At 36.5% G+C, this 72089-nt stretch overlaps 2 protein-coding genes across 2 annotated transcripts; both read left to right on the plus strand.

Moving 5' to 3' along the window:
• The first annotated feature begins 38102 nt into the window (after window positions 1-38102).
• LOC121413046 (transcription intermediary factor 1-beta-like) lies at window positions 38103-40454 on the plus strand. The gene is made up of 2 exons (XM_041605806.1): window positions 38103-39008; window positions 40440-40454. Exons 1-2 carry the CDS (start codon window positions 38103-38105, stop codon window positions 40452-40454), a joined length of 921 nt encoding a protein of 306 aa, XP_041461740.1.
• A 19001-nt stretch (window positions 40455-59455) lies between these two features.
• Window positions 59456-62975, plus strand: LOC121413047. The gene is made up of 3 exons (XM_041605807.1): window positions 59456-59944; window positions 60093-60359; window positions 62875-62975. Exons 1-3 carry the CDS (start codon window positions 59650-59652, stop codon window positions 62973-62975), a joined length of 663 nt encoding a protein of 220 aa, XP_041461741.1. The 5' UTR covers window positions 59456-59649.
• Window positions 62976-72089: the final 9114 nt, after the last annotated feature.

The following is a 72089-nucleotide window of genomic DNA, read 5'->3' on the forward strand; positions in this document are numbered from 1 at the left end:
ATAACGGTTGGGCTCCGCTCAGTCAAGCTCGTCCTATGTCGGTCATGACAGGTGTTATCCGTTCACAGATAACTCTGTATCTTGCTTTTCATATTCGCATATGCACCTGCACGCAACTGCACAAGCACCTACACATGTTTTCTTAGCCTATCTGTATCTCCCTTCTGGGGTTTCAATAATTTATCATGGCGATGAATAACAATCCTTTTATTTTTTACAACGCTATAAATGAATATCCTTTTGAGAGCAAATATTATACTCCTACTGAATTCAGTGAAACATTTCAAGATGATATAGAAGATGTTAAATTATTGCATATCAATGCTAGAAGCTTAAACAGGAATCTTGATGATCTTCAAAACTTTCTCGATTCATTAAAACATTTTAGATTCACTGCAATTGGAATAAGTGAAACTTGGTTACACCAATCTTCCCCACCATTGTTTAATTTACCTAACTATAATTTAGTCAGAGCTGATCGTATAGGTAAGAGAGGCGGTGGCGTCGCATTTTATGTAGCCAATCATTTAAATTTCAAAATTCGAAATGATATTAAATTTGATCAAACAGAAGTTCTCTTTATTGAAATTGACAATCTTCAATGCAAAAACTTAATTTTAGGTGTAATATATAGAGCTCCTGATACTCACTTTGATCTATTTTATGATAATTTCGAGCAATGCGTTAGCAAATTAGCAGACGAAAATAAGCAGATATATTTTCTCGGTGATTTTTAATGTTAACTTTCTTCCATTGCAATCAGAACAATCTCTCTAATAGGTTTCTGCAACTGATGAATTCATATGGATTTTATTCTTTCATTAACAGGCCAACTAGAATTAACATACACTCCTCAACCTTAATTGATAACATATTATACACGACAAAAAGATAACTGGAGGATTGCTGTATTCCGAAGTATCTGATCACTTGCCTATATTTACTGTGTGTGGAAAATCATTGACTCGTTTTAAACCACCACAGCATTTGATGTATCGGAAAGAAACCCCTCGTAATATTGAAATGTTAAAACAAGATTTATTATTCGAAGAATGGAATGATATCCTAAATACAAATGATGTGAATACTGCGTATGAAAATTTTAATTCAAAGCTACAATTCTATTACAATAAAAACATTCCACTTGTAAGAAATAAACGTAAACGTAATACACCCATAAACCCATGGATAACGAAAGGTATACTTAAATCTATAAAAACAAGAAACCGACTTTATAAACAACATTTGAGGAACCCTACGGATACAAGTCTAGTTGTGTACAAAACGTTCGTAACAAATTAAAGATAATTCGTTTTTCTCGCAAGTTACACTTCTCAAACAAATTACAAAAGGTAAAATCGAACTCAGGAGCTGCATGGAAAGTTATAAAAGAAATTATGGGAACAAAAACGAGACTATACCCAAAGATAACTTTACTTTCAATGGTAACAAAATCACAGATTCTACCGACTATGCCGATAGCTTTAATTCTTTCTTTACTAATATTGGTCCTCAACTTGCCACCCGAATTACTACTCCGAATGATGCTCATTTTACTGAATTCTTTTCAGAACCGATTCAAGACTCTTTATTTTTAAGACCGACAAACCCGAATGAAATCATTAATATTGCTAAATCATTAAATTCTTCGAAATCCAAAGGTCATGATAAAATTAATACTTCACTTTTAAAGGGAATAATCCATTTCATTGCTGATCCACTCACACACATATTTAACCAGTCTTTACAATCCGGTATTTTCCCAGACTTGTAAAAATAGCCAATGTAATCCCAATTTTCCAAAAAGAAGACCAACATGAAATCACTAATTACAGTCCTATTTCAATTCTCCCTAGTATATCAAAAATTTTAGAAACAATTGTTTATAATATATAGATTATTATATATATATATATATATATATATATATATATATATATATATATATATATATTCTAAACTTCCATAAAATATTAAATCCAAACCAATATGGTTTTCGAAAAAATCATTCCACGGATCTGGCTCTGGTTCAGATATATGATAAAATTACAGAAGCCATGGCCCAAAAAGAACACATTATTGGTATTTCCTTAGACCTTAGTAAAGCGTTCGACACTCTTAATCATGATATATTGTTTTCGAAATTGTATTCCTTTGGTGTTCGGGGCTCAGCGCTCTTATGGTTTTAAAGGTATTTAAGCAATCGAAAACAATATGTGACTTTTAATGGATTTAGTTCACGGTCTCTTCCAATCAAATGTGGTGTCCCCAGGGATCTATCCTGGGTCCACTTCTGTTTTTATTATACGTCAATGACATAATCAATACATCATCACTGTTATCTTTTGTCCTATTTGCAGATGACACTAACATATTTTATTCTCATAAGAGCCTTAAGTCTCTAGAAAATATCTTGAATGCCGAATTAATAAAAATTTCGAAATGGTTCAAATGTAATAAACTTTCTCTCAATATTCAGAAAACCCATTTTATACATTTCAAGCATAACAATATCCATGTGAATAATAATCCAATTAATATTAACATTGACAACAATACAATCGAAGAAACGAAGAGTTCGAAATTCCTGGGTGTCATTATTGACGAGAATTTAACTTGGAATAATCACATAAATCATGTTACACTATGTATTTCTCGAGGCGTGGGAATTATTAATAAGTTAAAGTTTATGTTACCACGAGTGACTCTTGTTTTTATTATACAATACACTAATACTTCCTTACATAACATATTGTAATATTGTTTGGGCCAATTGTTGAACTACCAAACTCAACCCTATTCTCACCTTACAAAAGCGGGCTCTTCGTATCTGTACAGGATCGTCTTATTTTTCTCATTCTGATCCACTATTCTGTAAGCTCAAAACATTGAAGGTTTCTGATTTGAATGTCATGCAAGTTGCAGTTTTTATGTTCAAATACAAAAACCACCAACTTCCCTCCTCATTTCAAAATTTATTTAATCTAAATAGTACAATTCATACATACCCTAAGTTATTAATAACTCATAAATCAATTTGACATCATGGCCCCGACTTAAGGAACAATTTACCCGCAACTACAAAAATGTGTTCCTCACTTTATTCCTTTAAAGCCACTATGAAGCGCAACCTAATATCATTGTATTCAAATCCGCCACATTGACTATACTTGTATTTTTTTAATGATGAATTTTGACCCCTCCTCTTCTAATGTACTTGCACTACACTTGCACTACACCCTCATGACCTCTTGTTAAAAATGTGTAAGTTTTACATGTCGCTTTTTTACCTTGAGGCCGTCGTCAACATCAAGCAGGTCGCTCATGACGACGGTCTCCTGCGTTCTGAAATTTAGTTAAATAATATTTTTCATATTTTCAATTCAACTCAATTCTTTTATTTCATTTCCATTCAAAACATAATACAAAGTAATATAAAACAATACAAATCAAATACAATTTTACAGAAGGGCATTCTTACTTCGTAAAAAAAAAACAGTATAATATAGAGCATAAATGGATATGGAAATGAGGGGATCCACTAAAAAGCAAAGCTTGTAAAATTGTGGATCCCCCTTGAAAAAGAAGAAATTATAGTCGACTTACTATATGCGTACATGCATGTATTACATGAAAGAAAAGGAGAAAAAGAAATCATATTGACGGAAGCATAAAAACTGAACAAATGCAAAGCTTTTCACACAAAGAGGTCTTCGTTGTAAAGGATATGTTGCGCAAGACAGGAAAAAAAAACAGAGAGGGGATGACAAGACGTAGAAGACAAGACAAAACAAGAGACAGTACAAGACAACTGTTTTTAAAAAGGAGTAAAACTAAGAATGGGAAAGGGCTGACCATGAACCAGCTTGATCTGGTGAAATAACAAAGGATATGACTGGACAATATAGATGAAAAAAGATAAAATAAAAGTGAAAAATGTAAGGATTATAATCAAGATAATGAAGTGTTAGTTCCGTTGCGAAGAATTATAGGAATTAAACGATACGTTTGAGTTTACGTTTGAATGAATTCAAGGAGACACTGTCTTTAACATTATTAGCGAGTGAGTTCCAGAATTTAGGACCGTTGAATAGGAATGTATTTTTGGCCATTAAAGTTCTGTAAATTGGGATGTGAAGTTCGTCAGAGTTTCTCGTGGGGTAGTTATGATAAAATTGATTTTTAGGGAACATGGCATCAAAAAATGGGGAAGTGCATTATTATTATAACTATACACGAAGTGCCCTAACTGTAGTAAATACAGGTCTTTGACTTTCAACAGTTTACTTTCTAGAAAAAGTGGGTCCGTATGAGAACGGAAACATGTACTATGAATAATACGAAGTGCTTTCTTTTGCAAAAGCAACAATTTATCTAATAAATATTTATGGGTATCACCCCAAATAAGAATCCCATAGTTCAAATAAGGCAAGATTAAGGATGAGTAGAGCATGATTAATGATGTGGAGGGAATGCAAAATTTTAGCCTATTAATAATACCAATGTTTCGTGAAATTATTTTGGATATGTTTTCAATATGATTTTTCCAAGAAAGTTTAATGTCAACTGTTATTCCAAGAAATTTGGTGTAAGGTACCATTTCTAATGGGGTATTATCAAACATAATGTTCATCGGTGACTTGTCTATGGAATTACTAAATAACATGTATTTTGTTTTGTTAAGGTTCAAAGATAATCGATTGGCTCTTATCCACTCAGTAACATTAATAAGTTCAGAATTAATAACATCAACTAAAGTTTGTGGATTCTGATGAGAAAAAAATAAGGTCGAATCATCTGCAAACAAGATAAGGGATAATATTTTGGATGATCTACAGAAATCATTTATATAAATTTTGAAAAGAAGTGGGCCCAATAAGCTACCCTGGGGGACTCCACAGTTAACATATTTCAAATTGGAGTTATGATCTTTAACAAACACGTATTGTTGTCTGTTAAGTAGGTAGCTCCTGAACCACTCCAAGGCCTTCCCTCGCACACCATAGTGAGATATTTTTTTAAGTAGGATTTCATGATTAATGGTATCGAAGGCCTTGGAGTAGTCCAGGAAAATACCCACAAGGTGACTAGATTTGTCTAGAGCATTGACTACTTTGTTGACAAAATTCATCAGGGCATGAGTGGTGTTGTGCTTGTCGCGAAACCCAAATTGAACATCAGATAAAATATTATGCATTGACAAAAACTTTTCTGTTCTGACGTATACTATTCTTTCAAGGATCTTAGAAAATGTGGACAAAAGAGAAATAGGTCGGTAATTACCGACATCCAACTTATCACCTTTTTTAAATAAAGGAATTACCTTGGCTATCTTCATTTGATTTGGTACTGTACCATTTTCTAAGGAAAGGTTGAATATATGCACCAGCGGGGAAACAATAGAATTTATTACGGATTTTAAAATAAAATTATTAATTTCATCAAAGCCAGGGCTTTTTTTGTTTTTCAAACCAGATACTATATCAATAACTTCTTGATTATATGTTGGAGCAAAAAATATTGAATTTGCATTAGGCGGGCCGAGAAAGTCCGAAAAACTTTTCGTCGCGGGAGGAATATCTTTAGCTAGATTTACGCCAATGGAAGAGAAATGGTTATTAAAAATATTTGAAAGGTTGTCACCATCATCAACAATGACATTATTGAATCTAATATTGGAAATACTTGATTTATTATTGGAGAGATTCATGGTCTGTTTTAGAACCTTCCATGTGTTTTGCATGTCGTGTTTATATAGCGCCAACTGCCTCGCAAAGTAATTTTTCTTTTCAATGCGTAATATTTTAGTAAGTGTATTCTTATAAGATGTGTATTTTATTTTTGATTGTTCTGTACCTTTCATTTTGAATTTATAAAATAAGTTATTTTTTCTATTAATCGAACGTAAGATGGCGATATCCATGGTGACTTAGAAGTCGTTTTGTATGTATTACGCTTATCTTTTTAAGGGTATATGCAGGTCTAATTTCTCATTTATTATATTCATAAAAAGGTTAAAGGACGCATTAACATCTACAGAATTGTATACAACTGACCAGTCGACATTATCCAAAGAAGCACCTAGACTGGCTGTATTTTCGTGCGTAGGTCTACGTCTTCGTTGTTGGGAGTGTATCGGTCTAATTGGTCGTCTTAATGAAAAATTAGTAAGAATCGGGAAATGGTCCGTCATGTCAGAAAGTATTTTTTTATATTCAGAAAGAGATTGTAAATGCTACGTGTGTCTAAAATGTATGTATATATATATATATATATATATATATATATATATATATATATATATATATATATATATATATGTATGTAAAATCTATGTAATAATTGATTATGTTGTATTATGTTGAACATGTGGAACGCAGAAATAAATTTCAAGCAAACAAACAAACAAAAGTGCAGTCTTTTTTCCAGAGCCGGTTAATTAAAAAATTACAATATAAGTCTAAACTAAGATACGATAACGATATTCCAGTGGAATAAAAATGAGAATCGAGCTTAGTCTTTTTTCCAGACCCAGTTAATGAAGACTGGTGGAATTAATGTCTGTAGTTGTTTCAACTTATTTGGTGTATTATTGTGAATATATGCGCTAAGAGTAAATTGAGAATCAAGCGTAATCTTGACCTGGTTACTTAAAACTAAAAACTAAACCCTATAGTATTTTTTTATAATATCACCTTTATTAAAAACAAAACAAAGGGAAGTTACAAACAATGAAAATAAGTCCAGGTTACTCGTTTTTTAGGACGAAGTACAGGACTAATAAAAAAATACAGATACACAATATATAACATATCACAATCAAATTTACATGAAACGATTATACATGGTGATTGCAGAAAAAAAATTGGAATAGATCAAGCACACTCCCTTACAACTGAAATGAAGAGAGGATAGAGGGGAGATAGAATGAGTGAAGTTTATGAAGGGAAATAGGAGGTGGAAAAAGTGTGACGAATGAAAAGAAGGGGGAAACAGGATAAAAGGAGAAGGCAGAAAAGGAGAAGGAAAATGAAGAAAAAGAGGAATGAGAAGAAGTAAGGGAGTGCAATACAAAGTTTTGTGAATGAGATATTGCATTATTGGCATATAATTTACTTCTTTACAAAAATCCTCTAATTACTTATACATCCAGAAGACTAGATGAGCTGAAAAGATAGCATGGATGGATCAGAAGGGAAATAGTAGAGGGAGTGAGAGGGAGAGAGAAGGAGAGGGAGGGAGAGGGAAAGGGAGAGACGGAGAGAGGTGAGAAGAAAAAAAGGAGAGAAAGAGAAAGATAAAAAGAGGGTTGAGAGAAAGAGAGATGGAAGAGTGGAAAGGTGAGTGGAGAAAGAGAGGAGAAGCCTTCCCATGCAATGTGATTTATCAGTCAAAAAAAGTCATATCTGTCCATTGCGGCTCTGCCCTACATACCCTAGCATTGAAGATCACATATGACCCCACAAAAGCTAGTTTCCTAATCTTGCGAATGTAGCCCAAAAATGCAGAGTCTTTTCTATCGACCCGGTTACTTAAAACTAAAAACTAAACCCTATATTAATGCATTCATATAGCGCAAAGACATTTCTCCGGGTCATTTAAAACATTCATCAAATCTTTCAAAAAAGACCACACAATCCATTGATGTAATAGACATTCATCCAGACCAGATTATTTCAAAATAAGAAATGATAAAAAAAAAGATCCTCCACTCTTGGTAATGTTGAATTCCATGAAAATATAGTCTTTCCTCCAAACCCAGTTATTCAAAATTATGAATTACATGTACATTTTCAAAACAGTATAAAGACCCCATAATCTTATTAATGCTGGATAACATGGACATATACATGTAGCGTAGTCTTTCAGCCCGACCCAGTTTTATTTTTCAAAATTACGCTAATAGTAATAATAAAAAAAATCAAAATCTAAGACCAAACAATCCTTCAACCTAAGAAATGTTTTAAAAAGAAGTTTAGAGCGTTGTCTTTAGTCCAGACCTAATCATTAAAACAAATACGCAAAAAAATCTTCTAACATAAGACCCTATCATATTCTTATTCTTGTGGAATAACGCGAGTTTTAAACGTACTCTTTTCTCCAGACCCGGCTATTTAAAAAATGAATTTACAAAACTTCAAATCTAAGACCAATCTTCCAAAGTTACACCCAGTAAAGAAATATGTCTTTACCCCACACCCAGTTTTTTTAATAATACTAAGACCCCAACAAAACATTGCAATAATGCATGGGTAAAGCAAACATCCTTCCTCCAGACTTGGTTATTATTTGAAAAAAATGAAATAGTTTTTACAAATATTCTAAAACGAAGACCCAATAATCTGATTACTGTGGAATAACACGAAGACCAATTGTCGAAGATCGACTTTCCTCCAGACACAATTATTTCAAGAATAAAAAATCAATAAAACCCAACCCCCAACAACGAATCTAAGAACCAACAATCCTCCAAATTAAGACCATGCATGTAGAAAAGCACATGTTTAGAGCGTTGTCTTTATTCCAGACCCAGTCATTTAAAAATGATTTAAACAATCTTAAAAACATAAGACTATGTCATATTCTTATTCTTTTGGATAATATGAGTATTATGCTTAGTCTTTCTTCAAGACCCGATAAGTAAAAGATAAACAAATATTGAAAACAAATCATAGGTAAGCAGTGTAGTAAAATAACGAGAAATCGTCATTACGGTGTAGCGTTAATTTCGGTGAAAGTTACGTAATCTTCGCACACCGAATTCGCATAGCGGCAGCATGGTCGAGTGATTTTTGTAGCCTGTTATTAGTCGTTTCGCGCGTATTTGACACACAAACTTGCACCGTGCAATGATGCACACAGCACCCACGCTCTTGACCGAAGAGACGACCCAACATGCCCAATGAACTTACACACAAACTAATGCCTATACCTCGGCTATCTTTCCTTGTATGCAAACGTTTATGCACACACCAAACCCCATCTCCCTGGTATACACATGATACATGTAATGATAAGCATGATAAGAGAGAATTGAGATGAATGAGGGAAATTGTTCTCTGACCATCGACGTGATCATTGTGAATGTAGGCCTACAAACATGCATGCTAACTGACCACGGGACCATACAGCCAGTACCAAATCATTCACCGTTTCCCCCTTTTCTTAACAGTCATAAGCCAAAGGAAAAATAAGGGATATTAATGATTCATGCGATATTGGACATGTTGGACAAGTCATGTAAGTTTTATAATTTCATCATGTTCATCTGTTTTGTAATTGACGATCCTGATCCTTCACTGTGTCGGTGAACTGCATCAAGGACCCATCATTTTTAAATAGTTTTTACTGCTTTTTTATTGTACATGTCAATCTTATGTTCGCCGTTGCTATCACCTATGAATATTAATACTATAACGAACCTTCAAGTACGACGTCGTGTGCATATTGATCAGTACACTACGTGTAGACTGAAAATTTACATATCGGATACAAAAGTTTACGTGAATGACGGCTGTCATAAACGCCTATCAGTCGTTTTATTCAGCTCGGCAAAACTGATGTACAGGTTCTTTTGGTAATTTATAACAAAATGCCACGGTAAAAAAAAAATCGGCGCGGATAGATCGAATGCTAATAAAGTTGAAAAACAAAGTATCGTACTTTGCAGAAATCCTTTTGTTTGGGGACAAATCGCCGGGAAGGGAAAGAAGGGGGAAGAGCTCGTGGAATCGTTCGCTCTCGCCCGTTTCTCATAGGTTTGCGTGCAAATCTCCGTGAACCGCTGGCAATGTGCAGCGCTCTCGCTGTTATCGATTCACTGTGGTGACCTCATTTTATTACATGTTTGCGTAATGACGATTTCGCGTGATTTTACTACACTGGTAAGACCAATATTCAAAATTAAACCCAGTATAAATGCTTGGGCTTAGAATAATGTCTTTACCCCTCACCCAGTTCTCTCAAAAATACAAATTAAGCGAAACATTAATCTTAAAAAAACCCAGACCCCAACATCTACCAAACTATAAAACCCTTGTGATAACGCATACTTAATTTGACCAGACCAGCTTATTAAAAAAAAACAGAAAAACAAAACAAACATTTATAATCAAAACCCTCTTCCGTCCTAAGATCCTTTAATATACAATGTATTTAAACATTCACTTTTTCTTCCAGGCGAAGAAATTTATAATTAATAAAAACTATCAAAACTTAGAGCCCGGGGAGCATTTCATGAAAGGAGTTGTCTGACATTTAATCCGACAAGTCCCATTTTATCCAACACTAACCATGGAAGCACTGCATCTTAGCCAATCAACATCAAGGTCGGACATAAATCATGTAAATGTTGATGAAATACTCCCACAATCATCTTATTCATGTTGAACAGGCACGAGAATAAGATTGAGTCTTAGTTATGAGGATTTCATTTATCTTATATTTGAAAATGACAAGGTCTGGAATAAAGAAAACTCTCTAAACTTTTGTTTATTGAAGGTTATTAGTTTGAAGGAAATTTGGGTTTTAGATTCTGTTGTTCTTTTTTAAAATAATTTTTGTTATTCTGAAATAATTGGGTCTGGAGAAAGACTACACCATATTTCCATGCATTTTTTTTTCTCTCCGTGCTCATGGTACACTAGGCACCTTTCGCAAATTTCTACAACGCGAGATTAGAGTCGGGTAACTCAAAAGTTAACGATTAATCATAGACTCGAATTTCTAGATTGATTATACATTACAGTCAATACAATCAAACGTAGAAAACTGTTTTACAATCATTGCCAAGCTTTGTGTTACAGGCCCTATAGATCTTGCTTTTCGTGTGCAAAGCTCTTTCATACGATACCAGCATGCCATGCCATGCCATTTGCCTGCCTAAGCTCGCGGCGGGACTGTACCTGTATCATGGCTATGACTTCAGCTGGCTGGAGACATGCGAAATGTAGATTATGACATGGATAAGAAAGTGGTTTTTCAAACAAATCGAGTAAGGAAAAACTTACAGAATTAAGGCTTAGATATAGATCATTACAGTCCATCGAATCGATATTGCATTTAATGTGCATTATTTGTGGATCACTGGCAATTGATTCCATGGGTCAGATCACCTCTCAAGCCGAATCATTTCCCATGCGTTGACATGTACACAGCATGCAACAGGCCATAAACCGTCTAAATTTGCGGAGTTTTTTTCTTTTGCCAGCACCTTCTACATAAACGATATGCCTCTAGCACACAATGTAATGGGCAGTATGTTTTACTTTTCCGCAGAAATGGGGGGGGGGTTGCCGGGGGGTACACTTCCATTGATGAGTGGATACCAGGCGCGACCATGGGGTTTCGAAAAGCACCCTAAACAAGGGAAGGTCTTTTCCAGATTATGAAAATGCATCTCTCAACAAGTATTTGGGTTGTGACACCCTACAAGTAGTGGAAATATATCCCTTTTCAGTATTTTTAATCATTGTTTCTCACACCCTCATAAAGCTACATAGGCCTATACGTGTACCCACTCTTTCCCTTTTTACGTGTGGTCGCGCCTGGTATCCACCATTCAATGGAAGTGGGTCTCCTGGGCGGCTTCTCGAGCTCTGGGAGGACCAAATTTGGATTTGGAAAGTCGTCCTTAATCAGATATATCGCTGTTACCATAGAAGCAGCCAGAATTTTGCACACGATGGACAAATTGAATGTTTCCGTTCCAGATACGAAAAAAAAAAATCTCATGTCACACAATTTGCATTACAGGACGGAGTTTTACGACCATGATGACGACGGGCCCAAAAGTCTCTCTCAAAATGAACTACCGTTCTAAATAAGCGAACGCGTCCTCAAACGAAAGGTCGGGACTGTCGTTGTACCGGCGTGCGGCGCGACCTTGTCTCTGGAACCTCGTCTTTTCTGTAAAAAAAAAATTGTGGGTTTTTTAGTGAATTTTGAGTGAATTTCTTCCCTCTTCATGTTGTATTATATTGCTTAGACTGTGATCTGAAATATTCTGGAGTTGTTTGGACTTTCACACCAGAGAGGTTCAAGGTAAGCAATATATTGTGGGCGTCACACTAACCAGTGGCGTAGCTACGGGGGGGGGGGGGGCGGGGGGCACGTCGTGCACCCCCCCCCCCCCCCCCATTAGATTTGGTGTGCCCCCCCCCCAGAAAAAAAAAAGAAAAAAAAGGGAAAAAGAAGAAAGAAAAGGGAAAAGAAGAAGAAAGACAGAAGAAAACAATTAGACGAAAATAAGAGAAGACGAGTGAATGAAATAATGTGAGGGGAAGACTTGCAATTAAAAAAAAATATTTTTATGTTACTATGTAAAATTTTTGCTGGCGCTTCTCGCCATAATTGCCTGTTCGATGGGATTCATATCTTGCTCAATAGGCTGATGTAGAGCAAGTTTTGAAGTCAATATGCAAAATATATTTTAGCTCGGACATCGAGCTTTCATTTTTTTTCATTTACAATATTTAAGTGCTATTTAATATTGCTTATGATAGCTGCCCACTGCATTTTGTTTTATTTGTTATTGCTTACATGTCTATTATGTAAATTATCCCTCTATTATGCAATCGTCACAATTTGTCATTCTTTTTTTATTATTGTACTTTATATACATTATGATTATTATTATTATATCGAATTACCAATAAATGCAGAAACAACTGCCAAAAAAATATATAATCTATGTTATTTATGTAGGCCCTGCTTGTTCTGTTATACTCACATACGTCCTGGGCGCTCTTTCTATGTTTGTATATATTTTATTCCTTTGTTTGAACGATTTGAATGTTAATAAAGTGATGAATTACTAAAGAGAGAGAAAGAGAGAGAGCAGTGGCGGTGCCAAAAAGGGGAGCGGCTTGGGTCGTGCTTCATTTGCACCCCGCCCATGCCCATTTTTTCTCTTTTTACGTTGTTATATGGTTATCAATGAATTGAAATACTCAAGTTACGAGTTTCGATTCCCGGAAAATGGGCAACCTCTTTCATTAATCAGTACAAATCGCACCCACGTCAAAAAATTGAACTCTGTGCACAAATTGTTTTTATTTTTTTTTACCTTGTTAATAGTTTCAATAAATTTACATGTTTGATTAAATTAAATTATGATTCAATATTTACCCTATGGCAAACTTAAGCCGGGCTATAACGGCTTACAAAGGCCTATAGGCCTTCTTATTAATTATTTCGTGTTAAGTATGTTTAACTAATTTAATGCCCCACTCCTAAAGGCAATTTAGGTATAAACATTCAATATATATTCCAATTCAATTAAAAAGAACAAAATCAATAAATCAATCATTAAAATCACCTTAGCAAGAATGGAACTTCAGTATTAACAGGAAATATCCGGTGGGCAAATGAGAGAAGCTCTTCACGAAATAAACGATAGACTTCTTGTTTAAGGTCTATCTGAGGACCGAGAAACGTGAATACACCTTCAATATGACTAAAAGAAAAAATATTCAAATTTGTTATTGGAATATAAATGGGATACATAAGAGATGGGACGGGGTTAAATATTCCTCAAAAATAGAAGAAGGGGATTTTGTCAACGTTTTTAATTTGTATAATATTGTTTGTCTGGCAGAAATTTAAAAAGGGCCGAAGGAAAATATGTCTTTACAAGGATATGTCAATAAAGTAATATGCAGGAAGAGACATAAAAATGCTAAAGCTGACTCGGGGGGGGGGGGCTTGGCCTTGTACATCAAAGAATCTATTGAGCACCAGGTTACAATTTTCAATAATACCTCAAGCGAATTTTGTTGGATAAAGATAGGTAATAGTATCCATGACTCATTTTAGGAGCAGTATATCTGTTTTGTTTACTTAAGCCCAGAAAACTCCACCTTTTTCGTCAAAAGTAGATTTAATCGATGCAATCATGAAAGATATCGCAACTTATAAGAACAGAGGTGAATGTATGATAATGGGGGATCTAAATGCTCATACTAATACATTACCAAACGGAATTGAATACGATTCATTCATTAAAATGCCATAACTTTATTTTACATCCGATTTTGATGAAATTTTCAGTGTTATGCTTGTTGAATTTTTCTCTTTTTATTCATATCAAGTTTTTGTTGGGGTGGACTTGTCCTTTAAAAAAAATAATTTCTTGTATATTCCTTCCTTTTTCCTTTGAAAACACCTAAATAACAAAACATGAAAATACATATGAAAAAAACTGAGAAATAAGATATCAGTAAACAATAGGGGGATTACTTCCCGAAAACGATAAAGTTGTTGATTGACGATCTATGATATATTATATAAAAGAAAAACATTCTAACAAGAGGGGATAACCATTCCATTCTATGTTTTTATTTGGCAATAAGTCATGATTGACTATTTTTGCCACCCACTGTATGAGAAGTAGGGTAACAATTTTATTTAGTATTATTTTTATTACTTCTTTTTGTCTCACCTGCATAGCAGAGTGAGACTATAGGCGCTGCTTTTCCGACGGCGACGGCGGCGGCGGCGTCAACATCAAATCTTAACCTAAGGTTAAGTTTTTGAAATGACATCATAACTTAGAAAGTATAAGAACCTAGTTCATGAAACTTGGCCATTAGGTTAATCAAGTATTACTTAACATCCTATTAGAGTTTCACGTCACATGACCAAGGTCAAAGGTCATTTAGGGTCAATGAACTTAGACCATGTTGGGGGAATCAACATCAAAATCTTAACCTGAGGTTAAGATTTTGAAATATCATCATAACTTAAAAAATATATAGACCTAGTTCATTAAACTTTGACATAAGGTTAATCAAGTATCATCAAACATCCTGCATGAGTTTTACGTCACATGACCAAGGTCAAAGGTCATTTAGGGTCAATGAACTTTGGCCGATTTGGGGGTATCTGATGAATTACAATCAAAACTTCAAAAGGTTTTGTATCTGATTCATGAAACTTGGACATAATAGTAATCAATTATCACTGAACATCCTGGGCAAGTTTCGGGTCACATGGTCAAGGTCAAAGGTCATTTAGGGTCAATGAACTTTGGCCGAATTGGTTTTTTTTTTTTGAATTACCATCATAATTTTGAAAGTATGTTGGTCTAGTTCATAAAGCTTGGACATAAGAGTAATCAAGTATCACTGAACATCCTGTGTGCATTTTAGGTCACATGACCAAGGTCAAAGGTCAATGAACTTTGGCCATGATGGGGGTATCTGTTGAATTACCATCATAACTTTGCAAGTTGATTGATCTGACTTTTGAAACTTGGACATAAGAGTAATAAAGTATCACTGAATATCCTGTGCAAGTTTCAGGTCACATGATTAAGGTCAAAGGTCATGTGAGGTCAATGAATTTTGACCACATTGGGTGTATTTGTTGAATTACCATCCTATCTCTGTAAGTGTATTGGTTTATAGTTCATAAAACGTGGAAATAAGAGTAACCAAGTATCACTTAACATCTTGTGCGAGTTATAGTAGTTTTCAAAGTCAGCACTGCTGCTATGTTGAATCGCGTGATGCAGGTGAGACGGTCAGAGGCATTCCACTTGTTTATTATTATTATTTCTTGTATATTCATTCCTTTTTTTATGAAAAAAACCTTTAAATACATATAAAACAAAAAACTGAGGAATAAGATATCAGCACACAATATGGGGATTACTTCCCGTAAACGATAAGGTTGTTAATCGACGATCTATGAGATATTATATAAAAGAAAATCATTCTAGCAAGAGGGGATAAAGTTTTAACAAGTTCTTCGGTACTTTAAATTTTCAGTGTACCAAGCACCATTTGTAATATATTCAGCATTTTTTTTTATTAATTACACTCTAAAAAATGAAGTGCTAATTCAGTTCTTAAAGAGCGTGTATAGTGACTGCACTTCGGAGTGCTGATTTTTCTCGTTCAAATTTGAACTAGAAAAATCAGCACTCGAAAGTGCAGTCACTATACACGCTCTTTAAGAACTGAATTAGCACTTCATTTTTTAGAGTGTACAATTCTAATAATCTCAGTGGCCTAAGATATATTTTCTGGGGTTACATTGACCCGTTAAGTAAAGAGAGAGAGAGAGGATTTATGTGATCAAGAAGTGATAAGATGGGAAAAAAACTGATTTGAAATGACTGAAAGAGAGACAGGCAAAGAAAGAAGAGCCCCCTCCCACACCCGTACCAGAGTTACGGAGTTAGGCTGTCCCGTCGGTGGATTCAGGTCCATCAACATCTTGAGGTTTAATCTTTCCAGGGGGCAAACGTGTGTGGGTGTGTGTGTGTGTTTGAGTTTTGTCAGACGTGTCTCAATCAGATATGATTATTTACGTCTGGGACCGACCTTTAACGTCGCCATCCGAAAGACGTGACCAGGGCTCGAACCTCTGCATCAATTTGTAACTTCCCCACATAGCTTGGATTACAGGCGCACAACGCCCAGTCTTTAAATATGGTGTAGTCTTTGCTCTAGACCCATGCAGTTATTTCAAAATAGGAAATTATTAGAAACGATAAAAACAGACAAACTATATTAACAAAGACGCCACAATATCATTGATGTAGAATAACTTTGTTGTTGTTGTTGTTGTTGTTATTTTGGGTTTTTAAGGCGCGTACCATTCAGATCTGAATATTTACACCTTTTATTAATTTGACGTTTTGTGGTATTCAATTCAATTCAATTTTATTTATTTCACTTCCATTAAACAAAAACAATTTGTATACCAACTTACGGTATGCCTTATCACAGGGTTTTATAGTTTTGGAGATGCTGGTGTCTAAGTTTTTAGATTAATCTTTTGCTTAATTTGTATTTTAAGAGAACTGGATGTGGGGTAAAGACAACTCTCTAAACCCAAGCATTTTAACTGGGTTTAATTTTGAAGATTGGTCTCAGCTTTGATTTTTTTCAATATTGTTTATCTTATAAATAGCTAGGTCTAGACGAAGGTCTAAGCATAATAATAATGTTATTCAACAGGAATAAGAATATGACAAAGTCTTATGTTTTTAAGATTGTTTGAATTAATTTGTAAATGACTGGGTCTGGAATAGAGACAACGCTCTAAACATGTGCTTTTGTACTTGGTCTTAATTTGGAGGATTGTTTGTTCTTAGATTCGTTGTTGGGGGTTGGGTTTTATTGTTTTTTATTCTTGAAATAATTGTGTCTGGAGGAAAGTCTACAATCGATCTCCATGTTATTCCACAGTAGTTAGATTATTGGGTATTTGTTTTAGACAATTTTATTTTTAAATAATAACCAAGTCTGGAAAACGGACGTTTTCTTTGCAAATGCATAATTACAATGTTTTGTAGGGGTCTTAGTATTATTATACAAAAGAATCTGGGTGTGGGGTACAGACATATTTTTTACTGGGTGTAAATTTTAAAAATTGGTTTTAGATTTGATTTTCTTTTTTAATTAATTTCTTAGATAACCTGGTCTGGAGGAAAGAGTACGTTTTACAACTCATGTTATTCCAAGAGAATATGATAGGGTCTTATGTTAGAAGATTTTTTTTTCGTAATTTTTGTAATGATTAGGTCTGGAATAAAGACATTCTAAACCTCTTTTTAAAAACATGTTCTTAGGTTCAAGGATTGCTTGGTATTAGATTTGGAGTTATTTATATTTTTACTCTTAGCCTTTTGAAAAACAAATGACTGGGTCTGGCTGAAAGACTACGCTATATGTCCATGTTATCCAGCATTAATAAGATTATGGGGTCTTTATACGGTTTTTGTTGTTGTTGTATTGTTATTTACAATTTTTGAATAACAGGGTTTGGAGAAAAGGCTAAGCTCGATTTTCTTTTTTCCACTGGAATATCATTATGGTATCTTAGTTTGGACTTATATTATAATTTTTGAAATAACTGGGTCTGGAAAAAAGACTTTGGACTTACATTATAATTTTTGAAACTACTGCGTCTGGAAAAGACTGGACTTTTGTGCTATATGAAGGCATTACTATAGGGTTTTAGTTTCTAGTTTTAAATAACCGGGTCTGGAGAAAAGACTATGCTTGATTCTCAATTTACTCATAGCGCGTATATTCACAATACGTTCAGTATAATTTAAAACAACAACAAAGACTTTGATTCCACCAGTTTTAATTAACTGGGTCTGGAGAGAAGACTAGGCTCGATTCTCATTTTTATTCCACCGGAACATCATTATCGTATCTTAGTTTGGACTTATATCATAATATTTGAAACAATCGGGTCTGGAATAAAGACTTTGGATTTATATTATAATTTTTGAAACAACCGGGTCTGGAAAAAGACTTTGGATTTATATTATAATTTTTTAAACAACCGGGTCTGGAGAAAAGACTTTGGACTTATATTATCATTTTTGAAACAATCGGGTCTGGAATAAAGACTTTAGGCTCATATGATTATTCTTTAAGCAACCGGGTCTGGAATAAAGACTTTGGGCTCATATTATTATTTTTGAAACAACCGGGTCTGGAATAAAGACTTTGGATTTATATTTAATTTTTGAAACATCCGGGTCTGGAAAAAGACTTTGGATTTATATTATAATTTTTGAAATAACCGGGTCTGGAGAAAAGACTTTGGACTTATATTATCATTTTTGAAACAATCGGGTCTGGAATAAAGACTTTGGATTTATATTATAATTTTTGAAACAACAGGGTCTGGAAAAAGACTTTGGATTTATATTATATATATTTAAAACAACCGGGTCTGGAGAAAAGACTTTGGACTTATATTATCATTTTTTAAACAATCGGGTCTGGAATAAAGACTTTAAGCTCATATGATTATTTTTTAAACAACCGGGTCTGGAATAAAGACTTTGGATTTATATTATAATTTTTGAAACAACCGGGTCTGGAAAAAGACTTTGGATTTATATTATAATTTTTTAAACAACCGGGTCTGGAATAAAGACTTTGGATTTATATTATAATTTTTGAAAAAAACCGGGTCTGGAATAAAGACTTTGGATTTATATTTTAATTTGTTAATTAACCGGGTCAGGAAAAGAGACTTTGCACTTTTGTGCTATATGAACGCATTACTATACGATTTTAGTTCAGAACGGATTTGCCAAAAATCCCTTCAAATTTATTACATTTGTGGGTAAAGTCATTATTACATTTGTGGGCGATCAAAAATTATTACATTTGTGGGTAAAGTGCATTATTACATTTGTGGGTGAAATTATTACATTTGTGGGTAAAGTGTTATTACATTTGTGGGCGTTATTACATTTGTGGGTGCAACAACCCCCCCCCCCCCCCGTTCCCGTGATCGATACTCATGAATATGAGTTCATTAGGCCTAGTCCTATGGGCATCGCTTATAATATCAATAATACTAATGATAATGATTATATTAGGAAGCTTAAAAGTGCCACCGAGATGTTGAGATAATTATCTTGGGAAGTCGACATTATGATAGCTAAAGATCAGATGACGAGATCCTGGATCTCATCATGTCCACATCTTTCAGAAGAGATGATCTGATGACAAGATCTTCTATCTCGTCATGTCTATATCCAGTGGAAGAGATGATCAGATGTCATGATCTCATAACTAGTTATGTCTACACATCTTTTAAGAGATGATCAGATGACATGATCATGGCTCGAAGATCTTGTCATCTTGTCATCAGAAGAGATGATCAGATGACAAGATCCCGGATCTCGTCATGTCTACATCTTGTAGAAGAGATGATCTGATGACAAGATTTTCTATCTCGTCATGTCTACATCCAGTGGAAGAGATGATCAGATCTCATGATCTCGTAACTCGTCATGTCTACACATCTTTTAAGAGATGATCAGATGACATGATCATAGCTCGAAGATCTTGTCATCTGATCATCTCTTCTAAAGGATGTCGACATGAAGAGATCCAGGATCTTGTCATCTGATCATCTCTTCTACAAGATGTTGACATGACCAGATCCGTGATCTTGTCATCTGATCATCTCTTCTACAAGATGTAGACATGACGAGATCCGGGATCTTGTCATCCGATTATCTTTTCTACAAGATGTCGACATGGTGAGATCCGGGATCTTGTCATCTGATCATTTCTTCTACAAGTTGTCGACATGATGAGATATCTGATCATCTCTTCTAAAAGATGTCGACATGATGAGATCCGGGATCTTGTCATCTGATCATATCTTCTGAAAGATGTTGACATAAAGAGATCCGTGATCTCGTCATCTGATCTTTTGCTATCATGATGTCGACTTCCTGAGATAATTATCTCAACATCTCGGTGGCACCTTTAAGCGTCCATATTATATAGTATTAATATTAGTATTATGATTATTGTATTAAAATATCATGTTCGACCTTAAATTAAGGGGGATAACACAGGCAACCCCCATCTGAAATATTGGGGGATAGGCCTACCCCATCCCCCGGGGATCGACATCCATCTGATGTTGTATGCCTAATTGTAGATTTTTGTATCGAACGGAACGGAAGTGAAACATATGACACCACCTGCCGTTCGTGCAAACGGGGACTCCCACGTTTCTGTGTCGCAATACCGTTGACGTTGAAAGCCAGACAAGTCACTTGATCAAGGGTTCGTGTTGCATTTAGGATGACGTGTCACTTGTATCAGTTGTAAGGTTGTTTACATCTCAGCGTCAAATATGGTGAACGTCACAACTTGTTTTGCAGTTATGATTCCTACATAATTTATCACTGCTTAGCCGAACGTTCATCGGTAAGTTGATGGTTGTCAACATACTTGACATGCTTGATATTAAAAAGTAATTAAGAGTCTAGTACAGGTATATAATATGCTTGATGTCATTTATAGTTATTGATCCAGATTACCACCATGACCACCAGGTCTGAGTTTATGCCTCCTAATCACTCTCGAGGTTAGGAGCAAGATTAGACAAGCGGACTCGATCCTGATCAAAATGTTTGCTGATCTTAATCATGTTCATGATCAACGCTATATCTTTGTGATAACATAATTGTCAATAGAGACAAATCTAATTTTGTAATAAAAGGTGTGATGACATTTTTTAATGTAGCCAATGATTCGTGATTCTCACTGATTCATTCCGGCGCCCCCGCCTGGATCCGCCGCTGGTGCTATAACATTTACATACTATTTTCAAATAATTTGTTATAATCTCATGAAATAACATTGAAAATTTGATATTTGATGGATCATTGACGAAAAGGCTGTTCTTGACAGAGACGGAACAAATCAGGGAGCCAGAAATGACCGTCCTCTGAGATATCTAAGGAAGAAGTGAAAAAAAAAGAAAAAATATACTAATAGTGACCTTTAAAAATGGAAAGAAAACTGTGAAAGAAGGGTAGGCCCTATTGAAGACAGATGGAGATCTTGCGGTCATGTGACTCTGTAATAAACCACCAACATTATCCAATTAAAGGTCATTATGGTCGCTTTGTCTGCCCCACCCTAATCAAAACACCCTGGTTCCATTCTAAACCGACCGCTAATAAAATAATGACATACTCTAATACCATAGGTTCTCTGTTAGTACTTATTAATTTTCTATTTACCTAAATGGCAAAAAATCACTCTTGAAAGATCGAAATCTCCCTCCATTAGGACTGGTCCCTCATCTCACTCTTAGAGGAGTGGATTAGGGATCAGGTTGACTCCTTTTCATTTGGAGGGGGCATTTTTTTAGATGAAAGTACATGTTGTTAATTTATAAAACAATTAGTGTGGAATGAATGTATTGAATGGTGAATTGGAATGTTATCATTCAAGTTGCACTTCTCTGTCCCCCCCCCCCCTCTTTCTTCCCCTAACCTCCCCACTCCCTCCCTAATGCTATAAAACAAAATATTTCTTGCATCATCCACCTGTTACTTTTTTTTCGTATAGTGCACCAAAATTGTTTGTATTTATTTGTAAACAAAAGTTCTATATATCATTACGACCCAGTGTTTTTTTTTTGTGTGTTATGAAACTAAGTTTATTTAGGGTCTTGCCTTTTGTACAAGCTTTGTTTTTTTTTCGGCAAGACCCTCCGTTTTACTTTAAAACACGAATGTCATATTAGGTTTTTTTATTTGTTGAATTGTGTTCCTTAAGTCTAAGATTAGGTTATACATGTATATATTTCATTATGTTTTGCAGTATTTTCGACCTTGTCATGTTATATTTATCATACTTATGTTGTGAAACGGAAATTAATAAAATCAAATCAAATAAATCAAGTTGGCTTATTTCAAAAGACTAATTTCATAATGTTGCATTATGCTGGCCAGATATGAATATAGTTGATGAATTGAGTTTCTCTTGGATCTTGTAAAACTAAACGGCCAGAAATCTGGGAGCTTTTTTGTGTTTTAAGGGGAAGCATATGAAACATGGTCAACAGTGCCCTGGGAACAATTTTTTTGAGTGGGGGTAAATCATTTGAGAAAGCCAAATAAAAAAAACCCAATAAATGAAGGTCATTTTTAATACATTCATCCAATTTAATTTCAGGGGGTGCAGCCTATGGAAAATAATACTCGCAGCTAGCACCCCCGCTTCCCATGGCCATGTTGGGCTTTGAGAGAGGGTATCATTTACAAGTCATCATTTACACACTTCAACATGTTCAAAACAGTGTCAGATGAAGAAGTACGTAGGGTAATCATGCAGTCCTCTACATCAACTTGTGATCTTGACCCCATTCCGACATCATTTCTTAAGCAATTGCTACCTGAGCTTGTTCCTTTAATGACAGAAATAAATGAATCATTTATATCTGGTTGCTTCCCTAGTTAATTTAAGTGTGCTAACATCATTCCCAAATTAAAAAGAAATTCTCTGAACAAGGAAGATCTTAAAAACTATCGCCCTATTTCAAATCTAAGATTCTTTGCCAAGATTTTGGAAAAATTAGCTGCTTCTCAATTACAAGCTTATCTTAACGAATATAATTTGCATGCCAAATTTCAATCAGGTTATCGCCAATACTATGGTGTAGAAACGGCTCTTCTTAGGGTAACAAACGATATTGTGATATCATTAGACAGAGGTGAAGAAGTTATTCTTATATTACTAGACTTCGTCAGCTTTTGACACCATTAAACACGACATTCTCCTGAAACGTTTAGAGTATAGATTTGGGATACGTGATCTGGCTCTACAATGGTTTCATTCATATCTTTTGGGTTGAAGCTATCGTGTCGTCAATGGAAGTGAGAAATCAACTTTCCACTCTTTAACTCAAGGTGTTCCTCAGGGATCTGTACTGGGGCCGATCTTATTTACACTGTACACTTCCCCACTTGAGTCAATAATTGATAAGTTCAATATACAAAAAATGTTTTATGCGGATGATACTCAACTGTATGTTACCCTTAAAAAGTTTAAGGATTCTGACCCCACTGCTGAAATTGCACAATGTATTCAAGAGATTAAAGAATGGTCACAGATAAATAGCCTCAAACTAAACGGTGAAAAAACAGAGTTTTTACACATTTCCTCACGTTTTCGAGAAACAGAATCAATCCAGATATTAAAACTTGGTGGAATGGACATACGCGCAAGTACTTCTTGTAGAAATCTAGGAGTTACATTTGATGATAAATTGACATTCGATGAATTTATATCCCCAAAATGTCGCTCTGCATCATATGCCTTATACAAAATTGGTAAACTTCGTGAATTCTGGGACAAACCCACCACTGAAAAATTGGTACATGCTTTTGTTTTATGTCACATTGATTTTCTGCAATAGTCTCCTTTCAGGATTACCTAATAAACCAATTAAAAAACTGCAAACCATTCAAAATTCAGCTGCGAGATTAGTAACACGAACACGCAAGTATGAAGCAATTACTCCAGTTCTCAGAGAATTACATTGGCTCCCTGTCCATTCCCGGATTGTATTCAAGCTTCTAGTTTTTGCACACAACTGTTTTTATAAAATTGCCCCGTCCTATTTACTCGATTTAGTATCATATTACCAGCCATCCCGAAATGTTAGTTCAAGCTCGAAAGCATTAATTGTTGTTCCCTCTGTCTTTACAAAGTCATATGGTGAGCGTGCTTTTACTCATGCTTTTGCTGTCCTCTGGAATGTTTTACCTAATTCAATGAGATATCAAAGTGATTTATGTACGTTCAGGGGAACCCTCAAAACATATCTTTTCAATGCATAAAATACCAACTTTGAACTAATGATCCAATCTAAATATCTTGATTACTTTATTCTTACCTTTCACTATTTCTTCTTTAAGTGCATAGGGACATGCGATGCTATGTGTGATGCGCTATACAAGAAATGAGCATTATTTTTTAATATTATCATCATTTGAGCTTTTAAAATAATAATAATAATAATGAAAATAATCCAACTCTTCTAGCGCTCCAAAAATGTAGTAATAGAAAAACAATCATATTGAATCTACATACATCATTCTTTAAATATTATGGGCGGACTCTGACTATAATAATCTGGGGTGTGAAATAATTCCATGTAACAATGTTATTAAAGCTTATTTTTATTATTCAAAAGGTGTATCAAGATTACAATAAAAAAATACGAAATTTCTTAATATAAAATGAGTCGCCAAAAGTTTGCACGAGTTATTCAAGCTGTTATTATGAGTGGGCTATAGGTCAAAAATACCTTTTTGTCTTTTTAATATGGCGACAGTTTTATTTATTCCTTGTAATGTATCTCAACATGAAATTACAATGTTTTTTGTCTCGGGTCAGAGAAAAAGATGCCAGGTAATAATAGCAGAGGTAAAAATGGCAGAGGTAAAAATGGCAGAGGTAATAATGGCAGAGGTAAAAAGAGCAAAGGCACAAATGACAAGAGGTAAAAATGGAAGATGTGATAATGGCCGAGGTACACTATTAGAAAAACAAGTAGATTTTACAGAAGAAAATTAAAAAACAGGTTTTTCAGAAAAAAAATAATAATTTAGTAAATTATAATAACAGGAGGGTTTTCCACAATTTTTCTACAATTGTACAAAACATATATGTTTAAAAAAGGGGGGGGAACACTTTTATTACAATAAATTTCTAAGGGTACACGCACAAAATACAAATTTTCTGTAATTTTACACAAATGCATGTAAGTTACATTACACAGTGCAGTGAGATCACAGGTGTTCTTCAGACTCGGTTGCAGGATTTTCTTATTTTAAGTATATTTTCTAACAGTGTAAGAAATGCCGGAGTTGAAAATGGCAAAGGTAAAGATGGCATAGGCAAAAATGAAAGAGATTGGGTGCTGGTTTGTTAAAAAGCCGAGAAAATAGTTTTCACTCCAAAATCAAAGGGGATTTGGTTAAGGGGGAAATTGAGACAAAAAAATATTTCAACTAAATGTTGAAGTTCTTCTGGGTCAGAAAAAGAATTACAACAACAATACTAATAATTAGATAATAAACAATGTTTTCTTCTGTTTGAAAAATAACAGAGATTTGTATCAGATCTCTACATTTTAGCATACCAAGCTAATTACAAAGAGGGTGCTGCTTATGGTGTACAAAATACCCAACAGCACTTCCGCTTCCAAGGGTTATGATCATCAAGCCGTTTTCATATTGGCTGCAGTGGTTAAGGTTCAGGGTCTTCTTTTATGCATAGAATCTGAACCAGACGGTCCCCCTCGATCGACCCCAAATTGGTTTATTAGTCAAAACAACATTGTTATTGATTTTCATAATAAGTTCCATATTCATTGCCATTCTTGGGAACGCATGCTAATTGTCATTCAAATATTTAAAAAGAATAGTACAGACGACATTACAAATAAGGACATAATATTTAACCACAACCATTCGTGACAATTTCAACGTCTAAGCTTTCCCCGCTATGTTCTATATGTTTTTCCCCGCCCCCTAACCCTCTCTTTCTCCCCACTTCTCTTATGTCTACTCTTTCTTTTTGCATATGCAAACCTGGCAAAACTTTAGATATAGAAAAAACAAGCCAGACAGAAAGGAATGTTATAAAATGATGAATGAGAATAGTGCAGTTTCATTTTGCTCCTGATTAATTGAATAAAAAAATATCTGTCGTTTGATTTCTTTTTAAAAAGCCTTCACGGTACATCTCCAACAAATTCGTAAATAGCATTGTTAGGCCGATAAAGACATAATGATATGATGAAATGCCTAACCGTGACATGCACTTCTAATTTAATCTATGTACATGCGGGGGCTTTTTGACAATTCATTGCATGGGGGTTTAAAGGCTGGCCATATTTTACCTTGAACTGTCATTTTTACCTCTCCCAAAATAACCCCTGCCATTTTACCTCTGCCATTTTTACCTCTGCCATATTTACATCTGCCATTTTTACCTCTGCCATTTTTGCCTCTGCCATTTTTACTCTGCCATTTTTACCTCTGCCATTATTACTTCTGCCATTTTTACCTCTGCCATTTCTACCTCTGCAAGACATTATTGCCATTTTTACCGAGCCGAGAGAAAAGTGTGCCGGGCCAAAACTTCTTTATTTTGGGGTCTTTTTCTCTGGTTTTGGTATATATTCATATATTTTTGAGGGTAGGCAATTTGTTGTACTTAAAATTAGTACTTTATTTACATTACTTACATTATTTGTAGATAATTCTCACCGGCCGCGGGGAAACAAGCCCCAGGACCACGTTATTTTCCATTGTATATATGAAGGGCCTCGATAACGAGTATACAAATGGTCGTCATCAAAGCCCCACACACGTGCGACAAGCCCATTGGACGGGGTCTGTTTCGCGACTATCTTAGGATGCAAGCTTAATATATACACGTGATCCCGGGGGGGGGGCACTCGACCAAAAAAGTGGTAGGGGTGTGCCGCGGGCGAGGCAAAAAACGGGGGCCTTGGAGCGGGCTTACTGTAAAAAGGAGGGTCCTCGGAACGGGCTTCGGAACTACAAATGTTTGTGAAAACGGGGGTCCTTGGAACGGATCTCCAGCGTGTGAGTGCGTATATGCATCCCTATGGAACGGGCAATAGTGCATGATGCAGCTAGCGCGGCCTCCGCCGGATGCGCTCGCGCTGAGGCGATGGTCGAAAAGCGCTCTACGGCCGCTTTTCACCAAAATTGCAGCTCATTATATAGCAGATCAATGCGATCGGAACGGCGTAACGAAAAATGCGAAGCTTTGGAGCGGATTTCTTTCTTGTTTTTTTCTCGATAAGAAGAAAATGCCATGCCTTGGAGCGGCTTTCTTTGTTCTTTTTCTCAATAAGACAAAAATGCTATGCCTTGGAACGGAAATTTGAGTGTGAAAATGGGGGTCCCCTCCGCGGCACATAACCACTATGCATTATATACTGAGTGCCCCCCCCCCCCGCCCCCGGGCACGTGATCTAGGCCCAGCGACTGTGTTGGAGTGTCTGAAGTGCCACAGTGCGGGGCCTATATATCGGTTATATACTATACTCGTGAACGGACAGTCTAAGCCATTCAACACAGCAGCGGGGCCTATATCACGAGTATATAATTATAGTGAGCTGAAGTTAGCATCCTAGGTATGATCGATTACAATTTTTTCTCGAGCGGGCCTATATCACGAGTATGCCGAGAAATTTTCCTCATGCGTCATTTCGACAATCAATGTTACCATTGATAACACGTACAGCTGTTCCCACACCTGAAATGGGGAGATAGACCCCGCCCCCCGTTCCCGTGATCGATAATCATGAGTACGAGTTCATTAGGCCTAGTCCTATGGGCATTGCTTATAATATCAATAATAATAATGACAATGATTATATTATGGAAGCTTAAAAGTGCCACCGAGATGTTGAGGTAATTATCCTGGGAAGTCGACATTATGATAGCAAAAGATCAGATGACGAGATCCTGGATCTCATCATGTCCACATCTTTCAGAAGAGATGATCAGATGACATGATCCCGGATCAGATGATCAGATGACAAGATCCCGGATCTCGTCATGTCTACATCCAGTGGAAGAGATGATCAGATGTCACGATCTCGTAACTAACTGAGATATCTGATCATCTCTTCTAAAAGATGTCGACATGATGAGATCCGGGATCTTGTCATCTGATCATGTCTTCTGAAAGATGTTGACATGAGGAGATCCGGGATCTCGTCATCTGATCTTTTGCTATCATGATGTCGACTTCCTAAGATAATTATCTCAACATCTCGGTGGCACCTTTAAGCTTCCATATTATATAGTATTTATATTAGTATTATATAATTATTGTATTAAAATATCACGTTCGACCTTAAATTAACGGGGATAACACTTGCCACCCCATCCCCGGGGGATCGACATCCATTTGATGTTGTATGCCTAATTGTAGATTTTTGTATCGAACGGAACGGAAGTGAAACATATGACACCACCTGCCGTTCGTGCAAACCGGGACTCCCGTGTTTCTGTGTCGCAATACCGTTGACGTTGAAAGTCAGACAAGTCACTTGATCAAGGGTTCATGTTGCAGTTAGGATGTCACTTGTATCAGTTGAAAGGTTGTTTACATCTCAGCTCAAATATGGTGAACGTCACAGCTTGTTTTGCAGTTATGATTCCTACATAATTTATCACTGCTTAGCCGAACGTATATCGGTAAGTTGATGGTTGTCAACATACTTGACATGCTTGATATTAAAAAGTAATTAAGAGTTTAACCCGATTACCACCATGACCACCAGGCCTGAGTTTATCCCTCCTGATCACTCTCGAGGTTAGGAGCAAGATTAGACAAGCGGACCCGATCCTGATCAAAGTGTTTACTGACCTTAATAATGTTCATGAATGCTGTATCTTTGTGATAACATAATTGTCAATAGTGACAAATCTAATTTTGTAATAAAAGGGGTGATGACATTTTATAATGTAGCCAAAGATTCGTGATTTTCACTGATTCAGGCCGGCGCCCCCGCCTGGATCCGCCGCTGGTGCCGTAACATTTATATACTATTTTCAAATAATTTGTTATAATCTCATGAAATAACATTGAAAATTTGATATTTTGATGGATCATTGACGAAAAGGCTGTTCTTGACAGAGACGGAACATTTCAGGGGAGCCAGAAATGACCGTCCTCTTCTCTAAGGAATTAAGAAGTGGAAAAAAAACTGAAAAATATACTAAAAGGGACTTTTAAAAATGGAAAGAAAATGGTAAAAGAAGACAGATGGAGATCTTGCGGTCATGTAACTCTGTAATAAACCCCCTACAGCATCAAATTAAAGGTCATTACGGTCGCTTTGCCTGCCCCACCCTAAACAAAACACTCTGGAACAGCCCTGGTTCCATTCTAAACCGACCATAGGTTCTCTGTTAGTAGCCTACTCATTAATTTTCTATTTACCTAAATGGCAAAAAATCACTCTTGAAAGATTGAAATCTCCCTCCATCAGGACTGGTCTCTCATCTCACTCTTAGAGGAGTGGAATTAGGGATCAGGTTGCCTCCTTTTCACTTAGAGGGGGCATTTTTTTTTTAGAGGAAAGTACATGTTTTTGCTAATTTATAACATAATCCGTGTGGTATGAATCTATTGAATGGTGAATTGGAATGTTATCATTCAAGTTGGCTTATTTCAAAAGACTAATTTCAGAATGTTGCATTATGCTGGCCAGATATGAGTATAGTTGATGACTTGAATTTCTCTTGGATCTTGTAAAATCTTATTATTATCTTTTCTTATGTTTCTTTGTTTTTGATGATGATCCTTAAAGGAGAATGAAAACATTGGAACAAGATAGCTTGTGTGAAAACAGAAAAATCAAAGAAACAGATCAACAAAAGTTTGAGAAAAATCGGACAATTAATGAGAAAGTTATGAGCATTTGAATATTGCGATCACTATTGCTATGGAGATAGCAAATTGGCAATGCGACAAAGATGTGTGATGTCACTTGTGAACAACTCTCCCCATTACTTTAGTATATATTTCACTTGAATTGCCTCTTTTTTCACATCTATCCATAGATCATGTGTTCTTTCTACATGAGGGCGTGTAATATATATTTTTTTTTAGAATACATAATGGATAGCTTGTATCATCATAAGAAAAAGCAAAAAGAGACATTTTGAGGGTATTTTATGGTCCACCAAAGGGAAAGTTGTTCATCAGTGACATCACACATCCTTGTCGCATTGCCAATGGGAGGATCTCCATAGCATTAGTGATTGCAATATTCAAATGCTCATAACTTTCTCATTATTTGTCCGATTTTTCTCAAACTTTCTTTATTCTTATTCTTTGATTTTTCTGTTTCTACACAAGCCTATTTGTTCCAAAGGTTTCATTCCCCTCTAAATATCAGGATTTTATATCAATAAACTTTTGAATTGAATTGAAAACTAAACGGCCAAAAATCTGGGAGCTTTTTATTTTCTAAGGGGAAGCATATGAAACATGGTCAACAGTGCCCTAAGAATGATTATTTTGAGTGGAGGTAAATCATTTGAGAAAGCCAATTAAAAAACCAATAAATGATCAAGGTCATTTTTAATACATTCATCCAATTTTACACACCTACCAGAATTCCAGGGGGTGCAGCCTATGGAAAATAATACACGCAGCTAGAACCCCCGCTTCCCATGGCCATGTTGGGCTTTGAGAGAGGGAATCATTTGAGCTGTTATAATAATAATAATAATAATGAAAATAGGCCAACTCAATTTTATTGCTCAAATTAAATCTCTTCTAGCGCTCTAAAAATTTAGTAATAGAAAAACAATCATAATGAATCTACATACATCATTGTATGAATATTATGGTCGGACTCTGACTATAATAATCTGGGGTGTGAAATAATTCCATATAACAATGTTATCAAAGCTTATTTTTATTATTCAAAAGGTGTATCAAGATTACAATTAGAAAATACGAAATTTCTTAATATAAAATGAGTCGCCAACAGTATGCACGAGTTATTAAAGCTGTTATTAGGAGTGGGCTATAGGTCAAAAATACTTTTTTGTCATTTTAATATGGCAACAGTTTTATTTATTCCTTGTAATATATCTCAGCATGAAATGACAATGTGTTTTGTCTCGGGTCAGAGAAAAGAGTAATAATAGCAGAGGAGAAAGGCAGAGGTAAGAATGGCAGAGGTAACAATGGCAGAGGTAAAAATGGCAGAGGTAATAATGGCAGAGGTAAAAATGGCAGAGGTAAAAATGGTAGAGGTAATAATGGCAGAGGTAAAAATGGCAGAGGTACAAAATGGCAGAGGTAAAAAGAGCAGAGGCATAAATGACAAGAGGTAAATATGGAAGATGTGATAATGGCCGAGGTAAAAGTGGCCGAGGTACACTATTAGAAAAAAAAGGAGATTTTACGGAAGAAAAATAAAAAACAGGTTTTATAGAAAAAACACAAATAATTTAGTAAATTATAATAACAGGAGGATTTTTCACAATTTTTCTACAATTTTACAGAACAGATACATGTATGTTTTAAAAAAGGGGAAAACAGATTTATTGCAATAAATTTGTAAGTGTACATGCACAAAATACAAATTTTCTGTAATTTTACACAAATGCATATAAGCTAGATTACACAGTGCAGTGAGATCACAGGTGTTCTTCAGACTCGGTTGCAGGATTTTTTTTTTTAAGTCTAAATTTTCTAACCATGTAAAAAAATTGCTGGATTGAAAATGGCAAAGGTAAAGATGGCATAAGCAAAAATGAAAGTTATATGGCTGGTTTGTTGAAAAGCCGAGAAAAAAAAGTTTTCACTCCAAAATTAAAGGGATTTGGTTAAGGGGGAAAATGACACAAAAAAATCATTTCAACTAAATGAAGTTCTTTTGGGTTAGAAAAAGAATTACAACAAAAACAATAACAATTAGATAATAAACAATTTTCTTTCTTCTGTTTGAAAAATAACAGAGATTTGTATCGAATCTCTACATTATAGCATACCAAGCTAATTACTAAGGTGCTGCTTATGGGGTACAAACTACTCAACAGCACTTCCGCTTCCGAGAATTATGACCATCAAGGCGTTTATGTCATATTGGATGCAGTGGTAAAGGTTCGGGGTCTTCTTTTATGCAAAGAATCTGAACAAGACAGTCCCCCTCGATCGACCCCAAAATGGTTTACAAGTCAAAACAAGTTTATTATTTATTTTCATAATCAGATACGTATTCAGTGCCAAGCCTAGGAACGCATGCTTATTGTCATTCAGATATTTAAAAAGGACAGTACAGACAACATTACAATTAAGGACATAATATTTAACCACAATCATTCGTCACAATTTCAACGTCGAAACGTTCCCCGCTATACAGTGCTTATCAAAAAAAAAAGTTTACACTTTGAAAGAGACCTGGGAATTCAAAAATACAGACATGTTGGTATTTTTTCCGCATATAATCTTGGGTTTGGGTCTCATCTATCCAATGAAAGTAAAGATTTTGACAGAATATAACACTTGAGTGAGCACTGTCTATTTTTGTAAAGCTCGCAGAAATCTGTGCAGAAATGCTCGTTTTCACGATGTGTCAATGGGAAAGGGCGAAATCAAACTTACCCTGCGAAACATTTCTTATACATTTCCATTGCAAGTTTAGTCAATTGAAATAAAACGGATGCATTCAAGCATTTTGAAACAATTTTGCCACCCAACTTTAAATTTCAACACTTAGTAAGCACAGCCTTTACCCTTTTTTGTGCCAGCTGGATCTGAGGACATAACTGAATTTGAACAAAATTTTATATCAGACATCTCCGCCCTTTTTACTAAGTTTTTATAACTTTTATAACTTGGTTTACATTTAACTTTTCATTCAATACTTCTTTCTCCATACTTTTCCCAAGCTTGACAGTGTGTAACAAAACGAATATCAAGCCTTAGCCATTTCATGTAAAGTACAGCTCAGTGAAAAGCAAATATCGTCACGATGGCTTCGGTGTTTGAGGGAGTGGGGTGGGGCGCAATGCACTCTTTGAATTGTTTTAGGCAAGGAAACAAGTTAAAAACGGTAAAATATATCTTCAAATCAATCTTACTAGCTAAATTCCAATTCTTCATGATAAAGGTCTACTTTTATCTGCATAACTTTTTCAAAGTTCTGCGCAAATCATTTTTCACTAACTTTACAAAAGTTAGTGGTGCTCACTCAGGCGGAAATATTTTTCGACAGTTATATCGTAATTTGCTTAAATGGATCTGTACCAATATTAAAATGTGGAAAAATCTTCAGGATATAACACATGTATAAATTTACAGGAGTTTTTCTAAGTGTAAACTTTTTTTGATACGCACTGTATATGTACTTTATGTTTTTCCCCGCCCCTAACCCTCTCTGTCTCCCCACCTCTATATGTCTACTCTTCCTTCCTTTTTAAATCGTAAACTTGGCAAAACTTCAGATATAAAAAAAAAACAGCCAGATAAAAAGGAATGTTAAAAAATGATGAATGAGAATAGTGCAGTTTCATTTTCCTCCTGATAAATTGAATGAAAAAAAAAATATCGGTCGTTTGATTTCTTTTCAAAAGCGTTCACGGTACACCTCCAAAGAATTCGTAAATAGCATTGTTAGGCCGATGAAGACATAATGATATAATGAAATGCCTGTCCGTGACATGCATTTCTAATATAATCTATGTACATGTGGGGGCTTATTGACAATTCATTGAATAGGGGTTTAAGGCTGGCCATATTTTAACTAGAGCTGTCATTTTTACCTCTCCCATGATAACCCCTGCTATCATTACCTCTGCCATTTTTACCCCTGCCATTTTTACCTCTGCCATTTTTACCTCTGCAATTTTTACCTCTGCCATTATTACCTCTGCCATTTTTACCCCTGCCATTATTACCTCTACCATTATTACCTCAGCCATTTTCACCTGAGCCATTATTACCTCTGCCATGCACTGAGCCTAGAAAAAAGTGTGCCTTGCCAAAACTTCTTTATTTTTTGGTCTTTTCTCTTGTTTTTGAGGGTAGGCAATTTCTTTTACCTAAGATTAGTACTTTAAGAAAACATTTGTAGAGTTAAAAGGTGATTTTACCTTAAAGTACAATTTTTTATACCCTTTTCAGCCAACAATAGGTTTCATGTGGTTCTGGGGTATTGAACGATACGAGTTCCACAATAGCAAGTAGTTTCATCACTATAGCTATATTACTCTTATTCCTCTACTTTGTGTTTTACAGATATTTGCGAAATATCTTATCAAATAAAAAATTGTCATTTATCCATAGGGGCTATATACATTATAGTACAATATATTGTACATACTGCACTGCATACATGTATGACCTGCATTGGCCACATCTGTAGGATAAACTATAGCGTCATAGAAATGAGCTAATGAATTAAACGCCTCAGAAATTGAAGATACTGTCTGATTTGTCCCAGAAACTGAAGACATGTTTTGTCAAATATGCTCATGCAGTGGCGGAGAGGAAATACCATTAACGATGTATTATACTCAACCCCACATTATGGCATTTACACTGTGGTTAATTCTGTTACCATTATGGTAACTGATTTGTTGACGAAGGGGACATCGATTCGAGAAATTCAGTTCCACAGTAATTGAGGTACAAAGCCGTAAAGCTTTATTATCCGATCTGCAAAAAAAAAACAGAAAAGAATAAGTCATAAATCTCCATACATTGACTGGAATGCTTGTATTAAATACTTCTTTAAAGAAAAGATTTGTATTACCTTTATTCTCTTCACGTACTTAACCTCAATCTAAGCCTTAATATGTTTGATTCCAATTTGCATAATCTCCTTTGACCAATTATCTTTAATAAAAACAAAACTATTCATAAATACCCTACACGTCAATCCGAGGAATTTCATTTTCCTCTACTCCGGACAATTCTTGCCAAATCCATCTTCACTTTCGAAAGCCATCGACTTTCGGGCACTCTTGATAATACTATCAAAGATTCCCCAAGCCTAAATTCTTTTAAATTTAAGTTGAAAAAGTTTCTCCAAGATACTCGTTAGTTTTTTTAACTCTTCATCACTCATACATTATATTTTTCATAAATACTCAGCACTACGAGCTGTGAAATATGATATTTTTCGTTTTCCTGTTGATCCGTAAATTCGCTGTGAGTGTTGGGGAAGAATCTGGAGACCACTGATCTTGCTATTTTCTCTCATTTTCTATTTCTTTCTTTTTATTTCTTTTAAACTATTTATTCAGATAGATTTAAGTTCAAATTTCTACCATGTTGTGTTTGTGTTCTGTTTACATTCTTTATACGTATGTTATAGGAGGCTGCATCCTACAAGCTTCGCTTTTTAGCAGCCTCCTCCGTTTCAGACCTATTATCTTGCATGATTATTATACATAATGAGTTTCTTTTTTATTGATTATAATTATATCAAGATGTATGTAACAAAACTATTGTAAATGTAAATGATTGTTGGAAATGGAAAAATAAATGAAATGAAAAATATCTAAAATAAGTAAATGGCATCGACTTACAAATACCAAAGTAACTTAATCAGGCTTTAATGCTGTTGAGTTATCAATCAAATGGACTGTTAAATATAAGTAGAAACAGTCCTATACTTTCACTTGCACCTCTAAGAAATATTAACCTTTCAATTATATAAGGCCAAAATAAATTCTAAATGATTTCATCTCAACATGACTTTCAGCAAATTGAAATTGCATGTGCTATGAAACAATTTGCCTATACCATGTATACATAACTTCACTTCAAAGTTGAATTTACTACAATTATTTAACTCTTTAAAAATCAGCTGATTTTGACACTGAATTAGATATATGAGCAACTGAGGCTCGAGTTCTGAAATAAGCTCCATCTTTTTTGTTCTTGGGTTAATTCATATATCAAATAACTCTCAAAATTGCTTGATTTGTAGCAATTATAAATTCTGTTTCTCATCACAGATTAGTTGAGATAAATTTGATGTGACCATCTCAACTATACTCCCTTTGCAGTGCACAATTGACTTTCATTTTAACCTAAAATTATGTGTAAATTACAGCACTGAATAAACCATTTCAACTTCTACACTTGAGAATTTAATACCTCCTTAATTAATATCTATTCCAGAACTGCCAAGTAAAATCTCAATGCAAACAAATAAATCATAATCCTGATAAATGAACTGCAAAGTGAATAGAATTTCTAAATTACCCTGGTCCCTGCCATGAATTTTGCAAGACAAACATATTTTCTTGTTTATTTAAAACCAAACATTTCTTTGGACATAAATAAAACCGGTTGCATTCCAAACAACCTAGTGCAAATTCTAGTGCATTTCAATTTTAATTATATCAATATCTGCCAAACTTAGTTTTTGACTTGGCAATTCTGTTAACATGCATCAACATTTAGATGTATCATGAGCATAACAAACCCTCGTCTTTACCTTTCCAAAATGTCTTTCAAATTTGGTACCTTTATTCCACATAAATTTCATCCCCAAAACAACTGTTGAATATGAACCAAACAATCATAAATTTCATATGCAAAACTGATTTAACTACTCATTTGTCCATAACTTTTCCACTTTAACATGAACATGACTGGGCGTGGCAATACTAGCACAGGCTGAAATGATTTACATTATTATGCAAATGAGGTTAACTGAGTTCATTCCGGTTTCTTGACTTGGGCTTATTATTACTCAATTTAAATTATGAGCTTTAATGTCTTTCTTTCTTCATCACTTCTGTGGCAGAATTAAAAGTCTTCATTCAGTAATTCTTGTTTGTCAGTAGCAAAAACAGACGAATTAGCGTCCATATTTCAGCTCCGAAATCTTCCGTAGCCTGCTCGAGTAACGTTCCCAAGGACTAAACGTGGCGAAAAGCGAAAACGGCAGCAAACTTTCACTGACTGCGCATGTTCGTTATGGGATGGTGCACTCAAAATAATGGTTTAGGCAAATGTTCATCAAATTTTCTATTACATGAATTTAAACTAAATCTCTTCGCTCTGCGAAACAGTAACTTTGCTATCCAACGGTAACTTGCATGGAATCCTTGATTCTGAATGGCAGTTGATCAGCGTTACCATAGTAGTACCTGACCCCATAAAACAATAGTTCGCATGGTTAGACACCACAACCAAGTAAAAACAAGCCTCCAAATGAAGGAGGTATGGCTAAAAATGTGATGTACGTACATGTACATGATGTTGTTTATGTGTAATTTATGTTTATCATCGGGGTTAGCAGCTAACAAGCTATTCATTCATTCATTCACAATTAAATGACAATCTAATCTCAGGAGCTCACTGCTATGACACCATAGTTTATATACAGGACTTGTTATATGTCATGGTGGTCAATATGTAGTGTAGTATGTACAATACAGTGTACTATACTGTAAATATATGTCATTTACCTATGTATAAATGACTTTTTTTTATTAAATAAGATATATTCGCAAATATCCGTAAAACACAATTTAGAGGAATAAAAGCAATATAGCTATATGAAGCTGCTTACTACTTCTCAACTGGCATCATCTAATATCAAAGAACCATGAGACGATGAAGCCTGATTTTTTGCTCAAATGGGTCTAAAATGGGTAAATTTAAGTAAAATCACTGTTTAACTCTAAATGGTTTAAAAGTACTAATTTTTAGGAAAAACAAATTACCTGCCCCCAAAACATATGAATAAACACCAGAACCAGAGAAGAAGACTACCAAATGAAGAAGTTGTGGCCAAAACTGTGATGGGGGGGGTGGCGGCCATTTTTTATTTTGGCCCGGCACACTTTTTTCCGCCGGGACCTGAGACAAAAATTATTGTCAGTTCATGTACGTTGAGATATAAAGGTAAAAGAAATACAAAAAACTGTTGCCACAGTAAAACAAAACATCACCCATTTAGAGCCCACTCTACTTTTGTATTAAAGTATTAGTTAGTTTAAGAAAAGAATAAGGAAAATGTGTTTTGGGAAGAAAAGCTATTTTGATGTAAATGATCGATTGAGAGATGAAAATATCTTAAACAACAGCAATAACAGAATAATTTTTTTAAAATACAAAGAACATCCCTTCTATCCTCTTGTTTTTCATGCTGCTCTCAGTTGCCATCACAAGCATCGGGACATTCATCTTCAAGAGGCTTCTGTCTGGATTTGTGATGTTCATTCTCCCGCCGAAGTGCTTCTAGAGTGAGACACGCCCAATATGGCATCAGCATTTGACAATCCTGTGGCGCCCTCTACTTGTGATCAGTGCGGCAAACCTGCAGAAGATACCGTGGGATGCTCTATACGAGACAGTAAGAACTTGTGCCGGCCTTGCTTCCGGGACCTGCCAAAACGAGAAGATATCGGCGAGCCAGAATGGGTTTGCGACATCCACGCTACCCGGAAAGTAGAAATATTTTGCGAAAGCTGCGATATTGGTTGCTGCAAAGAATGTGCGGGTAATGACCACAATGACCATAAGGTGGTGAATGTTGTCAAGCTTATAGTAGAAATCCGACAGAGAATGCTAGCGCAGCTGGAAGAGGTTGATGTTAGTGGAGAGGTATTGTCAGAACAGCGAAATAAGGTAAATGGTACAATGAATAAGATAGAAGAACCTCGTATATTAGTTGAAAAGGTTGTGGGTGAAATCAAGGAAGTAGTGCAAGGTAACTTGGATAAAGTAAAACACCAAATCGAATTCGAGGCACAGCTGAGTATAACGGAGATAGAGAAGCAAAGGGACATAAGGTTAAAACTCGCGAAGAAAAAGGCAGATCATGATGTCCAAAGAATGCTTGAAATCCAGCAAGAATTCACTGTCCATTACAACAAGCTTAGCGAGGACGAAAAATGGCTAAGTAAGATGAAGAAGACAGAAGCGACACTACTGGAAAGAGAGCATGCTTCTGTAAGCGCAAAGCTAGAGATTAAATCAATGCTTGAAGCAAGTCCAGAAAAAATTATTCGTCGGGGAAGGCATCTAATCAGCTTGGTAGAGACATCATCGGCATATAAGAATGATCAGATGGACATCAGTGCTAGCTGCAAAAAAGTTGAGGCTGATATTCCAGAATGTGAAGTGAACATTGAAGATTTTTTCACAGAACATCGACCATTCCGGGTATATAAATGGTTCGTTTCAGTCACCGCTGTTATATACATCGCGTGGATAGCGTCAACGAGAAAGTATAAAGGAAATGAATATTCCGAGACTATGTTTTCATATGAATCAATGTCTAGCTTGATTTGGTCTTGTTTATCAGTTCCTGAATACCATTTCGAGAAATGTGTCTTGTTGGTTGCAATTAACACCCCCTACAATTTAGACTATCCTATCAAACTTGAAATAAAAAAAATGAAAGTATGCAAAGTTCTCGTACAAATGGTCATAGAAATTTGGCTTCTTACCGCTTTTCTCCTTTTCATTGTAAGTTCTCTTTTTTATATCTTTCAAGTGAAGAATATTAGTAAAGATATGGCATCTTTCATCTTAATCTTTCAGTTTGAATATTGTAATGGACACGTCCAATGTTTACCGTCTTTCAAAACCTTCTATAGTTATGTGAAGATTACTAAGTTTGAAGATTACATGTTTATATATACGTTCGTGTACTTAATTGGATTAAAAATTGTTTGGATTTTGATTAAAACTTGTTTTAGCCTGTACTTATGCAATGTTCGATAGACCTGAACATTATAGAGTATCTATGACCGCGTCTCTGGTTACAACATCTGTCACAGATGGCTATAAGCCTAATTGTACTCATTGCAACTATTGAAGTTTGAAATGCTGTGTTTATCTTTACTTGCTCTCAATTTTCTAAACGATTTAAGCTAATAAACCCGGGCGCATCCCAACATATTTTGCAAAAGGGGTTAGGTCCATTTTTCATCAAATTTGATTTTTTTTGTCTCAATGTATAGCTTTTTAATAGCTCTATAAGATGATACCGAAGAAAAGTTGAAATTCCCATTAAAAGTTATCTAAATTGGCCAAGAAAAATAATTTTTTCAAAAGGGGTTAAGTCCATTTCAGTTTTCTTGCAAAAGGGGTTAGGTCCACACAATTTTTTTTTAAATGAATATTTTACAAAATATGAAGACAGGTAGATTCCTTTCATAGCCAATTTTATGTTCTCATAGTAAGGCGTCATGAAAATTTAGTTTTGCATAAGAATATTGCAGTTTAGTTTTGCATAAAAATATCGCAATATGGGAGAGTGGACCTAACCCCTTTTGCAAACAAACTATTCTGAAGAGCTCATTTGTCAAAACGGGTTAGGTCCATTGTTTATAAATTTTTATTGTTTTCTGTCTCAAAACCTCGATATTATTAGTCGTTCTAATGAAAACAACGAAAATTTGAAATTCACATGAAAACGTGAATAAAAGTGGCAAAGAAAAATCACCTTTTTAATCAAATTTGATTGGATTCATTTCAGTTTAGTTGCAAAAGGGGTAAGGTCCCAAATTATATATTTTTAAAGAATATATAGAAAAAATTGAAGACGATTAGATTTCTTTTATACCCAATTTTATTTTTACATGACAGGGTAGTACACCATGACAAATTAGTTTCTCATAAGAGTAATGCAGTAAGTGAGAATAAAAAACATGGATTTTCTCGGAATGGTAAAGAGTGGACCTAACCCCTTTTGCAACTGAACTCTTCATTTATATTTTTATCTTTTCTGTTTATTTCTCCGGACTGTGAACCACAAGGTCCGGGGTTCAAATCCCATCACAGCAGTAGCGTCCTTTGGCAAGGCGTTTATCTACATTTGCCACTCTCGACCTAGGTGTAGTAAATGGGTACCCGGTAGGAAGGAATTTCTTGGATGCTTGATGCGCCCGATCAGGGTAGCCGTGCTAAAGCCGGGGTAATAGTATGCAGCGCTTAGAAACATTTGTATTAAGCGCTTTATAAAAAAATTGCATATTATACTTATTATTATTATTTCTAATTGCAGAAAACTAAATTTGATTTGTATTTATTTCATTATCTGAACAAAAATAAATACAAATCAAATTTGTTTACATAATTATTGTACAGTCTCCAATATAGGTCCTATTATATTAAAAAATAGCAGTCGGGAGCACTTAATTTCTAATGGCGACTTCTATGTCACTATCATTTATCAATAACCATGACCTAGGTACAATATTTTAGGGGGGTTCTCAAAATTATCTAGGCAAGAGAGAAAACTGATCGTAGGCTATGGGATATTTATTTTTTATTTTCAACTGGAAATGAATCTGGTATAATTTTTGTATGGAAAGAAAAACACATCTTATATACAGGTTCCACATTTTGTAGAAATAATTCCCCTTCCCCGTATACCCGTCATGAACAGTCAGGTCTTATGATTGCTTCTTCCAAAACAACTGCCCCCCATTTCCTGCCTCTTCTCTCTCTCAGAAACTGACACACACAAATATAAGCATAAAGGCAAACAATTAATTCTCCTGTCATTTTACTTACTTTCCCACTCTTATCCTTATTTCTCTTGAAGAATATTTTAACTGCTGTTTGCTCTCATGATGTCACTGTAGTATCATCACATTTGAGTACAGATTGCGACATCTTGTGCCATTTGTGCATAAAAAAATTTGGTAGCAATATATAATCACAAATTGGTGATTAATAAATGAAAATGACCAAGATCAGATAATTCAATTCAAAATTAATATGTTTATTAAGAAATCCATTTTCTAAAACATTGAAAATAACATAACAATAATAATTAGAGTATACAAGCATTAAATTAGATTACAAAAATAAAGGATTGAGTACATTTTTCTACACTTAAGTCAAAATATACAATGTTTATTAAAATTTCATTCAAAAGATGTAGATGAGCCTAATAGTTAATATAAGGGATGCATCCAGGATTTCATAAAAAGAGCATAAAAATCTGTGATATTCTGTTTATTTTTTCCACAAAAGTTTTTCACTAAAAAAGAGATGAATTCCTTCCAAATTTGCTGAGAAGAAATATTCTACTAATGTGAGAGCACTCCACATAAAAGGGGGGGGGGATAATTCCAGAATCTCCCTAAATAGTGCCTTTCCCAGTCAATACATTAGTGAATCATTCACAAAATTTGATAATGTCTACTGTCACTGTGGGTAGAATTCAATCTATTTTGAAATATATAATCTATTTATATATTTTGGCAGAGGTAACCCATTTCAAAACTGTTTAAAAAGTAAGATAGCAATAAATGCAATTTAATATCCCTGCATAATTATTCAGCCATTATGTGAACAGTTGCAATTATGGTAACTTTGTCCTAGCCCATTGCAGTTACCATAAAGCCCATGATTTCTTGCTCTTGTCACTATGACAATTACCATGTCACCATGGTAATTGTCATAATGACAAGATTATAGATTTTGGTCTTGTATACAATAGGCCTTTAAACTGGAAATTATATTTAATTTTACGAAAACTTCTAAGAACTAGTAGAAGTATTTGATATTGATAAAAGGTGATATTGTGTGAATTTTTGTATACTTTAATGTCACTGCCCGCTGATGAACCTGAACTTGTACTGCACTCTTTTCTACAGATGTGCAGTTTAAAGAACATTCAATGCTTTGTTCATGTATCTATTCAAATTAATTTGAAGTAACTATTTATTAACTTGGCCTTCATATTTCTTCCTTCTGGTACTTGTTGTGATACCGGTACTAAAGCAGCTTGGGCAGTGGGAAACCTGCATTGTAAAAAATAGAGGAAGAACAAAATGAGCTGCTGATGTAAATTGTTCTTACTCATCTAGTCCAGTTTTATTAAGAAAATTTAAACTCTATTTCAAATTCAAATTCAAATTTATTTCCACAATTAAAAATATACGTATATACAAATCATTGACATTAAAAGATATATTACACGTGGAGGGGTCAAAGAAAGCATAACTGCTTGTATAAATTGGCCCCTAAAGTATAGAATAAATCATATTAATACATGCAAAGTAAACAAACAATATAATCATAACATAATTACAAATAAGTCTAAGAGAAGGGAGGGGGGTGAAAACAAATCATTACAATAAATGGAAAGCCGTGTTTAAAAGTGTTTTGTTTTGAAGACATGCACGTTTAAATTGATTTAAAGATTTTGATAATTTAACAGAATTCGGTAATGAGTTCCAAAAGAGTGGTCCAAAATAAAAAACAGATCGTCTAGTTAAATCTATGCGTGGCAAAGGAGGGTGATGACTGTTTCAATTTCTAGTTTGATATGAGTGTATAAATTATTCATTTTAAAATAATTTTGAAGAGACTTAGGTAACATATGGTTGAGGCATTGGTACATGAATAAACAGGTCTGTAATGATATGATATTCTGAATCGGTAAGATATTGTTTCGTTCGAAAAGAGGTGCACTTTCAGATAGGTAATTGGAATGAGTTATTAGACGGATTGCTCGTTTTTGTAAAGTAAAAATTTTATGTTTATTTCTTTTAGTTGTAAATCCCCATGCAATCACTCCATAGTTGATGGTAGATGTGATAAAAGCATGATATAACATTTTTAGAACTGAACTTGGCAAAAAAATAAGTTTAGCTATTACCCCAATCTTTTTAGCAATCTTATTACATACCTGTTTAATATGAAAGTTCCAAGATAAATTGTCATCCAAAAAAATACCTAAAAATTTTACATTGTGAAGTTGAGTAATTTCAAAGCTATTATAGTATAATTTTAAGTTGTCTATCTTATGGCTGCATGTGCTTAACAACATATAATTGGTTTTTGAAGTATTCACAATTAGATTATTGACTGACATCCAGTCATTGATCTTTTTAAGCTGTAAATTCATATCTCTGAACAGAATATCAATATTACTACCAGACATAGAGACACACGTGTCTTCAGCAAATAGCACAAAATTTAGCATATTTGAACATTGGGGTAAATCATTTATAAATAACAGAAAAAGGAGTGGGCCGAGGACTGAACCCTGGGGCACTCCATATCTCACTGTCCTGGAGCTTGACTCACATTTGTTAAATATAGTAATTTGTTCTCGATTGGTTAAATAATCTGTGATCCATTTGAGTGGCAAGCCCCTTATTCCCTGGTAATCTAGTTTTTTAATACTTTTGTCACTTTTGTCCTACATCCAGATAAATTTTATATCAATATAACTATTTACAATATGTTTTGATAATAAAGAGTGCAAATTAATTCAAATATTTATCAGATGATAACTGTTAGCATCACGGTTTTTTATGTACACGTACATAGACAGAAGGTATGGTCGGTGAAAATGGAAATACTGGTGAATCTGAATTCAAGCAAATATTAATCAATGGAGCTTTAATTTCACGTGATATCTTATCTTGATTCAGCTCAATTGACCATACCCCCCTCACTCACAGAGGGAATATTTATCTATTTAGACTATTTGGTTTTTTTTGGGGGGGTGATGAGCTTAGATACAGCCTGCATTATTATTAAAACAACAAGCATACCTTGCAATTTTCCAATTCAGATGTTTTGTTCCTCATTAGAGTCTAACTCACACTTGCTATCTGCATGGTTCTCAATTTTGTCCCTCTGACCCGGTGTGCACTGCTAAGATCTTGGGCTTATTGGATCTGTGATAACCTTTTTTTTTACAGTTTGAGAGTATTAGAGGAGATAAATAAAAATACTATTCTTAAACAATATTTAAAAAATTTCCAGCTGCCCATATCATTGGCCTATGAATATTCCAAACTAAATTATCTGATCCAAAAACTTCATTCTCTCTCTATCATAAAGTTTCACAGAGAGGCATACGCATACCAGGAACCTGACTGTTTATTAAAAATGATTCCAACCAAATATTGCACTAGCTGTATAGCTTAATCATGACCTGGTCTATGCTGGTCATGTATAAAACTAAAGAATCACATCACATTTGAATGAAGTAAACACTAAGAACGTTTTCAGAATACCACCCCAGGCCAGGCCCAGGGCATCCTGTTCAAATAGAAACTTGATTTACGTCTAGGGCCTAAACCATTTCATTCAAATATAACACTAAATTAATTGGATTTCATTCATGATTACTCTGAAGTAAAAAAGTTTTAAAAAAAAAAAGTGCTGAGAATTATACTTATTCATATGAAGATGAAATACCGTGGACGGACTAGGCCTAAACTTCAACATTCAAGCTTGAAGTTTGGGCCTATAGTCCGTCCCCGCTATTTTCATAACCCATGACGACATCGACGATCTCGCTAGCAGGCTAGCACCAGCGATATCAAGGCCGGATCCCGCTCTGACCAAAGTTGACAGTTTGCAGTTACTAAAACAGGAGGTCGGAAACAAGTCTTCATCTACCCCTGATAATTGACAATAAAACTGAAATACAGGTTTACTTTTTGCCTACATGAAGCATTCCGATGAAGGTCTAGATCTACGACAAATGGTAAGTTAGGCCTATTTTTTGAGAAACTCACTGGCAGATGATTTATTTGGAAGTCAGGCAAAAGAATGGAAATGGAGCCTGAGGTTTACGTAGTAAAGTAATACGGGATGGGCCCGAACCCCGGCAAACATATCACCATTGCAAGTGAGATCAAAACATGAAAATGAACTTAACTTACTTTTATTCTTATGGAATGTCATTAGATTAATATTGATGTTCCCTCCAAGATTTTCTGCTCCAATGAAGTTCACTCAGAAATCACGATTTCGAACATCAATTCTATAAACAGATGTTTTGTCGAGCTATTTCGTTGTACAAACTGGAAATTAGCAGAGTCCAAAAGAACAACACTTCGCACACTTGTGGGGAATTGTGGGAAGGAAAAACGTGTTTAATTCATAAGATATGAATAAAACATTAGCGTCTTAGCCAATCATAGAGGTGCATTTTGCGTAATTTGACGTCATTTCATGAATTAAACATTGACCCTCCAAAATCAACCTTCAAATGGTCCGCCGGCAGCCATGTTGGCTGTGTACTAAACCTAAGGGTTCCCTCTCTCTCTAGCTCCCTTCGGGAGCTTACGTAAGATCGTATCTCTGTGAATTATTGTTAAATAAGGTAGTCATTCTGTTCCTGATTGGAAAAATGCTTAGAATGTCCAGTTTTCACATTTTTTGAGCTCGTGATTCGCCCTCACATTATTCGATTGGTGAGATGTGTATCCAGTTCAAGGGTCACTAAATGCAGTCCTCACAGGTTCCTTTCTGGTCAGTATATTAAAATTTCAGCTCGCAGTTCGAGCTCGCGTTTATTTCTTTTTTAGTTAGAATTAGATATGCATTTATTTCTTGATTACAACAAACTGCTCGGAATGTTTAACTTTCTTCTGTTCCAATGAAATGTCCAAAAACTTCAGCTCCCATTTCGCGTTCACAACATCTCGCAAGGATGCCCTTTTAACAGTAATTAACGCCATAATTGATCAAAAAGCAAGTTTAACAACTTCAGATTTGCATAATGGTTAGTTTCGGTCATGTTCGCTCATAGTACAAGAACATTTTTACTTTCAACATTAAATGCGTTAATTAAGTTTGTTTGGACTATATTAATTATTTCAAATGAAAAGGGTCTAGGAAAACTATCATACGCTAGTCACGTGACGTTGTACACAGAAATATGCCATGTTCAGCCTGCTCGATCTCAAAGTTTGGGGGGAAATGAGATGTAACCATTATACTAGTCATAAAGTATTATACATCAATCTGTAGGTAATCTATTTAGCATTGAGATGACAATCAATCTCGACCTTTCTTACCCTTAAGGATATTCCTATGGAAAACAAAGGTGCCGGTGTCTCGAAAATATACATGTTTTCAGATCGTTTTCCATAGTAAGAGTTGTGAACATGGACACTCACAAATTAACAGCGAGACGTAAATAGTGAATTACTTGTAATAATATCTGCCTCAAATGAATGGAAATTGATAAAAATGTTCACACTATTATCAATCTGGTGTGAGATTATTAATATATATAAAGATATACCAGGATTTCTGCAATATTACGTTCATGAAAACCACTGTTCCCTGTGTTGGAGCTGTGTGTGTGAACTGGTTACACTTCTTTATTCCGAAGGTTCGTAATTCCGAAACACGTAAATTGCCTATACCTCGATGTTCGTTAATCCGAAAACGAAAAAGGGTTCGTTAATCCGAACATTTGTGGCGTAATTCCGAAAACGAAATAAGGTTCGTTGTTCCGAAGGTTCGATAATCCGAAAACGAAATAAGGTTCGTTGTTCCGAAGGTTCGTTTATCCGAAAACGAAATAAGGTTCGTTGTTCCGAAGGTTCGTTAATCCGAAAACGAAATAGGGTTCGTTATTCCGAAGGTTCGTTAATCCGAAAACGAAATAAGGTTCGTTAATCCGAAGGTTCGTTAGTCCGAAAACGAAATAAGGTTCGTTAATCCGAAAATTAAATAAGGTTCGTATTTCCGAAAATGAAATTAATTCATTTTGGTAACAAGAACAGTGCTGTTCTTGCAAGATAACAGGATATTATGCAATGATAAACTAACGAACGATGATATATGTGTTGTGGCCAAAGCATGTATTAATTTAAGTGCACTTATATGCCAAAAAGGGCATTTTGGTGCAAACGGATATTCTAACCAATATCATCTGTGTAAAGAAGTTGTGTGTTCTGTAGTAATTAAGTTGAGCAAAGTTTTTTTAATTGATTTCTGATTGATAACATATATATTTGGGTGTTATTTTTCGCGAGAAAGCGTAGCAAGCAAGCGGTTTGGAAAAAATTCAAATCTGAAGTTATAAAACTCGCTTTTTGGTCAATGGATTTAATTACTGTTAAAAGGGCATTATTGTGAGATGTTGCGAGCGAATTACGAGCTCAAACTTTTGGAAATTTCATGTAGGCCTAACAAGACATAATAATAACATTGGTATTATTTACCAAGGCATTGTTTTTGTTTTTTTTATCTTATTAAGAATGACATCCCCAATTTCAACGAAAACTATAGCTCGCGCTTCGCGCTTGCATTATTTAACAAGGGCTTATGATATTATTACATATTTACTTTATTTTTAAATAATTATTGGCTATTAGGAATACCCTTTCAAAGAAACAAACAAACAAAAAATCAACTTTAAAGCTGCCGATCCGGGAAATTATGGGTGAAAAAAATTCGCCCCCCCCCCCCCATTGGCGAAAGTTGGATCCGCCGGGGGTAGCAGGGGGCACTTGCACACCTAAAGAAATAACAGGGAAATGTTATTTTTCCAAAATGGGAAATACCTTTTTTTCAAAATCAATACTTCATTTAAAGTATACATTTTAGATTAATTTTCAGGAGAAGCTCTTATTAAAAATGACATCCCCTCCAATACAAATATTATTATCTGGAGGTTACTCGCAGACGACCAACACACTTAATCCCCCAGCTGCATCTTTAAACCATTTGCTTGGGCAGCATTTGCTCAGATAAAATCGAAATTAAGCGTATGTTTGATCCGGGCGCCTATTCTTAAATCGATACATGCTTTGGCCACAACACACACATATATCATCGTTCGTTAGTTTATCATTGCATAATATCCTATTATCTTGCAAGAACAGCACCATTCTTGTTACCAAAATGAATTAATTTCATTTTCGGAAATACGAACCTTATTTAATTTTCGGATTAACGAACCTTATTTCGTTTTCGGATTTACGAACCTCATTTCGTTTTCGGATTAACGAACCTTCGGAATTACGAACCTCATTTTGTTTTCGGACTAACGAACCTTCGGAATTACGAACCTTATTTCGTTTTCGAATTAACGAACCTTCGGAAATACGAACCTTCGGAATAACCGAACCTTCGGAATTACGAATGTATGCGGTGTGCGTTATGTTTTTTTTTTAACCGCTCGCTCGCTACGCTTCCTCACAGAATAAAGTTATGCGTAGATATATATTTCATCAATTAGAAATCACTTCAAAAAGACTTTGCTCAACCTATTAAAGGACAAGCCCACCCTAGCAAAAAGTTTATTTGAATAAAAAGAGAAACATCCAACAAGCAAAACACTGAAAATTTTAGCCAAATCAGATGTAAAATAAGAAAGTTATGACATTTCAAAGTTTCGCTTAATTTCACAAAACAGTTATATGCACATTCTGATCGGTATTCAAATGAGGGACTGATGACGTCACCCACTCACTATTTCTTTTGTATGTTATTATATGTAATATTAAATATTTGAATTTTCTCCTTATTGTAAAAGTGAAACAATGATTAATTCCTTCCTGAACATGTAAAATTAGCTTTGTTTAATACTATGGTTCTGTCAAGTTGGTCCTTATTGTCCAGTTTGTAATAGATGAAATATTGTTTAATTCGAATAAAAAGAAACAAAAGAAATAGTGAGTGAGGGACATGATCGACTGTCTCATTTGCATGTCACTGAGTTGTGCATATCACTGTTTTGTGAAAAATAAGCAAAACTTTAAAATGTCATAACTTTCTTATTTTACATCCGATTTTAACGAAATTTTCAGCGATATGCTAGTTATTTATTCAGGTCAACATTATTTCTGGGGTGTACTTGACTTTTAAGTACTACAAAGCACATAACTACTTCACGCAGATGATAATCTGCGGGTGCGTCGTGGTCTAGTGGTTCTTACTCCCACCTTTGAAACAGAGGGTCATGGGTTTGAATCGTAGCCATGGCTTGTTTTCCTTCAGCACGAAATTTATCAACACTGTGCTGCACTCGACCTAGGTGAGGTGAATGGGTACCCGGCAGGAGTTATTCCTTGCATGTACTGAACGCCGGTGATCGTAGCTCGAGCTAAACCCGGGGTAATAATAGCAGCGCTTTGTATCCTCTGGTAAAAGCGCTTTATAAATCCAGCTATTATTATTATTATTATTATAATTTTGTGGAGAAACTGTCCGTTTGCACCAAAGTTCCGAGTTCATAGTGTCCTCTTTTGTTTTTTGCTTTGCACCCCCCCCCCCCCCCCCCCACCCCTGGCTCAAAACGTGATTTCACGTACGATTCCAATGCCAATTTCTGTTTCACTCAGAATTTGTATCTGTACAATTATTTTATATAAGAATAAGCAGCATAAGGGCTTCATTTATAGAAAGTTATACATTTAAAAAAAAATGATTACTTGTATTTCCACTTGTTTGATATGGTATCTGGAGGAGATTTCTTATTGAACTGTTATGTATAGGCTTATAACTACGGCTCATTACTTTTATTACATTATTATTAACAAAATGTAGGCTATTTTGGTTACATTTCTCCACTTTGGCACACCTACTAGAATTCCAGGGGGTGCTGCCTAGGGAGAATAACACACGCATCACCCCTAGGAAAATTCTGGAGTGCTAGCTGAATCCCCACTTCTAAGGGCGACCATGGCACATGCGTTGTCCTTTTGTACATTATGATTTTACATATACAGATTATATGTATATATATATATATATATATATATATATATATATATATATATATATATATATATATATATATATATATATATATATATACATATACATTGCATAATGCGTACAAAATACCCGGGGGTCAACCAGCACCAAATTTCGCACCAGATTCAATAACCACAAAAGCTCCATCACCAAAAACAAAAAGGACTTTCCTGTGGCCGACCACTTCAACCTCCGCAATCACTCTGTCAAAGATAGTCAAAGTCTGCATCCGATCGGCGGAGGATACAGATCGGCAGTGGAACAGAAATTGACTGCGCTGAGACATATCGTTAAAAGCCGCACGTTTGAAAGCGGCCTCAACAAAGATCTGTCTTGGCTCAACGAATTCATATATCTTTCTGAATTTCTGAATTTCCTTAATTCAGCTATCATGTTCATTATGATCTCTCTGCATATACAGCGCGTCCCCCAAAAAATGTCCCTCTGACATAGGACTGAATTAATTCTAAAATGTGGTAGGATTCTCAAATAAATGTTCATGAGTAGAAAGCTCATTTCATGTTCTAACTTTTATGAAAATTTCATTGGTCACGCTTCAGCGGTTTTGAATACACACTCTGTTACGTAACAGTGGTGCATTTTAGCTCATTCCAAGTTTGCAGCATTGATGCATTTCTTCATTGTCTATGGCATGTTAACCCCATTCTTACATCCATGATCTGAGCAGGGATAATTCCCTAATCATATCTACGCTCATCAAATCATAAACTTGAGCATGTTCAGAAGGACAAGAAACATAAAAAATTATGTTTGTTTGATGATTGATAAGGGGAATCAGTGCACCAACTTGAAAGAAAATGTGAATGATGGATGAGTAAAATAAGCTGAAAAGGGGGAAACAACAAGTTAATCACCTTTTGCAAAAAGGAACTATACCAAAGAAAATTTTGACTTTTTTCTTTTAAGAAGTGACACTGAATTATTGAACTTGACCTCAGTAGCTAATTAACTAAAAAAAAGTAATGAAAACAAAAATGCAGTATTGTTGGAATTATGCATGAAACAGACATGACCCGTTGTCTCAATCATTGTGCATCTCCCGTTTATCAAACATGAAATGAACTGTCAAATACTGTTATTGCCCTTCTGAACATGCTCAAGGTTGTGATTTGATGAGCCTGGTTAGATCATGGAGATTTCCCTGGTCAGATCAGGGAATTCCTTGGTCAGAACAAGGAGATAGAGGTGATATCTCCTTGGTCAGAATGGTCAAAGGGGGTTGATATGCAAGAAAGTGCAGGACACAAAGCAGTGTTGCATGCATATAAACTTGGAATGGGTTGAAAAGCACCACTGTTACATAATAGGCTGTGTATTCAAAACCACTGAAGCAAGACCAATGAAATTTTTATAGAAGCTAGAACATGAGATGGGCTTCCTATATCAATACATTTCATTGAGAATAATTCTTATTTTTTGGAAAATTATTAAGCCGCATATCAGAGGGACATTTTTTTTGGGACGCGCTGTAATGTGCAGCGTGCGCGGTCTCAGCTATTACGAAATATTTTTATTGTTACGAAAGTTAAATCATACTCTTTTATTATTACTTAACTTACGTCATTAATGATCGTTTACCCAAAAGCGCGCAATATACATTCATAACAGCATTTTGCGCACCAAGCAGCAGTTACCCTAGTCCCGCTGAGATCGCGCACGCTTTAATAAAAACAACTGTCATTTAAACTTATCACAATTCCCGAATATTTCCTGAAGAAAGTAGATGTCTACCGAAAATTTGGAAAGTGAATAAAGAAACTTAATTGTTGGCATTGCAAAACTGCATTACTCGCGAATTTGTTTCGCATTTGTGATATATATATATATATATATATATATATATATATATATATATATATATATATATATATATATATATATACATAAATATATACTTCATTGTGAATACAATGATCAAGATTTGTTTTATAGTCTCCTTCAATATAATGTGTGTGTGTTTGTGTGTGTGTGTGTGTGTATATATATATATGTACACACACACACACACATATTCAAGGAGACTATAAAACAAATCTTGATCATTTTATTCACAACGAAGTCAAACTGTATTAAAGCATTGTAAATATTTGTAAATAAAATGTAAATAAACCATAAGATGAAATAGACTTCAGACATTAGAAGGAGAAGAAGAAAAAGGAAGAATAAAAAAAAGGATTTCACTTCTAAATTATTTAAATTCCAATTCATTCATTTCGCTTTTGTGCATCTTATTTACATTTCAAAATGCTGTACATAAAACCATTATCGTTGGAGCTGGGCAAAGTTTAAAAGTCATCATGCTTTTTAGCACAATTACACTAAAAGGCTTGTACAATGGTGGTATATGATCGAAAAAAAAAAATATATGATTTAACTAGATTCATTTTAGATTCTATACCTTTTCTGATATTTTCTTCCTTTTTTTTCTTATATGATGAGTATGTGATGGGGTTATTTTTATTTCATTTCAAAATGATGTACATAAAACCATTTCCGTTGAAGCTGGGCCAATTATAAAAGCAGTCATGCTTAGCTACACCAAAGAAGCATGTGAAATGGTATAATGGTAAGATGTGATTAAACTAGATTCATGACAAATCCGATACTAATTCTGATATTTTATTCTTTTCATTTCATATATGAGTGGGTGATGAGAACATGACTGATATGGAAAAAGAACGATTAGATGGACGTATGACGTGGAGGGGGGGGATGGATTGCCGGGTGGATGGATTTGTGGGGGTGCAGAAAATTAAAGGGGAAGTTCACCATGAAAAAATGTTTATTGTAAAAATAGCAGGAAAATGATAAAATATATTGGAGAATGTTTGAGGAAAATCCATCAAACAATTTTAAAAAGTTATTAGAATTTTAATTATTTGATTTTTGACATCATGTGAGCAGTTTTCTAGCTATATCGATATGTAGCTAGAAAATTGCTCACACGACGTCAAAAATCAAATAATTGGTATTAAATAATATGGTAAAAAACCAATGAAATGTAATTTTCTCAAAAATATAAAAAACGCTCCTAAAAAGAAATGAAAAAAATAAGTTATAACGAACCATTAAAAATGAAATATATATATTTTATATTACATAACATATTGGGCAGCTGCTCGTTTATGACGTCACAGATCAAAAACTTATAATTTTAATAACTTCCTTAATCTTTAGCGAATTTTCCTCAAACCTTCACCAGTATTTGTTCTGCTATGTTTTACAACAAACTTTTCTTCAGGATGAACTTCCCCTTTGAGTCATCAAGTCTTTCGCAGAGTCGACGCACAGTGGGCCAGGACTCAGGAGTGAGCAAAAGTGCGCCAAAATTTGTTTTAAAACTTTAAAAACATGCTGTTTTCTTTTTAATGTTCTAAGCGAACATATCCTCTAAAATATCTACATGCAAATTTTTTTCCATAATATTGATAATTAGTTGCCCATATTTAAGAAGAAGGAGGAAGGGCATGTATACATTTATATTTTCGTTTACTTTGAAATGATTTTGATAACCACAATTAATAGGGCCCATATTTTAACACGAGATGGATTGTTTGATTTGACTGACTCTTATTTACATCTGATAGGCCTATATTGCTTATGATTAAGAGCATTTAGGCAAAATTATACACCAAATCTACACTAAATAAACAAATTGATTTTATAAATATAGGCCCTATATATATTTATATATAATATATATAATATCCGTAGGGGGAAAACAGTAAAATTATTGCACTTTTGGCAGAGGGTTTTGAGTCCTTCCTTCTCCGTGTACGGACACTAGGCTTTTTTTTTTTTTTTTAACATATTGCCGTTGGTGAGCGTATGGGCCTTCCGGCTGTTGATTGATAAAATGCATTCATTTAGTGTGCAATTTTCTTTGCCTAGCGGTTGGTGGGTTCATGCGTTCACCGACCCAATACTGTTTTTTTTCTGCGAGTGTATGGTGTGGAAGGGGGGAAATACCCATTTATAATTTTGTATCCAAGGAAGGAAGAAACGTTATAATCTGGTCATTTGCCTGTGTCGGGTATATGTGCAATAATTTGAATTTATGTAATGCCCTGGAAGTCACATGTTCTTTCTCTCTCACACCCCCTCTCTCTCTCCCACCAGCCCCCACCCCTCTCCCTCTCCTCTCTCTTTAACTCTCCCACTTTCTCATTCCTTCTCTCACTTCTATTTTCTTTATTTCACCTTTGTATGTACTGTCTCTCCCTTCTTTCATAATTTCCACCTCTCTTTTCTCAACTGCTTTACTTCACTTTTCCCCCTTTTACACACTGTACTTCTTTATAATTTCATGCTTGTTTTAATATTTTGATTCGGGGTAATTATATTAATACCTCTTAACGCGCAAAGCGAGTTAATGAGAGGTTATCTCGGGTCAGACTAGCTGGACAACAACATATCTCGCCAGCGGTACGTAACAGGTGTTTACAAGGAAGGGGCCTGGTCAGGCGAATTCCTTTGCCCTGGTGGAGATATGTTGCGATGCCAGCAAATATGGTATTTTTTCGGACTTCACGAGGAGGCGTGGCCCAAAAAATGTGGCGTTGCGAATTTTGGTAGTTCGGACATCACAAGGAGGCGTGGCTAAAAATGCTACGTCGCGTTAGCTGACGTGGTAATTTCGGGAGGGGGCAAAATCCAATTTCTAACAAGTTAGCATTCTTCTTCGTGGAGTCGAGTGGAAAGCATCTTTTATCTCAATTCACCTGTTTTGTGCAACATACTTCCTGTATTTTTGTTATCCGTTCGTTGGACTCTTTAGCTGTGATCCTTATAATTGTCATTTTAAGCCATTCATATAGCTCTTAAAGAACGCTTCGCAGTTGAGAATTATTTTCTTTATCTGGGAACATACCTGTACATATTTTGTGCTTATATCCGTTTGTTGGATCTTTACCGGATTGAACTTTTGAGTTGTTAGGAGTCACAGTTTCCTCTTAGGACTTTTTCAATTTCATCGCCAACCCCGCGTTACTCCAATCATGCCTAAGGTTAAGCCCGGCAAAAAGTTAAGTCAGAGGAAGTCTACTCGTCGTTCGGTCCGAGATGCCGGCAGCCAGCCTTCTCCTGTCGACCTCGCGTCAGACGTCGATCGGCCAGGTTTTTAGTTCTACGCAGAGCCCAGCTGCTGGAAGTTCGGCGTCAACAACTAGCGGTGAGTTCGGGACAATGGGGGGCTCCTGGCCTCTTGTGACTTCTCCACAAGATCCGGTCATTCCCCAAATTCAATCTCAAGCTTCCCCTTCTATCCCTCCTGCCCCTGTAGCTGAGGGGCTTAGTAGTCATGATAATATTACACCAGTCCTCAACCCTACTTTTCCTACGCAGCCAGATATGCTTAGCTGCGTGTGTGATGATTTTGGCGGGGAGGTGCCTTCTAGTGTTAAGGAGAAGATTTGGAAAGGTGAGTTTGTAGAGTTAGGTGGATTGCTAAAAGGGAAAGCTTAGGTGAGGAAAGTTCCCAGTTGCAGGCCTTCAGCCTTTGTGCCAATGGGTCAGCTTTAATGCTTCGCCCCCAAAGTAAGGCTCGGCAGATCGCCAGCATAGAGCAGTGGACATCTGCGTTCCTCATTTACGCGTCAATATACTTCGAGCGACACTGTATGCATGCGCGCGAGCTCCTCAGGTATATGGATATCGTTCGTTCTATTGTGCGTTTTGGGGGTTTCAATTGGCAGGCCTATGACATTCAATTTCGGTTACGTCAGGCCCGTCATCCACATCGTTCCTGGGCTGTCATCGAGACACCGAGCTATCCCAGGACCAAAATCCAGTTGAAACCAATTAGAGCAAAACCAATTGAAACCAGTTGGCCAACTGGTTTCAATAGGGAAATTGGAACAACTGGTTCCAATTGAAAACCAGTTGCCAACTGGTTCCAGTTAAAACCAATTGGGCAACTGGAACCAGTTGGCTATTGGTTTCAATTGGTTTTCAATTGGTTCCAGTTGTTCCAATTTCCCTATTAAAACCAGTTGAATCCAATTGGAGGCAACTGGTTTCAATTGGTTCCAGTTGAAACCAATTGGAGGCAACTGGTTTTCAACTGGAACCAGTTGAAACCAATTGGTTTTCAACTGGATCCAATTGGAACTTCCAGTTGGAATGAACTTAATTAGTTACAAACTAATTAGCATTTGCACTAACTATTGCTCATGTCAACACAGAAGCATTGTTATTTGTCTATTAATACCAATGTAAAGGGCATTGATAAAATACAGACTTTCATATGTATATATTCATATTGGAGTTCTTCAAAATATGTATTTTTATTTGATGTAATTTGGTAACAGTTAGTGGTGTACTAATTATTTTTTAATCTGTTTTAATTATAATCTATAACATTTATGAACATGGTTTTCACTGCTAAGTATTGGAAACACTTATCTGAAAAAAGTGTGGAACTTCAAATTGAAAAAAATTAAATAGATACATTGTAAATTATGATGAATCTCATAAAACATTAATCTGTGCACACTGGCAGAAAATATGCAAATTAACTGGTTTCAATTGGATCCAGTTGGGTAACTGGAAAATTTCCAATTGGTTTCCAATTGGAAATTTTCCAGTTACCCAACTGGATCCAGTTAGGATTTCCAGTTACCCAACTGGTTCCAGTTTTATTTCCAGTTACCCAACTGGTTCCAATTAGAATTCAGTTACCCATCTTTCCAGTTAGAAGTCATCTCCAGTTACCCAACTGGTTCCAGTTAGAAATCATTTCCAGTTGGAAGTCATTTCCAGTTACCCAACTGGTTCCAGTTAGGATTTAAAGTTGCCCAACTGGTTCCAGTTAGGATTTCCAGTTACCCAACTGGTTCCAGTTAGAAATCATTTCCAGTTGGAAGTCATTTCCAGTTACCCAACTGGTTCCAGTTAGGATTTCCAGTTGCCCAACTGGTTCCAGTTAGGATTTCCAGTTACCCAACTGGTTCCAGTTAGAAATCATTTCCAGTTGGAAGTCATTTCCATTTACCCAACTGGTTCCAGTTAGGATTTCCAGTTGCCCAACTGGTTCCAGTTAGGATTTCCAGTTGCCCAACTGGTTTCAACTGGAAATTGTTAAATTCCAGTTAAAACCAATTGAAACCAGTTGAAACCAATTGAAACCAATTGAAACCAGTTGGAAATCCAACTGGTTTCAATTGGATTTTGGTCCTGGGATGGCTGACAGTAGCTTCGACTCCCGGTCGAGCAGCATTTTCATCTTTTGGGGGTAACCAGCCCTTTCGGCCATACGACCGGTCGTTTCGGCGGGGTAATTTCCCATCCTCAGGATATGCCAATACTAGACAAGGGGCAACTCGGGCCCCTGGCGCCGCGCCTGCCCCCTCTCCCGCTCCTCACCAGTCTGTTTCGCCTTTAACGCTGGGTCATGCCAACGCATTGCCTGCCGTTATGCGCTCACCGGTGCGGAAAATGCTCAGCAGCACATGGCTCACACGCCTGCAACTCTGCCGCTGCAGTTGCCAAACAGAAACCTAGCTCCAACTCCAATTAAACTTGGCAGCATGCTCCCATTTCTTCGACGGCACCATAATAAACAGAATGCAGCGTTTCTGATTTCTGGTTTTAGGTTTGGCTTTACCTTGGGTTTCACAGGCGAGCGTCGCTCTGTGTTCTCGCGTAATTTGAAATCGGCTAGGGAGCATATGGACATGCTGTTGGAGAAAGTTGGTAAAGAAGTTAGTTTAGGAAGAATGTCGGGTCCTTTCCAAGACCCGCCTTTTGATAAATTTCGCTTCTCCCCGGTAGGGCTCGTCCCCAAGCGAAATCCGGGAGAATTCCGGCTAATTCAGCATCTATCCTCTCCTCGCGGGGCTTTGGTTAATGACCACATTGATTCCGATTTATGTTCCGTGAATTATACTTCTTTCGACAAGGCGATTGATCTCGTTGCTTGCTTGGGAACTAATGCTCTCATTGGGAAAACCGATATCAAATCCGCTTTTCGTTTACTACCAAAAAATCCCTCCGATTTTTGACCTTCTGGGGTTTTGCATTGATGGCGCGTATTACTTCGATAAATGCTTGCCAATGGGCTGCTCAATTTCGTGTGCCCATTTTGAGCGTTTTAGCACTTTTCTTGAGTCATGTTGCCGTGAAATTGCGAATTCAGAGCAAATTTTGCATTATTTGGATGATTTCTTTTTCGTTGGCGCAACACAGCAGGAATGTCGTTCCTTGATGTATCATTTTAGGGCAATGTGCGAGGTTTTTGGCGTCCCGATAGCGGAGGAGAAGACTGAGGGGCCCGTTCCCACTATCACATTTTTTTAGGGCTTGAAATCGACGCGGCTGAGCAGAAAGTTCGGGTACCCAAGGAGAAAGTAGACGTGTTACAGGCAATGCTCATTGATTTTGTTAAGAAAGATAAGCTCTCGTTGCGGCAGTTGCAGTCGCTAATTGGCAGCCTTAATTTCGTGTGTAAAGCCGTGGCTCCCGGAAGAGCCTTCCTAAGGAGACTTATCGATCTTACTAAAGGGGTCCGCACCCCCAACCACCGGATAAGGCTTTCACGCGGCGCGAAAGAGGACATGCAAGCCTGGCTTACGTTTCTGTCCGATTTCAATGGCACGGTTATGTTTTCACACTCAACATGGGTAACTAATGCTCATTTTCAGTTCTTTACTGACGCTGCGGGTAGCATTGGCTTTGGTATATCCTTCCAGGATAAGTGGGCTCAAGGGAGATGGCCAGCTGAAATACTGGAGAAAAATTATTCCATCGCTTTTCTAGAGCTTTTCCCAATAGTAGTCGGTATACGTATGTGGGGGGCTCTTCTATCTAATTCTAAGGTCTTATTTTGGTCAGATACTCAAACAGTTGTTCATGTTGTTAATTCCTTAACTTCAAAATGTCCTAGTGTAATGAAACTGGTTCGTTTGCTTGTAGTTCTTTGTTTGGAACATAATATGTTCAAAGCACGTTACGTGCCAGACTCTCGCAATGAAAAAGGCTGATGCCCTCTCTCGATTTCAGATGAACAGGTTTCGCAGGTTAGCTCCAGACGCAGATCTGGCTGGCAGCAAGCTTCCCGCCCATCTTTGGAGCAGCTTCGTATAGAGAGAGAGAGCATCTGTTGTTTTCTTCGCGGGCGCACAGCACTCATCATACTTATAGGAACGCTTGGTCTGTGTTTAGGCAGTTTCGGCTGCAATATCATTATGATATAAGTATAGGTCCTGACGTTGAGCAGGTTGCTCAATCTATTGCTTATCTCTCTTGGAATGGGTATGCGGGGGCAACAATAAGTACTTATATTTCAGGCCTGGCTTTTACGATGCAAACATTGGGTTGGCCTGATGTGACTGACGCTTTTGTAATCCGGCGGCTGGTAGACGGGTGCAGGCGGAAAAATGCTCGCCGCGATACCCGGTGTCCCATTACTCTGCCTATTCTCAAATCCATCCTAAATTCATTGACTCACGTATGCGTTAATACGTATGATTTGGCATTGTTTCGGGCTGCCTTTCTAATCGCTTTCTTTGGCTTTCTTCGAGTAGGGGAGTTCACGTCTCAATCTAGACACGAACCCGTTCCTTTATCAGAAAAAGATATTATTATTCAAGGGATGGGTAATCAAACAAAATTGCACATTATGATTGCGAAGTCTAAAACAGATCAAACTATACGTGGATGCTCGATTTTAATTCCACATAATGTTGTTTCGTATTTATGCCCACTTCGCGCTGTAAATGATCGCGATTACCTCGCTCTGCGGAGCGCGTGTGCACTCTGCCTTTTATCGTCAGTTTGATTCGTCACCCCTAACGAGGCACAAATTTGGCCAAGTTTTAAAACGTGCCATTACTTTTTGCGGTTTACCCGTTGCTCACTTCTCTTCCCATTCTTTCCGTATTGGGGCTGCAACTTCTGCAGCCATGGCGGGTGTTCCCGATGTTTGCATTCAAAATATGGGGCGCTGGGCTTCAAACACACACAGATTGTATATTCGACGACTTCTCCCCCTTAATTTAAGCAATTTTGCTAGTATGTCTATCGCCTTTCTGTCTTAAATACCAGTTCGTGCACAATTTAATATCGACCTAATTTTTTATGATTTTGTTATTGACAACCCTCTAACAAGCAGTAGATATTAACTTTACTCTCTCTCTCGCTTGTTGCCATGGTGACGGCGATGGTTACCTTACCCACTAATAGCTCCATGGGCGCAGGCAGACTTGCTCGCCCACTGTTATTAGACTGTGGGCTTTGCTACTCTTATCATGTTTATGGTAATTATGTACCCCCCCCTTTAGAATGTACATTTGGTGCCGCTGTTTCTTTCCTTTTCTCTCTTCCATGTGCAGTTATTGGGAGTCTCAACGTGGGCTGTGTCTAGTCTACAAATGTAGACCCACATCTGCAGTGTGTGTACCTTAGCTGATTAAACGAGTCTGCATAGCAGACTAGGCTGTGTCAGCATTCCACGTAATCGTACGAGAGGAAGGGGACAATTCACCTTTCGCTGACGTGGTCAGTCCCGCTCGCGCGTTTCCGTTTTACACCCTGGCGAAGGCATTTTCCGGAAAAGTAGCCAAAAAGCGACTAGTGAAGAGTCTACGTCTACGTTTGTTTACATTATCAGCTGGGCGCGCCGAAGTTATCCGCAGAACCGTACTTGCAAATGCAGCTGAGCTTTTACTTTCCAGGTTCAATACGAATGTTTGCCTTGATCATTTGCCTTGCCGATTTGCTGATGTCTGTCTTTCTCTCTATCTGTGTATATATCTATCTCTCAAATTCTATCTCTATCTATCTATGTAACTGCAGTATCTATCTATCTAATAATCTTCTCTGTCTCTCTCATTCTTTATCTAACATCTATCTATCTCAAATTGAAATTCTCTATCTCTCTCTATCTATCCATCCGTCTGTCTTTCTCTATTTCTCTCTCTCTACCTACCTATGTAACTACAGTATCTATCTGTTAATTTGTCGCTCTTCTCTCTCATTCTTGATCTATCTGACATCTATCTATCTCTCTATCCATCTATCTATCCATCTGTCTGTCTTTCTCTATTTCTCTCTATCTATTTATCTATTTTTTAACTAGAGTATCTATCTATCTGTTAATTTGTTAATAATCTTCTCTGTCTCTCTCATTCTTTAATCATCTATTTAATATCTCTCTCCATCTATCTATCTATCCATCTGTCTGTCTTTCTCTTATTCTCTCTATCTATTTATCTATTTTTTTAACTTATCTATCTGTTAATTTGTTAATATTCTTTGTCTCTCTCCCTCTTTATCTATCTAACATCATCTATCTATCTCTATCTATCTATCCACCTGTCTGTCTTTCTCTCTCTCTCTCTCTATCTATATATCTATCTATCCTTCTCTCTCTCCCCCTCTCCCTCTATATATCGACCTCTCTGTCTCTCCCCCTCTCTATTTATCTATCTATCCATCCATCTCTCCCTCTTTCTCTCTCGTTCTATCTATCTATCCACCTCTCTCTCTCTATTTCTATCTATCTATCTATCTTGTCTCTATCTATTTATCAGTCTTCTATCTATCTTTCGGGAGCTTCTAAGTGTATCAATCCATCAAACTTCAATTTGTCTTTCCATTAATATAAGTATCTGTTTATATTGATCTTGTCCTATTCATTTAGTTAATATTTTTTTAGAAAGAAAAACTATCATAAACAACGCGACTTCAAAAGCATGTTCGGATTTCACTACTGACTGCCGCTCTCTCTGTATATGAAGTGCCGAGGACTCTAGCTCTGTGCTCTGATCAGTAACTGTGCAAATTGCATGCGGTGGTGGACTCGCCTGTGTCGCACGCTGCATGCAACCAGCGACGTGTGTAGACTCTTCACTAGTCGCTTTTTGGCTACTTTTCCGAAAAATGCCTTCGCCAGGGTGTAAAACGGAAACGCGCGTCCCGCTCTACGTGGGGGCGGGCCCTCACAACTCGGCGCGTGCCCGAGTCATAAAAAACTCAATACATCGCGAACTGGAGGACCCTTGATTTCTTTGTCGCGGAGCGAAATCACTAGACTTACACCTGTTTTACCTCCGTCGAGCAATCGCTGGCTCGAACGATCGGACCTTTTTTATGAGCGGATGTTATAACCTGAATACCTTACCCAGGACTCACACGTGGAATCATCAGATCTCAAGTTACTACAAGTTCACTATTTAGTTGATAAGCCCCCCCCCCCCCCCCGCCCCTCTTTTCATAGAGCATTAGTCTCTTCGCAAGTGAACTGAATGAGCAATAATCCTGCTAGATGGTATAATGGGATAATTTAGCGTCCCTGTTCGTTTAATGCACCCCCTTCCTTTCCCAGCTTCTTAGCGTGGACCTTGTAAATAGAGCATGGTTTGAACTATTGCATCATGGTGTTGTGGCGGCGGGCTGACGATGAGTCATCCCGTTTGGCGGCATTCCATTTTTTGCCACGACACATTATGATTCTTCACTTATTATGGGCTTCCTGAGATAATAATTTTCAGTTATTTAGACCAATTTCGTATATTCCACTCCTCAGGTTATAATGTGAACGGGCTTGGTTCGTTACCCGATTTGGATGAGGCCACCAGCGAATTCCATTTCGGACCGAACATTAACGTTGCCTCGTTCACATTCTAGTTCGGGGCCGTTGGTGGGGCTTCTGAGCACTAGTTTCTGTTTTAAAAGTTTTCCTGCATAAGCTCGTGTTGCAAACGGGAATCTTTGCTTCGTAGCTTTGCAGATGGATTTTTACGTTTCCCACATTTGGCCAACATGACAAACTGGTGTCTTTGTCATGAATGTGGATAGACTGTTTTAATTTTCAATTGAGGAGATTGGTTTAATAACTTTAATTTTTCGCATATGACACATCTCAGGAGGCTTTACGTTTATATTATTATGTTTTAATTGTTTCATTATATTATTTTGGCTTTATTTGATGACTCATCATTTTACATTTCGGTAAACATCATTTGGAAGATGCTTTTCAGAAAACTATTTTTATTAAACTCCACGGAAACTGCATTTACTCGCCTCTCGTGTATTTTGTCTGGGTTGAGATAATACCTCTTAACGCGCAAAGCGAGTTAATGAGAGGTTATCTTGGGTCAGACTAGCTGGACAACCACATATCTCGCCAGCGGTACGTAACAGGTGTTTACAAGGAAGGGGCTTGGTCAGTCGAATTCCTTTGCCCTGGTGGAGATATGTTTCGATGCCAAGTATGGTATTTTTCGGACTTCACGAGGAGGCGTGGCCCAAAAAATGTGACGTTGCAAATTTTGGTAGTTCGGACATCACAAGGAGGCGTGTGTTAAGGCCCTAAACCGCAAATTGCACCTAAACCGCAAATTGCCGCCTAAGCATGTAGAATATTAACAAGAACCGTGCGCGCGTAAGAGGCGTGAACACAGAGGGCGGCAAACATAAATCGCAGAAGGATAGAGGTTGAAGAGTGAGGAATTAGAACTAGGGCGCTGATCTCATTTTATGAGAAATATTGTTGTTGATACACGTATTCATTTATTTGTTTATTTATTTATTTAAATATTTTACCAGGGTGCTATTCAACATAAAGTTGGTCTCCCATGGGGCCCTAAAAGGCTATCATTATTGTTCTTCTTGTTTGTTGGTTTTGGACTTTTGGTTATGGCGGGAGTTGGGCAACTTGGGCTGTACATGGGGCTTTTTTTGTGTGTTTTTTTGTGTTTTTTTTGTGTATCCCTAATTCTCCCCTAGTATAATCTAACGCCTGTAGGTTTAAGCAAAGGAAAAGGGAAGAAATGAAAAGGGGAAAATATAGAAAGAATCGCTATAAATATTTTTTAAATATTTATTATAATCTTTTTAAAACTTTAATACAAAATGTTACGAGGGTAATGAAGCCATGTACTCATATTATTATAGTCATAATCAGTACAAAATAGTAGTAGTAGTAGTAGGAGTAGCAGTAGTAGAAGTAGTAGTAGCAGTAAGAGTAGTAGTAGTAGTAGTAGTTTTAGTAGTAGTAGTAGTAGTAGGAGTAGGAGTAGTAGTAGGAGTAGGAGTAGTAGTAGTAGTAGTAGTAGTAGTAGTAGTAGTAGTAGTAGTAGTAGTAGTATAGGAGTAGTAGTAGTGGTAGTAGTAGTGGTAGTAGTAGTAGTAATAGTAGCTTATTTTCAAAAATTTTCAAACTTTAATTCTAAATGTTACCAGGGCCGGGAGTGAAACCACTCATCCAAGGTCCTTCGTTTTCATTGGTATAATCATTATCAGGCGCGTACGCAAGGGGGGGGGTTAGGGGGTTCAAACCCCCCTTTTCGTTTCCTTTTTTTTATATATTTTTTTTTATTTATGCTTGTCTCCCCAGAGGTCGGTCTGGTAGACGCACGGTACCCCTACATAATAATGTATGACGCAAGAAATTGTAAGGACAAAAAGAGGGCGGATTCCCCCCCCGCTCATCACTTTTTAGAGACTGGGCGGGAGATTAAAAAAAAAATCAGCTCGAAACCCCCCCCCCCTTTCAAAAATCCTGCGTACGCGCCTGATCATTATAGTCACAATAATTATCATTATTGGCAGCAAGAGTAGTAGTAGCAGTAGTAGTATAGTTCTAGTAGTACTAGTAGTAGTAGTATTAGTAGTAGTAGTAGTAGTAGTACTAGAGAGATTTCGATTGTCTGCGACTGCAACGTATTCCTAGTTCACCGGAAGTGGTGACACCGCTCGTTCAGTATCACGTTCGTACATTGATGAAAACAATTTCGATTTAAGTCGACGTACCCGTACCACGCCACAGCATATACCAGCGTGATAGCGAGCGGGCCGTGGGCCGATGCTTGGCCGGAGAATCAGGCGAAGCATCACGCTACGAACCAGTGGGGCGACTGTGGGTGCAACATTTGCACTCTTGCGCAAAAAGCCGAAAACATACGGTTGTTTGGAAATAAAACATCAATTACCTATCGGATATGTAGTGTCTGAAAACAGGACACACTAAATGTAATGGAAAAGCTGGTAACAAGCAGTAATTTGCAGTTTACCAGCCCTGCTGAATCAACGAAACTCGAGTGTTGATGCGGCTTCATTCATTTTTGCTAAGCTGGGATGACGTCATCATGTTCGAACTAGCGCTCGTTCGAGCACTATGACACCGAATGTGAAAACCCTCAAATACGAGTCACAGATTTGGTCAGTGGACGAGAAGGCTCGTCACAGATTACTTCGCGCATGCGCAGTGCTCCCAGAATTCCTTAATCTCGTACGTCCACATGGCACGTCACAGAAAACGAAAGGTCTCAACTACTACTACTACTACACCTGGTAACAAGAAGGTCTCCATCCCCGCTTGGCCCTGGGCCTGGAGAAGTTGGATGACTCTCGGCCGGACGAATCAACACCAAACACCAAAATAACAAAGTTATGATTTTCAAATTCATTATGAAAATTTGATGAAGGTTCTCGCGAAATTTTAGGCCAGCAGACTTAGCAGAATCAAACAACTTTCGCGAATTGCATGAAGTGTTTACGTACATGTATGCACAGCTAGCTGGCTCAATTTCTCGCGCGAACGTGTGCACGCACAAAGAGTGCATTGCTATTGAGTAAACAAGACTAAACTTTTTTTCTACAAGCTTAGGCGGCGATTTGCGGTTTAGGTGCAATTTGCGGTTTAGGGCCTTAACAGGCGTGGCTAAAAATGCTACGTCGCGTTAGCTGACGTGGTAATTTCGGGAGGGGGCAAAATCCAATTTCTAACAAGTTAGCATTCTTCATCGTGGAGTCGAGTTGAAAGCATCTTTTATCTCAATTCACCTGTTTTGTGCAACATACTTCCTGTATTTTCCCTCCTCCACCCCCTTGTCACCCCCACTAATTTTTCAACGTCAAGATGTTTTGTTTCATGTTATTCATTCTAACCTGCATGTGAGCTTCGGGCCTTAAGCCTGGTCGCACACCCAAAGTGGGCCGCAAGGTAATTCCATCCAACCTGTTCACCTACTTTTGGATAACTTTTTGAATTTTACTTTGGTCTACCAGTTAGTTTAGTTCATTTTTCATGAGGTGTTCAGGGGGTGTTTTCGCCCTTGCTGGAGCTCGGCCTTTTCCTGTCACATTATGATTCTTCACTTATTATGGGCTTCCTGAGATAATAATTTTCAGTTATTTAGACCAATTTCGTATATTCCACTCCTCAGGTTATAATGTGAACGGGGCTTGGTTCGTTACCCGATTTGGATGAGGCCACCAGCGAATTCCATTTCGGACCGAACATTAACGTTGCCTCGTTCACATTCTAGTTCGGGGCCGTTGGTGGGGCTTCTGAGCACTAGTTTCTGTTTTAAAAGTTTTCCTGCATAAGCTCGTGTTGCAAACGGGAATCTTTGCTTCGTAGCTTTGCAGATGGATTTTTACGTTTCCCACATTTGGCCAACATGACAAACTGGTGTCTTTGTCATGAATGTGGATGGACTGTTTTAATTTTCAATTGAGGAGATTGGTTTAATAACTTTAATTTTTCGCATATGACACATCTCAGGAGGCTTTACGTTTATATTATTATGTTTTAATTGTTGCATTATATTATTTTGGCTTTATTTGATGACACATCATTTTACATTTCGGTATACATCATTTGGAAGATGCTTTTCAGAAAACAATTTTTATTAAACTCCACGGAAGCTGCATTTACTCGCCTCTCGTGTATTTTGTCTGGGTTGAGATAATGTATTGAGTATGCTATTATGTTAAATATTCAACTACATGGACGCCGTTTTGTGAACAATCCTTCGACAGCTCCGGGCCGATTTGATTTATTTTAATTCCAAATCACCTTTATCTTTATTACATTCCGGATTCTAACAGCTCAAGAACTTTGCCTTGGTATTCCAGTATTCGTTGGACCTATTTTGGAAGGATATTCCTTACTCATTTTCTGTTTTTTATGACATTAGAAAGTACAGCATAAGATAAAATGCCTCGCGACCTACGCTCGCAATCGAACCCTAAGACCAATGAGCGAAGCCACGTTCCTGCCCCCGGTGCTATTCCCGACCTTTCGTTTGAGGACGCGGACGCTAATTTACAACGGTAGTTGATTTTGGAAGAGACTTTTTGGGCCCGTCGTAAAACTCTAGCCGGCAATGCAAATTGTGTGACATGAGATTTTTTTTTCGTTTCGCATCTGCGACGGAAACGTTCAATATGCGTTTCGTGTGCAAAATTCTGGTTGCTACTATGGTAACAGCGATATATCCGATTGAGGACGACTTTCCAAAGCCACATTTGACTCCTCCTAGAGCTCGAGAGGCCGCCCGGGGGGCCCACTTCCATTGATTAGTGGATACCAAGAGCGACCACGCGTAAAAGGGGACAGAGTGGGCAAGTACATTACGTATAGACCTATGTAGCGTTATAAGGGTGTCAAAACGATGTTTAAAATGCTGAAAAAGGGATACTGACATATCCAATACTTGTAGGGTGTCACAATCCAAATACTAATTAAGAGATGCATTTTCATAATATGAAAAAGACTTACTTCCATTGTTTAGGGTGCTTTTCGAAACTCCATTGTCGCGCCTGGTATCCACTCATCAATGGAAGTGGTCCCCCGGAATTTGAATCTAATCCCCATTTCTGGGGAAAGTAAAACATAATGCCCATTACATCGTGTGCTAGAGGCATATCGTTTGTGTAGAAGGCGTACACAATAGAACAAAGAAACCCGTTAGCTCAAACCATGGACCCTATAGGGTCCGTGCTTAAACGTATTGTACATGTATATGATGTGTACAGAAATTGTTTTGGCTAGAGAGATTGATCTGACCCATGAAATCAATTGCCAGTGATCCACCAATAATCCACATTAAATGCAATATCGATTCGATGGACTGTAATGATCTATATCTAAGCGTTCATTCAGTAAGTTTTTCCTCATTCAATATGTACTCGATCTGTTTGAAAAACCACTTTCTTATCCATGTCATAATCTATTTTAGGTCCTGCATTTCGAATATCTCCAGCCATCAGTCATAATATACATGTATGTATGGTGCGGGTGTAGCGGGAAGGGATTTTGCACACGAAAAGCAGATCTGTAGGGCCTGTAACCCCCCTGTAACACAGTTTAGCATTGATCGTACAGCAGTTTTCCACGTTTGATTCTATTAACTATAATGTACATTCAATCTTAAAAATCAAGTGTATGATTAAGCGTTAACTTTTGTGTAAGGGGACCCCAATATTAGCGTCGGTGAAGATTGCGAAAGGTGAGACTTCGGGGTCTCACAACGTACCAGCACGCACAGCTATTGATAGTACATCGAATGCCAATGGGTCGCTATGGAGGTGAACAAAAACATGGAATCATCGTTCTCAAAGGTTTTCGAAAAACTGGACTGTCTTACAGCTGATATTGCAGCTATCAAATCGAAAGTAAATGACATAGGAGGAGCTGTTGAGTTCAATTCGGGAAAAGTTATGGAGATTGAGAAGGACATTATGCCGAAAATTACGGCCAACCTGGAGTCTCGAATTGCTGACCTTCAAAATCAGCTCACCTCATTGGAGATATATAACCGCCGTTCCAATTAACTCTTCTACGGGCTACATGAGAATCCTGACGAGAATATCTTCCAAGTTATCCGCAACTGCATCGTTGACCTCGGCATTGACGCGAACGAAGCAGCCAACTTCAGGCGCGTAGCCAGGGGGGCGGTCGCCCCCCAAAAAACGTCCCCAAAAAGAAAAAAAGAAGGGAAAAAAAGAGAGGAGAAAAGGGAAGGGAGGAAAGGGGAGAAGGAAGCTTTGTGTTGTTTTTTTTTCCTTTTTATTCTTGTTTTTTCTAAAGAGAAACTTGTTCAATCTTGCTCCAAATTTATATATGAATTTTGCTTCCGCGCTGCGCGCGGTTAAATGACATTATTGAAGTTTTCCATTGCTTCCCCCATGCACCCTTTCTCAAACCCTGTTTTTCCACCTCAGCTATATGTGTTTCTCGCCAGTTAAAGTTCAAATGTATACATTAGGGCGTGGAATTAGAGTAAGGTTAGGCCGAAGTATATGAAGTTATTTTTTTTTAATTGATCGCGCAACTTCTGGTCGGGTCGGCTCCGGGCGGGTAAAATCTTTATATCAATTTCCGCCGTCACCTCCATAAAGTCAACTTCTCCCACTTTTCAGCTCATTACTAAACAACCATAATTTTGGGGCAAACAGGTTCCTGATTTAAAAAGAGGAAGGTATAAAATTTGTGTCGTATCAAATAAAAAAGTACAATATTTTTTTATTGAATTCTATTAAACTTCATGTCATTTCCCTGCACATTCATCTCCTGTCCTGTTTTGCGCCCTCAGTTTGAAATTTTGAATGACACTTAAGTTTCTTTATAATTCAAACTGAAGTGCTTCAGGATAAGTCAAAGAAATTCGGCATCCTTTCTTATATAATTTCAATAAATCACAGAATTTTCAAATTTTTGCGCACTATTTTCCTTGTAATGAAGTTCAGTAATCATAGAAAATCAATTGAATTAAGAGCCGTTGGGGAATTAGAGATATCTGCATTTCAAACGTCCGCCCTTTGAAATTTCAGAGTTTCATTGCTCTGCGCGGGGAGGAATATCTTCCGGCATATACACTTCTTCTCTTCTGTTTTGAGAGTTAAAGATATGCACTGTCGCTAAATTGTTCGTAATAAAATCTGATCTTTCCAAGGGAAGTATTCAATATATCTTTAAGAATACCCTTTTCTCGGGACCCTTTTCATTGCAAAGAAAATTGATAAAACGCTTTAGCATTATTATCATTTTAATTTCCTCCATTGTGTTCCTTTTTGAAAAAAAGGTTCAAAGTCGCAACATAGTCAACTATATTGGAGCTGATATACTAGAGACAAAAGAGACGGCTCCTTTTCATTTTAATTTATGAAACACCAAAAGCTTCGCGCGGGAGGGGGAAACTCCCCCTCCCTACACCCACCCCCTAGGGAGCGCGCTTCGCGCGCTCTGTAAGTGTTGGCACGCTTCGCGTGCATTTACCGCCCCCTCCAAAATAAAATCCTGGCTACGCGGTTGGCCAAAATGGCGTTTGCTAACGCCCATCATTTACCCCGAAGCAAAACTCAAGCTCGACTCAACCCATAGCGCCCAACCCAATAATCGTCAAATTTGTGTATATGACCGACTGAAACAAAGTTCTATCGGCCTTCGAGAATAGAGATCAGCGATCACGAGTCAACGCGCAACCTCTACCTGGAAGTCCTACTCCAAAACGCATCTCGATCCGCACCGACCTCCCCCCTGCCCTGAAGGCTAGGCGTAGTCTTCTCGCTAAGGTCGCATTCGACATGAGGAAAAAGGATGGTGTATCAACCAAAATATTTCTAAAAAGCACCAAGGTATGTGTTCAATGGAAACAAAAGGGAGCATCTACTTGGAATGACTACCAACATCAAGATGAGTAAGCCATAATCACCGTCCATACCGCCATACAGTTTTCTGTTCACGCCATATAGTTTTGGAAGAATTTATCCTGTTATCAAGAATTATCAAAATCAATCGATATCAAAAAAATATACATATATAGTCTAGATGAATGGAAAGTACATACTTACTTGATTGTACATGAATACAGTTTGAATCTGCCAGACACTGACTATTTCAATCAATCTTAAGAAATTGAGCTTTTGTTTCTATACAATCCTACAAAAACTGTGCACAAAACAGACTTTTATTCCATACTGTTTCTTTTTATAAATTAATCATTGAAATTTACACTATTGAATATATGGTGCTTATTTCGCTTAAACTTGCTCGATAGAAGTAATTTTCTTTTTCTAACGATATGTGTTTTGGATACATCGTTTTTGCAATTATTTATGTCAGTTGAATAATATCATCATTAACATGTAGATGAATGATCTGACATTAGCACATTACAATTCATCTTATCATTTATGTTTTAGTAAAACAAGTTGCCAAAGAAGCTCTTCTAGACATTACGAATATAGACATTTTATGAGAAAATAGATTTAATTTGTTAATACCTACACTCCATTTAAGTACATTTTTTTAAATTGTACAAGACTGCATTTTTCCTTCCAACATTTTTTTAAATCTACCTAGTGCTGAAAGATGAACAGTTATTTTACATCAGGCATCTTACAGAATAATGCTTTGCTTACCATGTTTTGATTATTCCCTGAAATAAACTTAGTTGCTTTTGTCTATATACACCACAGCGAAAAAAAAATGAAACGTGTACTTCTTCTGGTCTGTTTAAAACCATTTTTGATTATTCATTGGTGCCTATCTCGTTCATATCATCGAGAAATTGTCATATTCTATCACTTTAACTCTCTCGATAAACATTTTCTGTATTATTTAAATACAATTACTACTGAAAGATGAACAGATATACGTCAGATATATTTTTTATATCATCGAGATACATGTATTCTATCATTTAAAATTTCTCGATAAATATACTTTATCTATTTCTGAACGATAAGTCTTTTGACACATTGTCTCTGCGATAATGACTGTTTACGACAGTCTCAGAAACATGTAATATATTTTATGTAGACAAACCTTCTGATATTAGGAGTTGATCCTATGTCTTCTTTTCCTTGATTCTTTTCTTCTATTTTCCTTTTTAGAATTCAAATTGCCATAGTTCCATATACTTGGCACGTATACTTTATGAATATAATGTACCAGAATAAATGGTTTAAATGTTATATATTCAACATTTATTCATCTGAATGAATTAC

The sequence above is a fragment of the Lytechinus variegatus genome, chromosome 4, assembly GCF_018143015.1.
Source record: "Lytechinus variegatus isolate NC3 chromosome 4, Lvar_3.0, whole genome shotgun sequence".
NCBI lineage: Eukaryota > Metazoa > Echinodermata > Echinoidea > Temnopleuroida > Toxopneustidae > Lytechinus > Lytechinus variegatus.

Bases quoted from the DNA above. Each gene is read 5' to 3' on its own strand.
- LOC121413046 (XM_041605806.1), top strand. From the start codon at position 38,103: ATGGCATCAGCATTTGACAATCCTGTGGCGCCCTCTACTTGTGATCAG.
- LOC121413047 (XM_041605807.1), top strand. From the start codon at position 59,650: ATGCAAACATTGGGTTGGCCTGATGTGACTGACGCTTTTGTAATCCGG. The intron at 59,945-60,092 runs GTAATCAAACAA...CGCTCTGCGGAG, and splicing joins TATTATTATTCAAGGGATGG to CGCGTGTGCACTCTGCCTTT. The intron at 60,360-62,874 runs GTATGTCTATCG...TCCACTCCTCAG, and splicing joins TAATTTAAGCAATTTTGCTA to GTTATAATGTGAACGGGCTT.